The 71,599-nt window shown below is 32.7% G+C and overlaps 6 protein-coding genes across 15 annotated transcripts; 2 read left to right on the top strand and 4 right to left on the bottom strand.

Annotated features, from left to right (window-relative positions):
* Positions 1–4,733: 4,733 nt before the first annotated feature.
* On the bottom strand, positions 4,734–7,401 carry LOC106776448. Its single transcript, XM_014663906.2, has one exon. The coding sequence runs from the start codon at positions 7,187–7,189 to the stop codon at positions 5,264–5,266; it is 1,926 nt and encodes a 641-aa protein (XP_014519392.1). The 5' UTR covers positions 7,190–7,401; the 3' UTR covers positions 4,734–5,263.
* Positions 7,402–14,261: 6,860 nt separating this feature from the next.
* LOC106776368 lies at positions 14,262–16,599 on the bottom strand. Its single transcript, XM_014663805.2, has one exon. The coding sequence runs from the start codon at positions 16,446–16,448 to the stop codon at positions 14,496–14,498; it is 1,953 nt and encodes a 650-aa protein (XP_014519291.1). The 5' UTR covers positions 16,449–16,599; the 3' UTR covers positions 14,262–14,495.
* Positions 16,600–25,262: 8,663 nt separating this feature from the next.
* On the top strand, positions 25,263–33,160 carry LOC106777795 (diacylglycerol O-acyltransferase 2D). Of its 8 annotated transcripts, XR_001376987.2 has the most exons (10): positions 25,264–25,688; positions 25,771–25,845; positions 25,919–26,004; positions 27,139–27,245; positions 27,334–27,489; positions 28,621–28,707; positions 29,999–30,096; positions 30,242–30,681; positions 30,787–30,884; positions 31,900–31,944. XR_001376987.2 is itself a non-coding variant. In XM_014665552.2 (9 exons), the coding sequence occupies exons 1-9, from the start codon at positions 25,507–25,509 to the stop codon at positions 32,851–32,853; spliced, it is 963 nt and encodes a 320-aa protein (XP_014521038.1). In that variant the 5' UTR covers positions 25,264–25,506; the 3' UTR covers positions 32,854–33,160. The 8 variants fall into 8 exon arrangements, 3 of the variants coding, with proteins under 3 accessions (XP_014521038.1, XP_022643239.1, XP_014521037.1); XR_002670094.1 differs by having other exon boundaries at positions 25,263–25,688; positions 28,621–30,096; XR_002670095.1 differs by having other exon boundaries at positions 25,263–25,688; positions 28,621–30,096; positions 30,242–30,383; positions 31,900–31,942.
* Positions 33,161–34,825: 1,665 nt separating this feature from the next.
* Positions 34,826–39,554, bottom strand: LOC106776541 (protein FAR1-RELATED SEQUENCE 5). Its single transcript, XM_014664021.2, has 2 exons — positions 36,745–39,554; positions 34,826–35,309 (listed from the first exon to the last, which is right to left on the bottom strand). The coding sequence occupies exons 1-2, from the start codon at positions 38,941–38,943 to the stop codon at positions 35,142–35,144; spliced, it is 2,367 nt and encodes a 788-aa protein (XP_014519507.1). The 5' UTR covers positions 38,944–39,554; the 3' UTR covers positions 34,826–35,141.
* An 8,843-nt stretch (positions 39,555–48,397) lies between these two features.
* Positions 48,398–52,735, bottom strand: LOC106776318 (protein PIN-LIKES 3). Of its 3 annotated transcripts, none has more exons than XM_014663733.2 (11): positions 52,638–52,735; positions 52,219–52,395; positions 52,023–52,102; positions 51,606–51,730; positions 50,355–50,476; positions 49,982–50,194; positions 49,642–49,734; positions 49,458–49,558; positions 49,241–49,293; positions 48,954–49,139; positions 48,398–48,722 (listed from the first exon to the last, which is right to left on the bottom strand). In XM_014663733.2, the coding sequence occupies exons 2-11, from the start codon at positions 52,351–52,353 to the stop codon at positions 48,598–48,600; spliced, it is 1,233 nt and encodes a 410-aa protein (XP_014519219.1). In that variant the 5' UTR covers positions 52,354–52,395; positions 52,638–52,735; the 3' UTR covers positions 48,398–48,597. The 3 variants fall into 3 exon arrangements, with proteins under 3 accessions (XP_014519219.1, XP_014519218.1, XP_022631544.1); XM_014663732.2 differs by lacking the exon at positions 52,638–52,735 and adding an exon at positions 52,468–52,631; XM_022775823.1 differs by lacking the exon at positions 52,638–52,735 and having other exon boundaries at positions 52,219–52,631.
* A 10,990-nt stretch (positions 52,736–63,725) lies between these two features.
* LOC106776341 (AT-rich interactive domain-containing protein 6-like) lies at positions 63,726–70,841 on the top strand. Its single transcript, XM_014663771.2, has 13 exons — positions 63,726–63,959; positions 64,304–65,162; positions 65,267–65,306; positions 66,591–66,643; positions 67,177–67,222; positions 67,743–67,835; positions 68,066–68,173; positions 68,281–68,332; positions 68,422–68,503; positions 68,688–68,754; positions 68,842–68,892; positions 69,909–70,001; positions 70,394–70,841. Exons 2-13 carry the CDS (start codon positions 64,342–64,344, stop codon positions 70,493–70,495), a joined length of 1,608 nt encoding a protein of 535 aa, XP_014519257.1. The 5' UTR covers positions 63,726–63,959; positions 64,304–64,341; the 3' UTR covers positions 70,496–70,841.
* The last annotated feature ends 758 nt before the right edge of the window (positions 70,842–71,599 follow it).

Genomic DNA, 71,599 nt, shown 5'->3' with positions numbered 1-71,599 from the left:
TATATATATATATATATATATATATATATATATATATATATATATATATATATATATATATATATATATATATATTATTGCCCCTAACTATGCTACAAAAATACTAATACAAAGTCTTCATTTCTCATACATGGTTAGATATTTTCTTATAAAAAGAACTTATCAAGAAAAATTTAATTAATATTTTGATTTCAACACTACTAATCAAATTTTAATGATGAAAAAAAAATTGTTCGATAAAATAGTGTTTATTGACAAAATTTGTTGATTTAAATAAATAAGTTAATAAAATAAACGTTGTTGATAAATTTTATTAATAAATTTTAATATTTTAATTACCGACAAAAATATACAATACTAATGAATCTTTTTGTAAAATTTGTTGATAACTTATAATTTTCATTGCTAATAAATATTTTCATCAATATTTTCGTCAATAAAATAGGTATCGAAGCTTTTCCTTTAGTTTTGATTGTGATAAAATCTTTTGATAACAATTTTTTTTAAAATTGTCAGTAAATTTTTTGGTAATTAATTTTTGAAAAAATTATCAATAAACTCATATGTAATTATATTTTTAATAAAAAATTCAATTATTTTTACAATAAATCTATTTATTGTAATTGATGCCAATTTTTTTATAAAAATTGGGAAAATATTTATTAGAATGGGAACGAGTGATGAGGAGAAGGAAAAAGAGAAAAATATATAGGAGAAGGAGAAGAAAAATAAAAGAAAAAAAAAGAAGAAAAAGAGAAGAGAAAGAAAAAGAAGAAGACGAAATCTTTGATATTTATTAATAATTATCTATGAATTTTTCTATTCGTCAATACTCACCAATAAATTTTTTATCAATGGATTTTGATTATCAATAATACTAAATTTACTTATTATATAAATATGTTAAATTCATAATATAAAAATCAATCAACACAATATAAAAATATTATTAATACTATTATGATTTTATTCTTAAATTATATTTAATTTATCATTATTCTTAACTTTTAAACTATGTGAAATTGTTCAACATATTAAATAGGTTTCTTGGTGGATTATAAAGAAAAACAAAGATTTTTTTTTTTTAAAATCACTCTCTATTTAGTAACAAATCCATATTTGAATCTTAAGTCTTTTAAGACATTATTATTAGTGTCAACTATTGTATTTGAGATTATTATACTGTATTTTAGATATTATGAACTTTATAAATGAAAATGTTGTCATTAAGACATGAATGAATATATATTTGAATTGTACTTGATGTCAAATTCTAATTAAATTAAATAAAACTGTTAAACATAATGAAACAAAACTATTTGCGTACTATTAACAATTTAGATTAGTGTTGTAATTACACTAAGATGTAAAACTTTGGGGCGATATAATTTTCCATCCTATTGTCTTGTACTAGTTTATACAAAATAAAAATTTGTTATTCTTAAATCTTTTATTTTTAAACCAGTGAAATTCATGCACAACATACGTAACTTTAATGCGTTATAATTTAACGTTTATAGTATATATTGATATAAATTCCTTTTAAGTTCTGTGGAAATATTAAATTTTCAATTTTTTTTCTAACAAAGTGTACTGGTTATATAATATTATCAAAAGAATTATTATTAATTTTGTCATTTAATAGACTGTGGTTAATAATTATATATGTAAATAGAAAATTTTGAAACTAGAAGCTTCTAGGATGAAATTAAAAGAGAATAAATAATGATAAACTTTTGATTGTTACTATTTTTTTTAAAATACCTATGATCATTTACTAGCTTGCATCATATTGGATTTAAAAACTTAAAATTTCGACAACAAACTAAATCAAACCCTTAGAATCATAACCTAATTTGACTTTAACATAGAAAATTTTGTATAGATCAGAATTACATCTCATTAATTTTAGAAGCTTAATATTAAATACTATCATTATATAAAATATAAGTTTGCCAAAAAACCAATATAATTAGGTTTTAACTTTAACTTTTTGCACAAATTAAATACGAGTCTTTTAAACTAATATAATCATGGTTTATCACTTATGTTCCTCTTATCATAGCACCACGTAAAGAGTCTCCCGAAATTTTAAACAAATCTTATTTATGATTAGAAAATAAAAATAAAAACTACAAATTAAAACTTTGAAACTTTTACATTGAAAAATGTAAAACTAAGAAACATCTAATTAAACACCTTACTTTTTTAAATTTAATTTACCATTTAAAGCACTATGTTAACGATCTAAATGTAAGAACCTAGTTAGAAAAAATTTAAACTACCATAAAAAGGTAACTAAAGAATAAATATACTTTCTAAAAACAACCGGCTGAGTGAGAAAAAAGCTATGAAACATAGCACTACTTAAATGTCTCCAAAAGAAAATAAAAGACAAAATTTTATGAAGAAAAAGGAAATAATGAGCATCATACATTACATTTAATCTTTCGTTTGTGAACATGATATTACATGTTTGTCTTCTTCCACCACACACATGGAAACTCACATTATTTAGCAAACTATGAGCAATCGCAAAAGCTATAATATAAGGTGATTGCTATTACATATAAAAAGCTAAATAGTGTTTTAACACTACATGATATAATAAAGTTGAAAAATCATGACTTTTGATATAACAGATAAAAATACAGAAGACATTGGTTGACCAGACGATCATACAGTATAATAATAATACTTATACATGAAAGTGATGACTAATAAGTCATTTTTTGATAGTGTTTTTGGAGAAGATTTGTTGTATAGTAGGTGGAGGTTTACTAACAGAAGAGCTTGGAGCATTTTGCCCCTTTGAAAATGGAGGGTTTTTGGGACAAAGAACATTTTGGATTGTAATCTTTTTAGGTGGTTCCATGGATAACCTTAACACCTGCAAATTAAAGGCTTTGAGAAACTTACCCTTGTTAAGGTACAATTTATAGAGTGAACTTGTATTAAAATAGTCCAACATGATGGTGTTTTGCCCACCATATATTCTCATGCATGCAAACCCTAGATCATATTCTCCTTTATTTTATATATTACTATGATATAATGTACCATATGCCAATGAATGTATACAATGTTTGATTAAAAATCAAATATAAGTAATACACGGTTAAAAATGTTGATTAAAATTTATTTAATTTTTTTATTTGTTTAAAAACTGTGTTTGTAATTTGTGAGACCATTAATGTAGTGAGAGTTCCACTCAAAATCACGATACCAAATATTAGTTTTTTAAATCATCTCTCAAACTGCAAAATCTCAATATTAAAAAAGAAAGAAAGAACGAACTTAACAGTGACAAGGTCTATTATAATGTTAAGAATATATATATATATATATATATATATATATATATATATATATATATATATATATATATATATATATATATATATATATATAAAAAGACTTATAAAAATATTACTTTAAAGTATTGAATTTGTGGTGATAATTAATCTTTTATATAAGTATAATTCATATCTCATCAGCCTAGAACTTTTCTTGATTTTTTTTAAATATCCAATGTTTTATAATAAATTTGACACAAGCTCCTCCATAATTGGAAAAGGGATTTGAAAAAGATATTTTCAGATCAAATGTGTTTATCTCTATTTTAAATTACCAAAACAACATTAATTTATATGATATTTACTTTAAAATTCATATATAATTATATGTTTTTCATTATTATTTAACATTATATAAGATAAAATATACTCTCTTCATACTGAATCTTCAATCATATAATGTTTCATTTGTTTTAAATTTTATTTAAAAAAATATTTAACATATATTAGTGTAGATGTGGATAAAAACTACTTAAGAGAGACAAGATATAAATTTTATAAAATAAGTATTCGTTGTTGCTTTGAAATCAAAGATGAGTATAATAATCATTCTCGTTTCACTTTATTGTTATTTCCTAAGTTAAAAGAATTAAAATTAAAAATTTAATCGGCAACTAAATAAATTACAAATAGTGTTTCAATTAATTTATAAAAATGATCTCTTCTGATATAAATATTTTAATTGATGGGTGGAAAGATAGAATAATGATAAGTTGATATAATTAAGAACGAAAGAAAAAAGTAATTTTGTTTTATTGCGAGCTGAATGCACGTTCAAAAAGGAGTTGTACATGCAGTTACTTTTTATTAATAAATCTATCATATTACGTTTATAAATATTTTTTTATATTGTTAATACATATTACTATTTATAAACTTGATGTTTCTTGACAAAATCAAGTCTTAAAAAAAAAACAAAACGGATTTAAGCCTTTCACTGTCAAACTTAATTTTGTTCACTCTATTGGTATATTTTATAATTACAAGAATATATAGTGACCATGGTCAAAATAATGTTATTCATTTTCTGGATCAGCTTTTAGATAATGGTGCAGGAATTCAGGATAAAAGGAGGAAGACATGGTCATGATAGAAGTGAATTTTGAAAGCATAAACTTTTTTTTAAGGTTTGAATGACTTGACTAGACTATGTAGATCCTTAAATTATGAAAATACAATTGAAATAAAGATAAATAAATATAACATTTACATCGCATTAAATCAATATATCAAAGTTAAAGTTTTTATAAAAAAAATATATAAAGCTAAATTATTGTTTAAACTATTAAAAAACTATAATAATAATCAATATTAAACTTAAGCAAGGGAACTAACTTATAAATTAACAAGTAAAAATGTAACAAAAATGAAAATAAAAAAATTCTATATAATATTATTTTTTATGGATTATACCATACGGGTTAATCCGTCCACTTAGTTATTGGTCCATACACAAACAGCAAATTATAAAGAAGAGATATAGAAATTTTATCTCCAAACTTTTTCATTTTCATGACTAAGGCCACCCAATAATAAACATACATAAAATATTTGGGTCCGTATAGCCAATCCAAAAAGACTTGTGATTTTGTTTCGGGTCGGGTCAAACAGAACCACGACTGCTTCTTCTACCCACAAGCGCGATTTTGACTACCGCAATTCTGCGACGGCCAAAGCGGCTGCCATGAACCGTCATGCAGAAACCGTTTCACTACTGTCTTGATGTGGTGGTCGGCGACGAACCCGCAACCAAATTCCGCCGTGGCCGTTATTTTTTTAATTTCTTGTAATCTTATATTTTGGTTTGCACCTAACAAAATCGCTAACATGTGATAGAAGATAGGAATAGGAAATGGTGCCATACATATTTAAAAACATGAGAAAAGAAATCATAAGGGAGTAATTAACTAATCGAGCACAGCTAGTTTCTGATATTCTGATCCAGAAATTGCTGCTTCCATGGTTTCTACGGAGTTTAGCTCCCCCTCCTTGTCCAAGAACAATGTGAGCAGATTCTTAGAAAACCCACTGAGCAATGCCACTCCTTTCTGAGTTGCTGGCACTGGGGTGGCCTTAGAGTCTCTCAGATTCCAAAAAATCATCTGAGGCACCACATCGCCAAACCCTTTCTCTCCAAACTTCCTAGTGATTGCTTGGTAATCAGTCTCCCAAGGGTTTGTTGAGGCTTGATCAAACTCCATGTCACTGAACACAAACAACCTCTTTATCATCTGATCCGCTTTCAGATTCCCACTCATAGCCACCTCCAAGATCAGATCAAACACCTTCTGAAAATCAGTGTTCCAGCCCGCATCCATGTTCATCACAAACTCCTTCTTCGATTTGAGATCATCCCCTTTAATCAAATGAAGTTGAGGGTCAGCAGAAAAAGTCACAACCTTTCCCTTCCAAGGCTCCTCACACAACTCAGACACCAACAACCCCAATGCCACACACACCTCCATGGGCAACCCGTCCATACTCCCAGACACATCACAAACAGCCAAACAACTCTTCATCGTCCCTTTCTTCTTCAAATCATCAACCACTCTCTTCCACTGCAACTCAGCCACATCCACACAATCCCCATTATCCAATGACCTTATGATCTGATGGGGAAGCAAAGCACCGGCAGCAATAGTACTCTTCCCTGACTTCACATCCTCCAAGTAAGCCTCAAACCTCTCCTTATCATGCTTCAAAAACTTATCTTTATAAAATTCCATAGCTACAGAAGCAACTCTATTGTAAGGAATCAAATCCCAACGATTGGCCCCTATGAACACCTCAGGCAACTCCAACACCTTCCTCAAAGGCACAAACACCTCCTTCCTCAACCGATCGCGAACTCTATAAGCATAATGCGCCTCCTCAACCCCCTCGTACTCTTGATATTCCTCACGAGGAAAAACCCTCTTCGCAATAGTTTCACACAACAAAGTGTGTCGGTCGAAAGATGAGTCCACAGAGGGACACCATTTTGCGGCAAGACTGATTTTTGTCTCCGACCCAGACTTCAAAAACTCGAGATCCTTCCTCAAACACTCGGCAAAATAATCAGAGACGCGATCATGAAGGAATCGAAAATCTGGGTCGCTTGTATAACGATCAACGAGCTTCTTCGCCAATGCCACCCTTTTCTCTTCTCTGGCAACATGTGAAAGTTCTTTCTCGGAAGACTCAGTTTTGTCCTTCGCCGCGTCGACTGTTTCGTTCAAAACCTCCCTTTTCCCCTTTTGCGTCTTAGTAGTCCTACGTTTTTTTCTTCTGTTGATCATCCGCCGTTTTGCCTTGCACCGCAGTTTTTCCTTGCACCAATCTCTTTTTTGAATTTCGCGGGCATCGGAACCTTCTACAAGGAGATAAAGGATTTCGGGGAGGTCCTTGAAGTATCCAAAGTCAGCGAGGGAGGGAATGTTAGCAGCGAGGGTTTTGGGGTGGTGGCGATGGAGCCAGATCGCCGCGCCGTAGAAGTTCCGGCGGTCGGACTTGCCGGTACCGCGGATTCCACGGAGGTTGCAGACGAGTTTTAGGGCGGTGAGGGAGTTGTGGGCCCACGCAAGTTGGAGTCTTTGGAAGAGGGTCGGTGGTGGGGTGTCCGGAACCACGTGGAAGAAGAAGTCCAGACATGGGTTCCCCGTGGTGAGAAATGTTGGGGATAAATTTTCCGTTAAGGTGATGTTTGGGGTTGATGTGGTGTTGAATGCGGACACCATTAGGTCCATGAAGGGGTCACTTGGAGCCGGGTCGGGGGCTGGGGCTGTTTGGGCGAGGGTTGCGGTGGGTCCGGCGATGTAGAGTTCAGGTGGACCTATAAGGGTTGGGTTGCTCATTGTGTTGACGAAGATAATGGATGATGTGATTTTGGGTTGTTACGTATGAGCTTATGCGAAAAAATCAGAATTGAAAGAAAAATTAAGTTGTGATGAAGTAGATTTAGTTAGAGAAGATGAAGTTCTGAAATTTTGGAATGATTTAGACGAAGGTAAAGTGTATTCATAGCTTACTCTTTACTTCGGAATTAAGTTTTCTTTACTTACGGAAATAAGTTTTAGGTTAAAATAATTTTATTTCTATGTTCTTTTTGTTAATTCAATTTTAATATTATTTTAATATGGTTTCAATTTCATTTAATATATATTTTTTTTAATGTAACGTGTCATGATTCTTTTAATCGTTTTAATCTTCCCTAGTTTAAAAAAAAAATTACCTATCATATCAATATTACGTAGTAGTATCCGTATTACGATAATTGTATTTGATATTTAACTTAAATTTTGTGTTGGTTATTTTTTTTAATTTAATATATTTTAATTAAAGTAATTTTATTTTTTTCAGATTATATTTAATTTTTATACAAATGTTATATTAATATTTTGGTTAACAAAATTTGGTTAAAAAGACTAAATTCATACATTTTTAATATTAAAAGACTAAATTAAACCAAAGCTTTGAAGATGAACTAACTCCAATTTTTACTAAATATTACAGGACAAAAACATATTTAACAATTTTTATTAAATTTAAAATGAAAATTTAAGAAGCAGAGAAATTAATATTATTTATTTAAAACTTTAACCGGTTAAAAATGACATAAATTATTTAATATTTTATGTCATTTTTAGATTAAAAATCAATTAAATTATTTAATAATTCACGTTATGCTTAAGTTAAAAATCAATTAAATTGTTTAACTAAAAATTCATATAATATTTTAAAAAAAATAATTCTAATTTAAAAGTGATAAAATTATTCTATTTAAAAAAATTGAATTAAATAAACATAATTAATATAGATCAAATTAAATATAAGACAATAAAACGTAATAATAACTTTCATAATATTTGTTTGATACGTAGATCTTTTTTTAATTTAAAAATAATCTTAAAAATTTAAGAAATTAAAAAAATTATCTTACATGGAACATATATTGTTTAGTTGGTTAAATATGATTTTGATTCCTATACTTTCAAGGTTGTAGTTCTTTTTTCAAAGTAAGATACATTTTAATCTTTTTTTTAAAGAAACTTTGATTTTAGTCCTCAAAAATTAACACGGTTAAAAATCAGCTAATATGTCTAACGTTTGTCCACGTGTGTTCACAGCTTTGCTTCCGATCTCTTGCCACATTGGTATCTTTTAATGCAAAGTGAGAAATGAGGTTGATTAGGTTGATTGGTAAAGTTTGCTTGAAAAAGGGTTATGAAAGGGTGATGAGCAAACACGAGATCAAGAGGAGATCATCATTTAAGGTGGAAAGGAGGTTCAAGAGCAAAATGTTGGATTAGATCTTGTTGAACATTGGTGTAGTTGGTCACATAAGTTCATATTTCTCTTTCGTCTGAATAAATGGATGAATTTTTCGAATTAGGTTTTTGGTTGGGACTAAAGGGTTCTTTCTTCATTTAGTTTCAAAGGGAAATGAAAGGTGACAGTGGAGGAATTGATTGCTTGCGAAGGAGCATTGGTTCAGGAATGTCCCAAACATGTGGATCCTCCTCTCACTTAGCTTCAAAAATGTGTGGTTATAGGAAAAGATTGTTGGTGTTGAAGGCAACTACATTGAAGATAAGAGGGAGACTATTGTATAGATGTAGAAATTGGACAATAAGTGAGAAAAATGATTTACTTATTGTGATGAAATTTGTATTACTTATTTTCTATTAATTATTTAAATGATATTAACAAACATTATTAAATTAAACAATTGTCTAAAATTAGAATTTTATTAAAAATATATATTTTAACTAAATTTATAAAACCAAATAAAATAAATGACTAAATTAATATTTTAACCTATGTTTTATAAAGGTTTAATGTCTCAATAAGTCCCTATTTTCGCCTAAAATCTCAAATAGATCCCTCTCTTTCTCGGCGTCTCAATTGAATCATTGTTTTTGTAAAATTGAAGCAATTAGAGGCTTTCCGTCAAATTGGAGAAACGTTCGTTAATCAGTGTATGGATTAATCAGACGTGGAATTTGAATTGATTTTTTTATTCAAAAAATAGAATGTACAGATGTTAAATCAGATATATGAAGGGCAAACTGGGTAAAATAAAAAAATTTAAAAGTAGCCTTGCAATTAAGAAATCCAAATCAGATTTGGGAAAAAATAATTGGGCTCCAAGTTAGGGTTCATTGGAGAGAAAGAGAAATGTCGAGATTGGGACTCCATAGTAGAAGAATCTCAATTCAAGTTTCGAAATCAGATTGGGATTTAGGGTGAAACTCGCGACACAAGGTAAAAAATGAGATCGATCCCATCCTCACCTTCCACTGCTCCTGCTGCGAGGGGATTTGCGGCTCTTGTGCCATGAACATTGACGGCTCAAGCGGAAGAACCCGTCGCCGGTGTCAGGGAAGGAGATCCTGCAGAGCAAGAGGGATCGCGAAAAGCTCGACGGAATGTATGAGTTCATTCTGTGCGCCTGCTGTAGCACATCCTACCCTAGTTACGGGTAGAACCCCGAGTCATATCTTGGACCCCGAGTCAAAAATGGAAGATCTCTTGAAAACTCGAATACTGATTGTTGAGTTCTTGTGGAACTATGCAAGTTAGGCGTTGATCTATTTTTTTTATTGTGATACTGTAAAAAACATTTTGTTTGTCTGGTGGGGCATCTTTCTCAGTTGTTGTTCGGTTTGACAAATTAGCTTTTACGCTATGTTCCTTTGAAAGGAAATGACTGTTCACGCTGATATAGGAAGAAGGATTTGGGAGATGAGCGTTGTTCTTATGCGATGATTTGAGAAGATATAAATCAGCTGATTTGCGAGAATTCACTGTTGAACTCATCTCGCTTATTTGAGCGGATTTACGCTGATTTACTGGACAAAGACGTATATGCCCTGTACGAAAATTAAAACTCCAACATAAACCTTATTCGATTCTGATGTTTAATAACAGATCCCATGAAACATACAAATAAAAACCCATGTACTGTGCTTTCACGAGAAAGAAGTCATGCACTGTGATTTGAACGAAGAGCAAGACAGTAGTTAATGGAGGAGTAAGAACGATGTTGATGATGATGACAGAGTGGATGCCGATGACCAAACGTGGAAGGAGGGATTGAAGAAGTGAAGAAGCAGGTTGTGTATTTGATTCGAAGTAGAGGGTATCCGGTTCGAGCATTTTGAAGAAATTCCAAAGCAGTATCCGGATCCAGCTTCTCATACAACTTCCATGGGAGACATATCCGGATCGAGCTTCTCCAGCAACTTCGCGTATCTGGATCCAGCTTGTCCAACAACTTGGAGGGGAGACGAATCTGGTTCCATCTTCTCCAGCAACTTCATGTATCTGGTTCCACCATCGCGATTTGCTTCGAAGGAGGAAGCTTCCACAACGACCACCGCTCCGAGGACGCTCACGCTCAGAGGTCTTCACATCGTCTGCCACTACGTCATCTCCTCTACACAACTGGAACTCGCGAATCTACGCGCCGAAAAAAAACCGTTATGCGTATTGTAGGTGGGTCACGCTTGAGCCACCAAACCAGACCTCCACTCCCAAGGAGAAATCGCTGAAATCAGAAAAGAAGAGAGGGAAGAAAGGTTTCTCTTTTGATTCGAGCCATTAACCCATAAGAGGAAGGGAAAGAACTTTCCCGTGCGCGCTGCAACTCCAATTACTGGAGTTCTTGGTTTGGGAAGAAGAATGGTGCTACCCTAGCAACCTCCTCACACTGAGATGAAGAAAAAAGGGAATGAAACATGTGTTCCGATAGCCGAAAATTGAGTTTTTGGGGAAAAAAGAAGTTTAATTAGAGTTCTGTATAAAATTGTTCTTTTGGAAAGAAATTAATTAAAATTAATAAAGTTTAATGTTATTGCCTTTTATTTTCTCTTGAAATTATGAGTAATTAAAAGAACCTTAATTTACCACTGTTTTCTTATTTTAAAATAATTTCTTTCTATATTAGCTTGAACACAAATTAGATTTATTATTTTAACACAGTACATATTATGCCTTTTTTTTTCAAATATAATATTTTTATATTTAAATATAATATTAAAAAATAATATTTTATATTATTTTAATAACTAGGGGCATTTTCGTAATCTTTAATTTCAATCAATTAAATTAGTTTTTTAAATTTGTCACATCAATCAAATCCTACACTAGTTCTCACAAACTTTATCCTCAAATCCACTCTCAATTACTCACAAATCCACTCAAAAAAACAACAAAAAAATTACCCTCAAATCTATTTAAATCCACTCAAATCATCTCTCCCAAATCATCTCCTCCAAATCTATCTAAAAGAACACAACCTTAGAGCTTTTCAATTGTAAAGTTTACTCCTGCAATCTTCTTTCCAACAGTCTTCTTTTCTGCAATTTTCTTTCCCAGTCTGATTTCCAAAGTTTACACCATCAATCAGTCGCATATACTCCACCACAAAGAAGATATTGGACTTTTGATGCCGCCACCCATTACATGTTGAAGATGAAAAAATTTCTACATTTGATTATCCATCTCTTTCAATCGAACAAAAACACATTTCTTTTTCTCCCACGAACCCTAATATGAAACCCAATTCATTTTTCCCAATTTGATTTCGATTTCGATTTTGCAACTAAAGGACTTATCTTAATTTTATTTGTTTTACCTTGTTTGCCCTTGATTAAATTTGATTTCTCCTCTCTGCACTCCAATTTTTAATACAAAATACACTTCATACACGTTTTCTAATGTCACGTAAGTTTAAACAATACATTCAGTATGCCACGTAAGATCATTTTAAACGTCGTTAGATCAATTTGACGGAAAGCTTCTAATTGCTTCAATTTTATAAAAATAAGGACTCAATTGAGATGCCGAGAAAAAAAGTGATCTATTTGAGATTTTAGACGAAAATAGAAACTTATTAAGACATTAAACCTTTTGTAAACTAAAGTCTCTTAAGTAACATGTCAAACATTACAAATTTAATAAAATCTCTTTTAAGTAAACGACATGTTCGGCATTGCAAATTTAAGAATAAGTTTAACAAGGTTGTATAAAAGAAAATTTTATTATATGATTTTTTTTTTCATTTTATTATCTAACCTCATTTTTAAGATAGTTTTATAATATTTTTGTGGTTTAAAATTCACATTTTAATTAATGTTTATTTAATTTGATAGTGTATACTTCTAAGACATTAAATTATCGTCTTACTCTTATGATTCATGTTATTGTTATATTCAAAGTTTTATATTTTATATTATATTAGTATATTCCAATGAAGAATTTTCATAAACTAACATGATATAAAATTCTCACAATTTTATGATATTTTAAGGTGCTAATTCATTTTTTCATTGATCTTACTTTATTACATCACTTTAAAGAGTTTCTTACAACTCTTATTTCAATTGAACAGTGTTACATGGAGTCGATTACATGTTAAACAATTTTAGTTTTTATTTTATGTAATTTTTGTCTTCCTAATTATATTTCAATTTGAAATGTTTTTAGGATTCACACTTTAGTTGATGCATTATTTAGTATTTTGTCTTTAATATAAAAATTTAATTACTACCACTTTGATGACATTAGAGAAAAACTCTAATGAGCAAATTTCCTATAAGAATTTGAAAACTAATTACAGAATTGGTTTTTCTATTGAGAAATGAATATAATTAGTATAAAATGAGTTATATTAGTGAAATTACACTAAAGGATATGTATAAAGTTTATAAACTCTTTAAATTGAGGTTAAATTTATTATTTTATTGAATTGTTTGAATTAAATAATGAATTTGTCTATGGGACAAATTAAGATTTCTTTTTCTTTGTGAATTAAATTGGTGACGACTCTCTTGGATTGATATTAAACTTCAAATTTGATCTATTAATTTTTTATGAAAGTTAAAATTAATGTTTTTAAAATTTTAATATAGCATACCAACTTTATAAATATGTACATTTAATAAAAAGATTAGAAAAACACATTTCATTTACCTTTTCATCCATCAAAATCATCTCCATTTAAAATCATCTCATATGTGTATTAGAATCACGGTTCTAAACAAACCACAATTCTCTAATCCTAAGAGCTAGCTTGAGCATTATCACGATTAGTACAATGGAAACTTCAAAAGTATCTAATCTAGCTCATAACATAACATTTCTTAAAAGGGAAAATCATTTCATAACGGGTTAAATATATTTTTAATCCTTATATTTTGGAATGATTTTAGTTTTAGTCCCTCCTTCAAACTAAAGTACAATTTAGTCATTCAATTTTAGAAAACTCGGATTTTAGTCTTTTTTATCAAATTTTTTTTAACTTTATTTGCTGTTTCAAATGCGTTTTTCCAATTAACATTGAAACACATTTGAAACAGCAAATAAAATTAAAAAAAATTAAAAAAAAAGACTAAAACCAAGATTTTCTAAAGTTGAATGACTAAATTGTACTTTAATTTTTAAAAAAGAGACTAAAACCAAAATCGTCCCAAAATATAAGGATAAAAAACATATTTAACCATAGAATTTATTATATTGCACTTTTTATCATATCAGTTTAACCAGCCTTTAAAGAACAGTATTTTTGGAACCAGTTCAACCTTCAGTTATCATAAAGTTTGGCAACATTTTCACTTTTATGGGATTTATTCATGAGCAAAGCTTCCAAAAAAAGTTATCAAATTCTGTGAGATCATACCTATCAATTAGCTAGGACCAACAAGACTCAAACTCCTCAATGGATTCTGTCAGGTTAATGCATTTATGCAGGTCAGCTTCAAACGCATCAGGGTTAGAAATTCCCTAACTTCACTAAACAAGTACCCAACTAAAGGAAAATTTCTACACCCCAGTAATCAAAATAGCATTAACATCTCATCGAGACTCTTCTTTGTCCAAATATTAGAGAGTATAGGTGCATAATAGAAGCAAGCACGGCAAATGTATGGAAATGGCAAGTTTTCAGATGGTGCATATTGATCATCAGGACCCACCAACTTTTTAACATTTCTTAACAAATCAGCCAATGCATCTAACTGAACAAAATCTTAATTATAAACAAAATCGCAAACATGTCACAGAAGATAGGAATAGAAAATTGCACTACATCTGTTGTGTTTCCGATTTTTTTATATTATTTTAAAAGCATCAGATAAGAAATAAAAACTGAGTAATTCACTAATCCAGCACAACTAGTTTCTGATATTCTGACCCAGAAATCGCTAGTTCCATGCCATCTAGAGGGCTTACCTCCCCCTCCTTATCCAAGAACATTGTGAGTAAATTCTTAGAAAACCCACTAAGCAGTGCCACTCCTTTCTGAGTAGCTGGCACTGGGGTGGCCTTCGAGTTTCTCAGATTCCAAAAAATTATCTGAGGCACCACATCACCAAACCCTTTCTCTCCAAACTTCCTAGTGATTGCTTGGTAATCAGTCTCCCAAGGGTTTGTTGAGGCTTGATCAAACTCCATGTCACTGAACACAAACAACCTCTTTATCATCTGATCCGGCCTCAGATTCCCACTCACAGCCACCTCCAAGATCTGATCAAACACCTTCTGAAAATCAGTGTTGTGCCCCCAATCCATTTGCTTCACAAACTGAGTCTTGGACTTGAGATCATCCCCTTCAATCAAATGAAGTTGAGGTTTATTAGAAAAAGTCACAACCTTCCCCTTCCAAGGCTCTTCACACAACTCAGACACCAACAACCCCAATGCCACACACACCTCCATGGGCAACCCCTCCATACTCCCAGACACATCACAAACAGCCAAACAACTCTTCATCGTCCCTTTCTTCTTCAAATCATCAACCACTCTCTTCCATTGCAACTCAGCAACATCACCACCATCCTCAGCATCCAATGAACTTATGATCTCATGAGGAAGCAAAGCACCAGCAGCAATAGTACTCTTCCCTGACTTCACATCTTCCAAGTAAGCCTTAAACCTCTCATTATCATGCTTCAAAAACTTCCCTTTATAAAATTTCATAGCCACAGAAGCAACCCTATTGTAAGGAATCAAATCCCAACGATTGGCCCCTATAAACACCTCAGGCAACTCCAACACCTTCCTCAAAGGCACCAACACCTCCTTCCTCAACCGATCGCGAACTCTATACGCATAATGCGCCTCCTCAACCCCCTCGTACTCATTATATTCTTCACGGGGAAAAACCCTCTTCGCAATAGTTTCACATAACAAAGTGTGTCGATCGAAAGATGAGTCCACAGAGGGACACCATTTCGCGGCAAGACTGACTTTCGTCACCGACCCAGATTTCAAAAACTCAAGATCCTTCCTCAAACACTCGGCAAAATAATCAGAGACACGATCATGAAGGAATCGGAAATCTGGGTCGTTCGTATAACGATCAACGAGTTTCTTCGCCAATGCCACCTTTTTCTCTTCTCTGGCAACATGCGCAATTTCTTTCTCCGAAGACTCGGTTTTGTCCTTCGCCGCGTCGACTGTTTTCTTCAAAGCCTTCGTTTTTCCCTTCTGCTTCTTCCCAGTCCCAGGTTTTTTCCTCTTGTTCAACCTACATTTTATCTCAATCAACTCACTTTTGGGGTGAATTTCACGGGCATCGGAACCTTCTAGAAGGAGGTAAAGGATTTTGGGGAGATCCTTGAAGTATCCGAAGTCAGCGAGGGAGGGGATGTTACCAAGAAGAGTCTTGGGGTGGTGGCGGTGGAGCCAGATCGCCGCGCCGTAGAAGTTCCGGCGGTCGGACTTGCCGGTACCGCGGATGCCACGGAGGTTAAAAATGAGTTTTAGGGTGGTGAGGGGGTTATGGGCCCACGAAAGTTGGAGTCTTTGGAGAAGGGTCTCTGGTGGTGTGTCCGGAACCACGTGGAAGAAGAAGTCCACACATGGGTTCCCCGTAGTGAGAAATGTTGGGGATAAATTTTCAGTTAGGATCATGTTTGGGGTTGATAAGGTGTTGAATGCGGACACCATTTGGTCCATGAAGGGGTCAGTTGGAGTGGTGCCTGTGACTGTTGGGATCGGGGATGGAGTCGGGTCTGGGGCTGGGGCTGGGGCTGGGGCTGTTTGGGTGAGGGTTGCGGTGGGTCCGGCGATGTAGAGTTCAGGTGGACCTATGAGGATCGGGTTGCCCATCGTGAATTTGGGATTCTTTGTGACTGAGTTGTTGCGAAGAAATCAGACTTGGATGAAAGATGGAATTTTGGATTTTGGAGATGATATGGAGGAAAGATGTTGCTAAACAAAAACAATGGACGTCTTTCTCGGATTTGACGAAGAAGATGATGCTAACATTAGTATATTTATAACTTACATTAAGGAGTCAGGCAAACAAAACTGAACCATATTCTACTATTAATTAATTAGTACTATTAATTAATTAATTAATACTATTAATTAATTAATTAATATGTATTAAATTAAAAACTAATTTATTTAAAGTGAAAGTAAAATAATTTAAACAAACTTAACTGAATTGTTCTGTTTTATTAAACTAAAGTAAAATATAAACTGAAGTTAACTACTAACAATATTAATTTTAAATTGAATTGTATTAATTTTAAACTGAATTGTACCAGTTTTTTAAACTGAATAATATCACAAGTTTTTTTTTTAATTAAAATTTATTTTATTTTATTCATAAATATCTTACAAATTAATTTTTAATTATTTGATATTATTATTTTTTATTTTAATTATATGTGTATAGAAATTATTTCTTTTTGTTTATTTTTTTATTTTTATTTTATTATTTATATTTATTTTCTCATTAATATTATTTTACTTTTACATTTGTTATAAGTTCAGTTTCATATAAATTAGTATATTGAACTTTTAATAAAAGTGAATCAGTTTTTTTTATAATATAGTATAATTAACTATAACACAGTACAAATTAGTTATTTTTTCCAACCCTATTTATTATGTGCTTAGAGATTACTTTTCCAAGCAAATTTTGTTCAATTTTATTGATGCTTAATTTGGATTTAGTCGAGTAGTTGGAAGTTTTAAAATTCTGGGATGTACTTCAAAATCAAATTATCATTTATTTAAAATTTGTGATGTATTAAAATGAAATGGATTTCAAGATGATGAAAGTATATATAAAATTTAACATGTGATGATATATTTAAATTTTGGTATATGACTTTTTCAAACGATATTAATGTTAATTTAAAAAAATAATTACATTAATTTTGCATTTGTTTTTATGGATATATGCTTACATTAGAAAAGCAAGTATTTTCTGCCATTACTTTCACTTATTTGTGTTGATGTGTGAAGATACATTTAAAAGAAAAAAAAATCTCATCCTTACATTGATGAAGGAACTAGAAAACAAAAATCTCATTCTATTTTTTGTGTAGTAGCTTCTATATTTATAATTTTCTCTTCCTTTTATAAAGGTGGATGGTGCTTTTTATTTCCACCAAATTTTATATTGAATTATATTTCTTTTGGAACATAATTACGCACCAAAACTGCCTTCAACAAATTTTTCTTAGATTCTTTTGTGTATTCATCAAAACTTTTCAAACTTCTTTTATTCACACCTATCCAATTATTAATACTATATACTAAAAAATATAATTGGTGAAAAATGTATTCAAAATAGTTAATAAAAGATTTTCATGACATCCTTACATACTAGTACAAAGAAAGAAAGATATGCACATGTAAGCGATAACAAATATAGAAGGACAAGAAATTAATATTTGCAGTTAATAAAGAAATGTAGTTTTCCTGATAAAAGTCAAAATTTTCAACCGACTTTAGTGTACTTATAGTGTACTTATAGCTTATTCTGTCCTTGGGATTACTTCCCCAAGCAAAATTTGCTAAATTTTATTAGAGATGAAGATATTTTGATAATTTTTTAATAATATTTTAAGATAATTGTTATTATTTTATTAGTATATTTGAATTTATATTTAAAAAAATATTTAAAATGGGTTAATTACATGTTATTAAAAAATTGTTAAAAAAAAGTTATTAAAACAGTTTTTTTTTCTTCTATTAATACTTAATTTGGATTTCGTCCATATTAGTCTCTTTTTTTTTATCGTTTTTTATGTTTTCTTTTTTTCTCAATTGCTTATATTTTATTTGTATTTAGTCGAGTAGTTGGAAGTTTTATAATTTCGAGATATACTTCAAAATCGAATTATCATTTATTTAAAATGTGTGATGTATTAAAATCACATGGATTTCAAGATGAAAGTATGTATAAAATTTAACGTGATATATTTAAATTTTGGTATATGACTTTTTCAAACGATATTAGTGTTAATTTAAAAATATAATTACGTTAATTTTGCATTTGTTTTTATGGATATATGCTTACATTGGAAAAGTAAGTATTTTCTGCTATTATTTTCACTTATTTGTTTTGATGTGTGAATATAGATTTAAAGAAAAAAAAAATCTCATATCTTTTATTTTTAAAGATATATGGTTTTACATAAATGTCTTTTATTTTTAATTAAATTATTTTACTTTTATCTATAAATATTTATTTTATAAATTATTTAAATTTAAATATTTACAGGCCTCGCAGTTTTTAAATATTTATAAATTATTTAAATTTTAAAACTAATCATTAAAAGAGTAAAATTAAAAAATTAAAATGTTTATATAATTATAAATATATTTATAAATAAAATAAATTTTATTTATTGAAATAAAAATATTATAAATAATATTTGTAATAAATATTGAGTAATTATTTTTAAAAAATAGTTATTACAATGATAAAAGAATAAATATTTATTTTGTAACGAGTAATTATTTGAATTAATAAAATAATTACTAAAATGATGAAACTGAAAAATATTCTTTTATTATAAATAGTTATTTAAATTTTAAAAATAGTAATTAACAGGATAAAATTGAATAGAGAAAATAATTTTTATTATAAATAATTATTTAAATTTTGAAAATAGTAATTAAGAAGATAAAATTGAAAAGCCAAAAAAGAAAACCATGAAAGTGTATATTTTCTTATATAAATTTATAAATTACTAATTAAATAATAAGAATAAACTTAATAGAAAGAATAATTTATCATAGACTTAATTAAGTTTTAGATTAACATAAATTTTGAAAAATTTAATTGAATCTTCATTAAACTTTAGTTTAATTAAATTTTAAGTTCATCGTGAATTTGAAATTTTAAACTAAATCTATGTTCGAACTTTATAATCTATTAAGTTTTTAAAAAAATAATATTTCTTAATTAAATTTCTACTATTTATATGTGACGAGCAAAATTAAAACTATAAAATGTAATTTTTCTAGGACTCAATATATCATAAAATTTAATAGAGACTTAATTAAAAGTTTTTAGATTTATTAATAACTTAAAATTTAATTAAATTTAATATTTCTCGTGTTTAATATTTAAAATTAAAATTTATTTGAATTAAATAATTAATTAACTGACTTTCTAATATTATAAAATCATTTTTAGTTATAATGTTATTTTTTATATAATTAAAGTAATATTAATATAACAAGTAAATATATTAATTAAATTAATTTAAAAATTACAATATAAATAAAAAGTTATTTAAATGTAAATGTGGTAATCTCCCATAAAGAAAAGGAAGGGACGTGTTAGGAATACTGTGACACGAGCAGGTCCACTAATTATTAAAATCAATAAATAAGAAAGCAGGTTGAATTTTATTTTTATTATTTATTTCCTTTAATAAATGAACAAATGGGGATTTTTAGTTATTTTTTACATACTTTATTTATAAAAATACGAAATTTAAATGTGACATTAAATAAATAAAACTATTAATTTTGTGTATTAAACATAATTAAAACATTTAATATACATTAAAACATGCATTGAATACTAATACTTATGTTTTTTTTTATAATATTATACAGGGAGACATATTTATTGATATGTATTTTAATATTGGTTTGTGTAAGATTTATAAAATAGTTTAAATCACAGCTATAGTTTTAAAAGATGATATTCATATGTTATTATTAAAAAGTTAAATTATAAATAAAAAATCATTAATNGATATTCATATGTTATTATTAAAAAGTTAAATTATAAATAAAAAATCATTAATTGAGTTTTATTTTATAAAAATGATTTTTTAAATCTTTTCTATAATTTTTATTTATACTTTTTTAATAATTTTGATTTATTTTCATGTTTAGAGTTTTATTCATTCATTATCCATATGATCAAATGTATATTTATTTTTTATTCTATATTAACTCAGTTTTGCATTTTGAGTTGTATATGACTCTATGATTTATGCATTATCTATGCATGTGACTTAAAATAGTTGAAAGTAAATCTATATTTGTATGTGATTATTAGAATATGTTTAGATCTTTTATCTAATTTTTCTGTGCAATTGAACATATATATGAGGTTTGAATCTCTTTGGAACACTTGTGGAATTTTATGATTTTTAATCCATGTAAGGAAAACTAGCATTATTTTTGTACATGTTCATGCTTTGATTGAACAAACTAATATGTTTGAATGTTGATGAATTAGTATGATTGGTTATTGGTCTTTAGGTGAAATAACTTGAACATGTGATATATATCTTATATGCATAAAATTCATATGATTTAAAGTAGTGTTATTATTGAATAGTTTAGGATGTATATTTTGGTCAATTTGATGTATTTTAAACTTGAGTGAATGTAATTATTGAACTAAGAAATGTTTAATAATGATTAGATGAACCAAATACATTATTTGATACATCTGTTAAGGATATGCAAACCCACTAGGCGAGCAAGTAGCTCACTAAACAGAAAAATAAATTTAGTCATTATAGTGAGTTCATGTGTCACTAACACAAAAAAGACTTTTTATGTCTAATATTTTAGGTCTTTTATGACTAACTTAGTGATAAAGACTCAATTTAGAATTAGATTTGGCAGACATAAATTTATGTCTATTTTGACATTTTTTTTTTAATATTTTGTGCTAAACTTTGCGTTTGTTCATGCCATAACAGACGTAAATTTACACTTATTAAGGTACTAAGATTATTACTCTTGTAAAAATGTCTTTATTTTAATGTTGGGTTTCTTATGAATGAAATATAACCATATAACTAGGGACTCTTAAGGAATGATGACTATTAATTGTCAATAAGACCTACAATTAAGGAGAAATTGTTAGTTAAGCAATTAACATAACTTTAGAAAGAAAAAAAACAACAACTCAATAAGTAAGTTCAAGTCAAGTTTTTTTACTCCATAAAATTCTATAAATGTTACATCAATCTTCTACTATTCATACTTTCTTTCATTTGCATTGTTAAATTTTATGTATCTTCTTTAACGAAAAACAATTATTTGAACCTAGGTATTATGGAAAGGTATCACATCACCTTAGTTAGGGGACCATTCGTTTCTTTATTAACATTATTTCCATCAACTTTTTTTTTAAAAAAATTGTGATTACTCACATGTTGGACACACTTTCATTACAACAAACTCATCTATGTATAACACACAATCATCAAGGCATACATGTATATTCTTGTACTCGAAACCTATTGGACATATAATTTCTTTCACCTCGTAGTTACGAGTAAGTAATAATGTCTTATTTTCTAAAAGCATATTTTTCAACAACTCCAAAATTTTTGGGTTTAAACTAAATACTTTCAAAGTTGTTGGCAATCATATAAATTTAACACATCCTGGTACAATTGTTCCTCTAGATCAAACTTTAAAGTATTATATAAATGATTTTTTTTAAAATTTTATTCATCGTCACATGTCCTTTAATTGATCATTCATCCATTCTTACATTTGGTTCTTGAGCATATTGCCATAACTTGGAAATTCCCTCTTCATACTCTTCACTAACGTGACGTATATTGGTCTAGCTCCAATCATACTACATTGGTAAACACCATCATTTTTTAAAAAATTTAATTCTCACAAGGTGGATCCTACCCATTAAAAAAAACATTTTTCATAGTTCTCAACACGTTTACGAAGAAGTCTATCATCATAAATTTGATAAAATTTGACAACACTTCACATTGATTTCCAAAGTAGTTTGAATCAAAATTTGATTTCCAAAGTACACAAATTAAAGTGTTACTCATGACCACATTCAAGTATGCATTTGGAGAATAATACAAAAATGGTTTGAACCAAAATTTTATTAAATTTATGCATAAACTTAACACATGTGATAAGAAATTAGTAAAAATAATTTTTCCAAACTTTCTTATAAAACAATTCAAGATTTAATACAAACACTTAAAGTTTAACCATTTGCACTAAATCTTAAATGAGAACTAAAACTTACTCAATGCCTACATCTAGAATTATAATAAGTCTTAATATAAATTGACAATGCACCTAATAATAATTTGTAAATTAATCAAACATCTAATAAATATAAAATTACATAAACATTCAAAACATAATAAAACTAAAATGAATTAAGTATGTTTTTAGTCTTTGAACTTTAACACAAAATTGAAGCTCATCCCTGTATAAAACTTTAATACGTTTTGATCCTCAAACTTTAAGAATAAATTAATATAGTCCTCTTAATTTAATTACGTTAAATTTTGTTGACATGTTAAATGTGTTTCATGCTAAAATTTGAGTTATTTATACCGTTTGACAAGTTTTCACTTCAATATTTGCTGAAAAAAGCGTTTGACACATAATATTTTTTAAAAATAATTTGGTTTAAAATACTATATTTAAGAATGACAACACGTCGGGTCAGACACAAATAATATGTACTCGCTACCTGGCTCGCAAGAAAGAAACTCATTCGCTTCTGCCCGCTATACCGTGCGAACGTCCATTTAAAAAAATTCGTTGGTATTTTAAAACTCAAGAATACCCGTGGAAATCCGCTAACATTTAAAAAAATATATTTTATAAATTTTTAAAATAAAATTACAAAACAAATATATCAATATAAATTAAATATAAATTAATTAAATTTAACCTGATAAAATATAAATTAATTTTAATTTTAATTTAATAAAGTATTAATTAAATTTTTTTATCTTATTTTTACTTTTTGTGAGTAACGAATACTCATGAATACGGATAATATAATATCCACGAATATTAAAATTCCTGCTATCCACGGATATTAATCATCCGTTGTGAATTTTATGTGTGAATACTTATGGACACAAGTATTTTTGTTATCCTAACTATATTTAATCTTTTTTAAAATTTAAGGACGTGTGTATTAAAGTTTCATACATGGACGAATATCAATTTCGTACCAGAAAGTAAAAACATAATCAATCCCATTAAAATGAATCATATATCTTAGAGCTGTTAATATGGATCACAACCCGTGGGTCAATCCGGCCCACCATGGGTTCAGGTTGGATTGGGTTTGAAAAAAATGAATTTTTTTTATGCGGGTCAGATTTCAACCTGGCTCATTTAAACTCGACTCATGCGGGCTGCACCCGTGGTAGGCCGGGTTGGCCCACCAACCCACCTACCTAATTTTATTTTATTAAAATTTAATTTTAATTTTATGAAAAAATATTTATTACTTTTTTTGCTTGAAAAAAATTATTTAAATTTTCTATTTCCAAAATTAATTAAACATCCATGTTGGGAGTGAAATTTGGTAGTGAAATTTGTTTAGATTTGAATTATAGAAAGTTTGTAATTTTTTTTTATTTAAAAAAATTGTAATTAACTGAGTTAGTCCGTTTATCCACCAACTCGTGGTGGGTCGGTCCGGGTTCGAATTTTTCTAACTCGCTAAGAAATGAGCCGGATTGAGTACCAACTAGTGGTGGACCGAGTTAGATCGGACCAAGTTACTCGTTTTAACAGCTGTAGTATATCTAATATAAAAATAAAAATATAATTTATTCAAACATCTAATAAATCTTAATATAAACTAAAATTATTTCTTATCTAAATATTCCCATATATTAAAATTAAGATAAAACTAATAAACTACTAATTTTAGCACTGCAATATTGTAAAAATTTAAATAAAGCACAAAATGTCAACATTTTAATTTTAACACTATAATATTAAGTTTTTATTACCTATATAGTTTATTTATATCTCTTTTCTCTGTTTTTTTTTTTAAGAAATAGAGTTTTATACTCTATATGGTTGAATTAAGGAATGAGATTTTAGGAATTTAGATGTAAGTTTGAGTTTTATAAAAATTTAAAATTAAAAAGTTTAGTAACATGTAAAGAAAAAAATTCATCAATTGATTTTATTAAAGTTTTAGATTAAAGATGTTCATGATCCTTTATATATATGTTTGACTTATATGACTCAGTGCTATTGAATTTCTCTAATGATTTTTTTCCTATAACTTAAAATTCGAGTAAGTGAGATAGAAGTCAAAATAATTTTCTTTCTTTTTAAATTCTTACCATTCAAGTCACAAGTGATTGCTCGAGTAATGGAAAATCAAACTTTGGAACAACATATGACAACTTGATGAGTTATACAATAAATATAATTGTTTAAATGATGATAGGACATTTGAGTGAAAAGAAATTGATATTATTATTTTTATAGTGTTTAGTTATTAAGACGGTGAAAGATGATAAAATAATGTTATATATTTAGATATAAAATATCATTAAAATCATAGATGTTTTATTTATTTATTTAGTGAAGAGATGGCAAACTTTAATTGTTAAGGTGAGTTGTATTTTACCTAAATTCAAAAAGAATTCTAAAATCACTAATTTAAATAAAATCACATAAAAATTGTATAATGTAAGTAAAATACCATTATATATCTATACAACTACTATAAATGTATGTTTTTGGTGGACTACAGTATATACTTATTTAAGTATTATAAAATTTATTTGATAAATATTATAGGTTAATTTTTTAATCAAAATTACATACTCTTAAAAATATAATCACGAATAAAAATAAAAATTAGTCATAAGCAATGATGAAGATGAGGGCCATCATCACTGGTTACAGCGCCAGCGTAACTGAACCTTTTCCACCGTTTTATTCGTTACCACCAACTGACTGTTTAACTGAAATCACGCGACGAAGCCAAACTGTCGTTTTATACTTCATACCTCTACACTTTCAACAATTTCATAACGTTCCTATCTCATGTTTCCATCACCCATCAGCGTGCTTGTGCACTCTGTTACTCCAAACGACGCCGTTCCCTCACACCCTCGGAGCTCGGACCATGGCGGCCACTGACGACGGATGCAAGGCGGAGAGATTTATCAGTGGGAGAGAAGAATTCGGTAACTCATCCAACACGTTCAGCGCTATTCTAGCGATGGCGCTGTGGCTGGGAGCTATTCACTTCAACATTGCCCTCATCGTCTTCGCCCTCTTCTTCCTTCCTCTCCCCAAATTACTGTTGTTCGTTTTCTACCTCTCTCCAAATCGCCGTTTTTCATTTTTTTTATTCACTTTAATTGAGTTTTGTTGTTTCGCGTGCCAGGGTTTTCGGTTTTCTGTTTGTGTTTGCAGTGCTTCCCATCGACGAGAAGAGTAGATTTGGCCGAACATTGTCGAGGTAGTTTTTTGACCTCGTTACCTTTTCGCTTTTCACAAGGCACGGCTCGAATCTCTCTATTTGTACATTTCAGGTTCATTTGCAAACACGCTTGCAATTATTTTCCAATCACGCTTCACGTAGAGGATATGAACGCCTTTGATCCGAACCGTGCTTATGGTTTGTTTGTGCTCCTTCTTCCCAGCCTAAGACGAACTCCTCTTGAAATGCGAGATAAATTAGAAAAAATTGAACGAAAGATAAAATTTGTTTCCTATTTTTATTTAGTGGGCGGAGTTGTTTTTAGGGTCTTTGCCTTTGCTTTAGGAAGAAACATAACTCTTGGGAAAGTGGTACTATAGAATTTTAAATCTTCATTTCCTTAAATGGCAAATTTGTGAAAGGTTTATTAAATCCAAAGGGGATTAATTAACTGATGAATGCTATTTCGATCTGCTCTGTTGTATTTAGCGAATTGATTGCAATCTTGCAATAGGCGCTACAATTTTTAGTGTAACTTAAGCTTATCTCTCCTCTTTCCTGTTCCACACTCAGCAGAGAAATATCTTTTTCTTCTTAATTTACCAGTCTAATCTTATTATATTGTTATTTTGGTTAACCCGGTGCTCCTTGATGTGCCTCTGATTAGAGTTCTATCTTGTATGGGACTTTTTCTGTGTCGTTAATTACTAAAACGACAGGATCAGTCAATTCCATGAGATTTCTACTTTGGTACCTTTTCCTAGCCCAAATGGATTTTTTTCGGCTTATCTGTACAAAATTATGCTAACCATTGAATTTTTACTATTAATATTTGGTGTTTTGTTGGCTGCTTAGACCATCTTTGTATTTCTGCCTTTCACCGTTTAATATTTAAGATAGAGCTTTTCATAAAACTACATATTTTATTTAAATTAAAACCTTAAATATGATGCTAACTGTCCTTGTTGAAATAACTTCTAGCTTAACCTTGAAATGAACTTGATAAAAACTATGATTAAGCTTTAACCAAGCCTAGTCTCTTGTTGGCCATAGTTGCCGTAGATCTGCATATGTGTAATTAGGACAGTTTACAATATACTTTATATTTTCCTGTTGGTTAAGCCTCGGATAAATCCTACAATTGCTTTCTATGAAAGACAAACTCACTGTTTCTTTAATTTTCCAGTTTTCCTTGTTATTTTGTTCCTATGGTTGACTGGTGTTTAATTTGCCAGCAGAATTTGGCCTAATAAGCATTGGAATTCTGTCTAGTTGTATCTTGAATCTTCTTGTTCGTGACTCTTTTGTAACAACAGTGTGCCCAACATGCAGTTTTTGGTTATGAACCACATTCGGTTTTGCCAATTGGCATTGTGGCACTAGCTGACCACACTGGTTTCATGCCTCTTCCAAAAGTTAGAGTTCTTGCTAGCAGCACGGTAAAGCTTTTACTTGGGATCCTGCAAAGATGAATTATGGTAATTGAGGATTTCATTTCAAGATTTTCTCTTCACATTTAATGGATAGGTGTTCTGCACACCATTTTTGAGACACATATGGACATGGTTGGGTCTTACACCAGCAACAAAGAAAAACTTTATCTCCTTGCTAGCGTCTGGCCATAGTTGCATTTTAACACCTGGTGGAGTGCAAGAGACATTCCTCATGCAACATGGCATTGAGGTGCATTGCTTTTCACTTCTCTTACTCAATGCTTACGGGATTTTTTTTTAATAAATTAAAATTTGACTTTCCTCTACAGATAGTGTTAGTTAGGATGATATATTATCAATTGTTATAATTATTACAATTAGCATGCTGTAAGAATACAAAGAATTGTTTTTAATTGTGATTATTTCTGGGGAGTTATAGTTCTATATAGTAATGGTTTATATTTAAGGAATTGAATCAGATTTTAAAGTATTTTCAAGTTACACGATTGCCATGGATGCCTAGTTTAACAATACAGCAGTCGGTGCAGGCAATTTTCCCAGCTTTTGTGTGACTGGGACTCAACTAAGAATTGCATGCGTTCCAAATTTCAACAGTATATTACTTTTTGTTTCCTATTATCTGTCGTATATAATTTCGTTTACTTCATTTAGTCTGAGTTTTAAGATCAACAACCCCAAAATTCAGCTTACTATATTGTATTTTCGGCATGCCAATAACACATGAGCTATCTCTAGGTGTGAAATTAAAAGCTAGTTGAACTGACGAGAAAAGATGATGAGTAATGCCCAAATATCAATACAAAAACTGTGTATATGTGTGTGTGTGAGAAGGAATAAAATGATGTCGTTGTAATTTACACCAACTACGATCTCTAACACTTTACAATATATAATTTTAATCAATCCAACTGTTAAAATATAAACAAAAATAAGATGATAATAAAATTGTTCATATTTTTGTATATTTTAAGAAGCGTATGTCCTGTCAATCTTGATATATATAGATGGAGTATCAAATATTAAAATGATCTTTCGTGGGCATAATATTTGCAAAAGAAACTTTCAATCTACGGGTAAATTTGGTGAATAAACTACTAATTAAAAGTTGGAGTAAGTTACATCAATGTTATTTGATCCTTCTATGCATTTTTTATTTTTAGCCTCTACCAAGTATACTTCTACCATAGGAATACTGTCTAATAAGCTTTGGTTGTTGGTTCTCGGTTCTTGGTGATTTTGATTTTTTTACTTCGTAAATATAGCATACATAAAATAGGTCTTTTAAGAATGACTTTGCTCTATTCAATATATATCTGTTTCATAGAAATAACAAAGCAGCTTGAACTCTTCTTATTGGTAGATTGTTTTCCTTAAGGCACGAAGAGGATTTGTCCGCATATCAATGGTGAAAGGCCTACCTTTGGTTCCAGTTTTCTGCTTCGGTCAGGTATTTGTTTCTGATGGAATCAAATTTCAGTTTACTGTGCAACAATCATCTGCATCTCTCTCTCTCTCTCTCTCTCTCTCTCTCTCTCTCTCTCTCTCTACATTCTTCTGCTCATTCTCTGGTATCAGGAACCATAGTTTCCATTATGATATATCATAGAGCTCCTTTTTTATTCATGAATGCATTCATGATGACTTCCTCTGTGATTCCTTTGATGATTTTTTCGTGGATTCCAATCAAGCTCGATGATAACAATTTCCTCCAATGGCAATAGTAAGTTGAAGCTAAGATTTGAGAGCGCAAGCTTCAGGGTTACATTGTGAATCTTACCATTTCATCACACTTTAACTGAAAAGAAGATTGTGAAACTGGCAGTAAATCCAGCATGTTTAGAGTGAAATCACAAGATGTTCTCCCGCTATCATGACTTCTCTGGTCTCTGTATGATTCTCTCAGCTTGCATAGTAGGATTCTATCATTCTTAGCAAGTGGAGGAGGAAGTGCACATTCACTTCCATGCTTTCGCTCATGCAAAATCACATCATTTGTTTTAGTGCACTGTCAGGTGAAAAGGGCAAATAAATTTAAGTTTCTTCTTTGGATGCAATCCGTTTCTGAAATATTAGGGCCTTTTGGAGACCGTCTCTCCTCCCAGTCACCTAGATGGTGTTTTGGGTGGACTACCCAATAAACATGACTCATTTGTCACCTCTGTGCCAAGATGTCCTGATCCTGTTTCAACCATAGATTGAGTCCCTATTGTTGGCTCACAAAGCTCAAATGGCAAAGCACAAGAATCTCTCTCTCGCTAAGTCGATCTAGGCAACTGTTGCACTAGTTCCAACTTCAGTTCAACCACCTCAGTTTAAGTGGCACAGGCTCAAAAACATCTGCTAACTATGGTTGCCTACCGGTGACTGGTGACTATCAAAATGCAGCTCAAGATTGTGGTATTGGCGGATCATGTGGAGGACCCTAGTCCTCAGTCTCCAGTCCAATGACAAATATGTCACTAGACAGAAACATGAGACCTCAGTCTATTACCACCAAGGGCCGGGACCTCTTGTGTCCAACTTTTTCCTTTTGGCTGTTGCTCTGGCTTTCCAGGCTGTTGTTCGTCAACACTTCATCTCAGTCTTGCCATTCCATGCTCAATGCCCCTGTCACAGTTTGAAGCTGTCCTTCACATCAGTATTGTAGAAATGCCGACTAAAGTTGCGTATAATTAATTTCTGCGTCTTCACAGCTGGCACAGTCTTTACTTACTGGCTTTGAGGTTTATGAATTTCAGATTCATGCACCACCGATCATGTTACATTTGACCCATGCATCCAATTCAAAGTACTCCCTTCTGCAGATCAGTTCAAGTCATCATGGGGAATAGGCAAGGTCTGTCCATCAAATTGGTTGATTTACACTCTTTGGTCCTCAATACTTTACTCCTGACGCTAAGAACTTTGTTAGCATTAGCAAATTTGCTCAAGATAGTAATTTCATTGAATTTCTTCTCTTCAACTATATTCTTAAATCGCAGGACTCGTATACAGTGCAGCTGGCGGGGACTCTGGGACATGATGAACTGTACAGATTGACAATTATTGTCATTCCAAGAGATGGTCCTCCTGCTAGTCCCCAGTGTGATGAATTCCAACGTTTTATCCTCTACCTTTTTTGCAGTATATACTACTGTCTGTATCTCCTACGTTTAGCTTCTGTAATTCCTGCTAGACATGTTAGTTCACCCAATTGGCATTGTTAATATGCGCATCGTCATCATGACACAAGCAAAAAATTACGCCACTCTGCAATATTCCCAGGCCTAATAAATATGCCAATGGTTTAGAGCTTTTTTGTCCGAGAAAGACCCATTACCATCCCTTTTCCCAATCCACTATGATATACTCCAAACTTCTTGAACTCTAGTGGCTATTCGTGACATTTGGGGACCTTTAGCTGTAGATTCTTCTTGTGACAGTAGGCTTTCTCACTACTATAGATATATGTTTTTTAGTGATGTTTCTTTGCACATACAGTAGAACTTGAAGATAATTATCCTTTTTGCTATAACTTTTTTTGTAGTCAAATGTCTATAAGTGGTGGAAACCAGGTGGGAAGTTCTTCCTGAAAGTTGCAAGAGCTATCAAATTCACCCCAATGTGTTTTTGGGGAATTTTCGGGTGCGTTTTTCTTTGGTGACAACCTGCAAGCTTTTCTTATTACACCTGTTTATACTGGCTATGCTACTAAGGAATCTTCAACAAGGAATGAATCTAATTAATATTTCATGCTTGAGTTTGAGGCTGTGAAATTGATTAAATTGGGGAGAATGAAACGTTCAATATAATAATCCGGCCGTAAAAAGTGAAATCATGCCTTCCACATTTTAAATGTTATGGAGGATGGCTAGAAGTGAGAGAAGTTAATTTCCGCCATACAACTTATCAAGGATGGATGAAATTTTCACTTAAATCTAATCTTTAACCATTCATTTTGGCTGTATGATCAAGATTAATTTCTAACATGTTCTCACCTAATATGTTTCCTTTTATGTTTAAATTAACAACAAAAGGAATTGACATGTAATAGTATTAGGCTAATACATGTAGAAACAATAGTAAAAATGAATTGTTCGAGTTTAGTTGGGAATAAGCTTAAAATATTTGCTAAATGTGATTCGAAAAGGTGGATTCAAATGATATTATGCAAGATGTATATCTTTCCCCCATCAATTTTTTTTAAAGCAATAAATTGCACAGACCACCCCAAAGTTTGTTGAAATTACCCTAACTTTATGTTTTTCTATCCTATAATAATTCCTTGTTTCAAAACCATTACGTCGACATCTTTTACATACCAGCTATTTCCCCTTCTTTGATTGAAAATTATTACAGTGAGTTCTCCTATATGAAAGGTTGATGTAAAGGTAAAACATGCTGGGGAAATCTGTGTAATTTCACGATATTTTAGATATAGCTTATGCAATTTATGTTTTTTTCATAGCTTGCAAGCTTTTGTGTGGTGAAAATATTCATTCTTTGTTGAAGACATTCACGTAGCAGTGAGTAATTGATCTGAGTCGTATAGCCATTTGTTGGTACAGAAGGATAGAGTCTAAACTAGCTAGCATGGAAGTTTCTGTTCTTATTATTAGTTTTTATTGTTATAAAGCAGATTTTCTAATATCCTTTTCAGATCTCCATTACCGTTCAGATACCCAATGCATGTGGTGGTGGGAAGACCAATTGAGCTCACCAAAAACCCCAACCCAACCACCGAGGAGGTATGTGCCTATTTTGGCAGCGTTTATGTTAAATTACAAGGATCCAGATCCCTCCCTAGTTATTAAATTTTCATGTTAAATAGTAACAAAGATGGTAGTGAACAGAAGTTGGAGTAGTTAAACAAAAAACTTGCCGTCTGGTTTGATCGATAAGTCTTATCCTTGGCTATAGTGTTCGAGTAAGATGCAATCTCCCCCATAGGACAAACTACAATCTTCCTTCTCAGTAGGACCAACCTCATTTTCTGATACAAATATTCTGGGTATATATGTTTAACAAAACCAATATTATTTTCTTGTCAATTAATTACTTATCCAATAAAGACTTCTATTTTCCTTATTTTATTTAATCGAATGATCAAATTTATTCAATTAACTTAAAGCATAAGGGAATTTAAAAAGTGACTGGTTAGTAATCTTGTATTAACTAAACTTTTTTTTTTTTTTGTATTTTTCAAAACTAAATTTCAAATGTCTGATTTTTATATTTTAATCTATATTTTTTAATGAATAGACCAGCTTTTATTCATTTTTAGTATATAACTCTAATACCTAAATGTATCCGTTCAGTCCACGAAATACTTGTCTGCATAGTTTCATAATCGAAGACTTAATTATGAATACCGCCAATGCGTAATTATGATTTCGTAAAGTTAGCATCTTATGATGAATTGGAATTCTTGTTACTACGATTTATATCTTCAAACATTGGGGTCCAGTTGGCTGAATTTCTAACCTCTTTCATTATTTAATCCTTGTTTTAGGTTGCCAAGATACATAGTAAGTTTGTGGAAGCCCTTCAAGATCTCTTTGAAAGGCACAAAGCTCCTGCTGGCTATCCAAACCTTGAATTAAAAATTGTTTGAACCAGGCCTTAATATTGTACCATATTTTCAATGGCTTTTTATTTATTCTTTTTTTGGGATGGAGTTGGTAAATGTAAGTTAGGCTATAAATTGCTAGTAATACGAACAACTACCATCTTGGGAATAAAATTGATGAATAAAGGGAAATGAGGGAGTAGCTATCTTTTTAATATTGCATATTAAGTGGTTGTAAACCGCATAACTGCTACTTAGAGATTATAAATAGAAATAGAGCTCAAATTCTGTATGTAGTTTGTAACAAACTATTGTATTCTTTGTATATCAATAACATTTTTCGGATTTCTTACTTCCTGCTGTGTTTCTCTGTTCTACAAATTCAATAGAGTTTCTAGTTCATACTTTTACTCATAACAATTAATTACTTTTTAGTATAAATTATAGATTTCAGTTAATGGAGACATGTATACCTAGCCTTAATATGGTGAATGGTGTCAAAGTATTTGTTAGTCTGGGAACCTCTGTTACAATTAGCAGGATAATAAGAATACCACTTGCAAAACTAAGAAGGGTTGATCAGGGTATGTGTCACAGGAGGCAATTTCTTCCTGCAACTCCAAAATTTTAACCCGTAATCCTAAATTTTTTTATATTTTAGAATGTATAGTCTATAGTATAATTTTATATTTTGAATTATACATTTTAGAATATAAAATAAAAAATACGAATTGTATAATTTGAAATAAATTTATATTTAAGAATATATAATTCAAAATATAATTTTTATATTCTAAAATAAAAAAATAAAAATATATTGGAGATTAGTCAGAGTGTAAAATTTATATTACATATTGTATAATTTGAAATATAAAAATTTATGGAAGTGCAAACTGAAATTATGAAGGTGCAGGAAGAAGTTTTCGTCACGCAACTAGCTGGTATTAGTTCCCGGGTTTAATTGGGCTGAAATTATATAAACCAGGTTGAGTTCGGTCGTGTGTTGACCTTTACGTTCTTAATGTAGTACTAATTTAAAATATAGAAAATACTTTATACGATTTAATAAATACTTTTATAGAGTAGTTAGCTTTTAAAAAAATTGATGCCAATTTTATGTCTTTTTTTAGCTTTAATCTTTTCCTATTTTTAGTGTTTCACCGTTTCTTTTCAATTTTATTATAGTTCTTTTTTTACTATTTTGCTAGGAATACTTCCCGTTTTAAAACATAATCCTATTGGGGCTGGTTGACAACCAGAAATTTCCCAAACCAACCCCAAATTTTTAATTAATCCGGATATAAACTTTCTTAATTTAGGGTACTTATGATTCTGATTAAGATAGGTTTATCTATATTTTAACTTTATCCCATATTTTGATAAAGGTAATTCAACTTTATTTCTTTATACAATACATTAATTGTATCAAAACATTACCAATGTAAAAAATTAAATTTTTTATTAATGATTTTAAAATTTTCTTCTCACTATTCATCAATACAAAACCCAATTCTTACAATATTTATTCTTGATAAAAAGAAAAAAAAAACTTGAAGCTGTATATAGTTATAAAATACTGTATAAAAAGGACTAAATTTCTTTAAAATTTGTCTAAGAACTGAAGGCAATATCAATTAGTCTTCTTAATGTAATCTCATCAAAGAAAGTTTTAGAAATAAATATTAAAAGATTACATTAACATTTAAATGTTTTAAATTATGTGCTTTTAATTTCCTTTAAAACATTTTAGATTAAATTAAAGAAATTAAAACACTCAAACCAGTTTTTCTTCTCTAGTTTGAATATTAAATTTTGTAGACAACGGAAACAAGTAGTTCAACAAAAAAATAAAGAGAACCAAGTGAATTAATAGCACTAAATGGGAGAATAGAAGAGTAATTGCATACTCTATATTGGTAGAGAACAAAAAGGTTAAGCAAGAAAGATTAAGGTGAATGGATGAATGAATGAATGCTGAACTAAAATTCTAAAGTAAACAAATATAAAGAAGATAGATTAACATGTATAGTAGAAAACGTAAGCATAAAATTAGTCTATGTAAATTTTGGGTTTCATTCTGATTTAGACTAATGAATTGGTTACTTGGTATGAATTACTCTTGGATCTCTTATGATGATGGGATAGGTGTGATCTTTCACACAGTTTTGATGATTCTGCACTCAAGTTTGAAACCCTCAGAAAAACTGGTTAGAAATTTGCCTTAGGAATCTTCCTCAACTTCACTAAAACATGTACCCAACTAGATGCTTTACAAGAGGGTGAACCTACAATTACATGAAAGAAATACACGAATCAATTCCATTATTGACAAATCACTCTTTCATTCCCAACTTAACATTTTGGACTTTAACTGATAATTGTAGCTTCTGCTCTTCAATGTCTTTTAAAATTGACAGCAAGTTGGACCTGTAAACTTCACATTTCCTTCGAGCTCGGTCTAGTTGCCGTGTCAACTTCTCAATTGTTCTATCCTGGTCATCCTACAACAAATTATACTGTTCGTTAGAAACATTAGAGGATAAGTTGGGAGAGGAGGTTAGGAAGGTACAACAAAAAGTGTTTGTTTTAGAGGATCTAAATACATGTGTAATCCCTCAGAAAATATCATACAGCAAATTAATAAGAAGGGACCAAGATTTTCTTTACAAATTTTAATCTTTCAGAACTATTATCACTAATATAGACTGTCAAAGTATCTATTACAACTCTTCCAGTGATGAGAATGGTGACTCTAGGGTCTCGAGACATTTAACCCTCTCAGTAACCAAGCTCTTTAATTTCCTTAAACCAGATATGACAAACCCTCTCAGAAAGTTTGGTTTTGATTTTACTCTTAAAAGTTAATCATAAAATTGACATTGTTTGTTTGATTTGGATTGTGCCTTGTCCTGATAGAATCAGAATTAACAAAGGGTTACACTTAATTACAAGAGAGAGTAATTTTCACTGGTACAACTGAGTTTGAATGAGGATATCATAATTCTCATCAGATAATGATATCTCTCTACTCTTCATTATTTTTTTCTCTTCCCTTTTTTCTCTCTTCATTGTTGATTGTGCTATTCAAATCACATCCAATGGTATCAGAAATCTTTGTCCTACATCAACTAACTGTAGCATGTATGTTTAATACGGGTACGTATGATATTTTTTGTACTACAATTACAAGATTATATATACCAAAGTTCTGGATTAATAGTTATTCTGGATGCAATTGAACATTCAATAGCCTGAAAAGCTTTAGCAACTATAACTAGCAGAAAGAGGCTCCAGGCAGCAGATGTGCAAACAATGAAATTCCGGAACAAGACCAGAGACTATTTTTTAAAAAAAGAAATCTAAAATGATGCGGAAGAATTAACTGAATGCACTGGAGCAGGGCCTTTTCAAGTCAATCAATTCACCGATTTACTTATGACAGTTTTGAGGGAGAAGTTCTCCAAAATTTGAAGGGAGAAAGTTAACAGTTGAACTGTTAATCTCAAAAAAAAAAAAAAAAATCACAACCAAGAATGTTATCCATAGAAATATTGGAACAGCATCATTATGATTAGTAGAATGGAAACCTCAAAAATATCTAATCTTAGCTCATAACATAAAATGTCTTAAATGAGAAAAATATTTCATACCAATTGGGAGAGTTTATGATATTGCACCATATTATCATACCAGTTTAACTGGCTCATAAACAACCTTTGAGAATACTACTTAAGGAAGAGGACAAGTGGGACTTTTTTTCCTTTGAAATAAAAGTTAGAAGAATCACTTTCCTCTCTTATAAACCACTTTCCTTTAAACTTGAAAAGAGCATAATAATACAACATATGAGAAAATCTATGAACAACAAAAGTACAGAATACAGAAATGTTCCAGCAGAAAATTATGCTATATCATAAATTACCAAAAACAACAGACCTTATATGAAGATTGTTGCGAGCAAAATGGAGGATCACTGCGTCTTATAGTTGTTTCATTGCTCTGATGAAGGTATTCTTCGGAAGTTCCGTTTACAATAACCTGTCTTCCATCCTTTTTTGTTGCAGATGCCACCTTTCTCGCAGCCTCCCGAAGTGCACTTATTGCTACATCATAAACTTCCGAAGAGGTTACTCCCTCTTCAACATATTTAAGGGCCTGGTGACGGAGATTGCTGAATCGGATGGTTAGAGATTCGTGAGAACCATTTGACAAATTAGCAGTACGTTCATCCAAAATGACACCACTTTTAGCAATCCTGGTCCATCTTTTTAAAATATAATGCGATGGTAAAGTAAGAAGGTTTGTCACCCTAAAAACAGTCAATATATGTCTACAAACTAGACCAGAAAACTCAAACATCTGGCAGCTACAAGTAGCTTTCATCTCAAATGAATTAAAGTTGACAAAGTAAGCTCGGTGCATTTCGCCATATTTGGCGACTCTGTACACGGTAATCATTTCTTCTTCGTCTACTTTGTTTGCCAAGAATGTTAATGTCTCAACCAATTCTTCTTGAAATTTGATAAACAACCTCCTTGTGTAAACTCCCGCTGCCTGTTTCTCCATAGGTGATGGAGTCTTCAGAATTGGAGTAGAGTTAATAGTATCATAGTCAGCTTTGACTTCTTTTTCAAAACGGCTCTCCAAAGCCTTCTCATACTGCTTGACAAAAAGCTGAAGTGTTGTTGATGCATTGATATATCCATCAAAATAAGAGTTTATGCTATCACTTCGCTGTGTTATTGACATTTCTGCAAAAAATGTATCCCTCAAGTACACTGGTACCCACTGCCGCCTATCATTGTAAATTGCTTGAAGCCATTCATGTTTCGTGAGATCATACCTATCAATTAGACAGGACCAACAAGACTCAAACTCCTCAATGGACTCGGTCAGGTTAATGCATTTATGCAGGTCAACTTCAAAATTATGATGTTCAGAAAGCATATGAGACAACTTCTCTTGGCACTCCTTAAAAATGTGCCACTTACAAAATCGGTGACGGGTACTGGGAAATACATGGTTGATGGCTGCACATATCACCCTATCATGATCAGTAGTAATTGAAACTGGAGGTCTATCTGACATTGCTTCAAGCCAGGTTTTGAAAAGCCAGACAAAAGATGCCTCAGATTCATTTATCAGGAGAGCACAACCAAATAATACAGGCTGTCCATGATGATTTATGCCAGTGAAAGGTGCAAAAGGTAATCTATAGCGGTTAGACCTATATGTTGTATCAAAGGTGACAGTGTCTCCGAAGTAAGTATAATTAGTCCTAGCCTTGGGATCAACCCAGAGGATATTACTCATGCAGTGATCTTCGTCACCTTGTACATCAAAGAAAAATGAAGGATTCTCTGCTTGTTTGCTCTTCAAGTAATCCAAAAGGATTTGAGTGTCACCTCCAAGGGTCCTTTGCCTACTACTTCTCATATAATTCCTACAGTCACGCTCAGTGAAACCAATATTGCTAATTCCACCGTATTCTTTTATTAGAGCAGACATTATTCCACTAGGTCCTATTCCAGCACTCTGCAAAGTATCAATCAACGACTTAGCTGGACCCGAAACATGACGATGAGAACGAAGGCAATGCACCTTGTCCGGCGGAACCAAGTCATGATTATGTTCTTTGACAAATGAAGAAACAACCCATCTGCCAGAATCTTGAATTTTCACAACCAACATGGCCTTGCAACCAACGCGGGTTTCGGCACGTGGCCGCTTGACTCTGCCATCGACCAAATGCTTCTCCTTCTCCACACGAAAACCTTCCTTGGCACACACAAAGGACCTCTGAATTATAGAACCGTCACGCCTGGAGCGCCGAGACATGCTCACCCGCGTGCTAAAGCCAACACGGCGAGCGTAGGAATTATAGAAGGCCTTTGCAGCCTCTTCCGATTCAAAGTCCATACCTTGACAAGGCTCGAGATTAGTGTCCCCTCCAAAAATGTGAGGTCCCACACCAGCAGCAAGAACAGAATTAGCAGCAGCAGGACTATAATCAATATTAACAAGGTCCTCGCCATCCTCAACAGGGTGCTCCATGTCAATGGTAGCATCATACCCCAAACCAATCATATCAAATTCAATAACCTCGTTGCTTAGACTCAAAGGCTCAAACTCCATTTTTCAGAAAACCCAGTAATCAAAATAACATTAACCTCTCAACAAGACACTATCTTTGTCGAAAACTAGAGAGTAGTGGTGCATAAAAGAAAAGGGGTTAAAGGGTTCAAATAATTAAGCACAACTGAAGCCATTAAGAAAACATACCAATCCTTCATCATCACCTTCATCGTTTATGTGCATGGATAACACAATTTGACCTCTACGAAACCATCACAATGGAGATGCATGCATGATCGGAATAGAGGAAAGAAGAATGGGAGAATGAATGAACATAAAGATGGCGGAGACGAATTATTCAGGAGAGAATAACGATTTAGAAGTAAAAATTGGATAAGGAAAAGGGACAAATGCGGATCTTGGAAAGGAGAGGGAGCAGGAGTAGAATGAAAGTGAAAAAAGAGAAGCAGAATCGATCGTGCTGGATTGTTTACAGGTAATGGGTGGACCAAAGTTGGGTTTTCGGGTGAGGTAAGGGAGAAACGACAATGAGAAACAGCAATTACTGTGTTCAGCGTTACATTTCAAAAAGTGGAGAGAGAAATTTGAAGAAGAAGAAGAAAGAAAAATGTTTTGTATAAAGGCAAACCGTACCATTACTTGGTTATGCTTTCTCAAAGCAAGTCAAATTTTGCATCTATGTACTAGACATCGATTTTTTATCGGCAAAATAAATATCACAGGTAATTTAAAAAAAAATACATAAATAAAAATAACGATAACTATAGTAATAATATAAGGTTTAATACTTTTGGTTTCTAAATTGTTCTACTTTTTTTTACATATGTTTATCCGTTGTTTTATATTTTTTAAAAATGGTTTAAGTTGATTTTTTTTGTTTGGTTAAAATTGAATGAGTTGTTCACTTATTAATTGCGTGACACGATGAGTTAATTGACTTTGTTAAAAAAGATGAGACGTGTGATAATATATGATGAAGCTGAAAGAGGAAAACGAATGACCTTGACGTTCTGAATTGTTACTATACATATAATGTACGACGAAAAAAAGAGCAAATTCGTAACTTCAAAAAAGAGAGCAAATTCATAACTTCAAAAGACGTTGAGAGCACATAGGAGCTTTGATGAAAGAATCAGTAATGGAATGGTGGTCGCCTGACCGAGACGATCAAAACCATGTAATTGTCGGTCGAAACTAGAACTCCGATAGTGACAGCGACAAACGGCGACGTCGCCAGCGGTACTAGATGGTGTCACTGCCGGCAACTACGGCTATAGTGGCAAAGGCACCCGAAACTTTTTTCCTCAAAATAACTATAAGAGAAAATAAATGGCAGACAAAGGCTGAAAAGACCAAAGACTGAAGTAGTAATTTTTGTTGTATTGATGAAAGCAATGTAGTATGTTTATATATAACCTATTGCCTATAAAAGGACAAAAAAGAATAACAGAAAAATATAGCAGAGGGTACAACCGTGAGTGAGGTGTGTGTGGCCTCTATGTGTACCACCTAATAGAATATAAAATTCTATCAGAATACAATATGGACTTATGTATTTCTATTAAATTAGGTTGGATTTGCTGGTTTGATTGGGCTGTTGTGAGCCTTTCTTTCTTCTTCTTTTAGCCCCTCACAAGCTGGAGGTTTGAAGATGTCAAGAAGTTCCAGCTTGGATAAATTAGAGTGAAATAACCTTGGAGGGAGCGCTTTAGTGAAAATATCTGCCAACTGATGAGATGATGAAACTGGTAAGAGGTGCATGAGACCAGCAAGTAATTTTTCACGGACAATGTGACAATCAATCTCTAAATGCTTTGTCCTTTCGTGAAAGACTAGATTGGCTGCAATATATAATGCACTTTGGCTATCACAATAGAGGACAGAACGCTTAGTAAGAGGAATTCTTAAATCACCAAGGAGGAAAGAGAGCCATTGAAGCTCACAAGTGGCAGAGGCAAGTGCCCTATACTCTGCTTCAGCAGAAGATCGAGAAACTATAGATTGCTTCTTGGCTTTCCAAGACACTAAAGAGTTGCCAATAAAAAAAATAACCAGTGATGGAATGCCGTGTATCAACACACGTAGCCCAGTCAGCATCACTGAATCCATGAAGCTGTGTTGAGGACTTGCGACTAAAAAATAAACCTTTTCCAGGGCATCCTTTTAGGTAGCGAACCACTCTCAAGGCAGCTTGAAAATGAGTCTGAGTGGGTGCTACCATGAATTGACTGAGCTATTGGGTGGCAAAGACTATATCAGGTCTGGTGCTGGTTAAATAGATGAGACGTCCTACTAATTGTCTGTAAGACAAAGGATCAGCTAAAGGAGCACTAGAGTCTTGATAAAGCCGCAAAGAATCATTCATTGGAGTGGAAGAGGGTTTGCAACCCATGAGGCCAGACTCTTTAATCAAGTCCAGACAATACTTGCGTTGACAGATAGAAATTCCTTTGTTAGAATGAGCCACCTCTATTCCTAAAAAATATTTCAATTGACCAATATCCTTTATATGGAAATGAGAGTGAAGGATGGTTTTAATTTTAGTAATTTCAGAAGTAGAATTTCCAGTAAGCACAATATCATCAACGTAAACAATGAGGGCAGTGAAAGCGGATCCAGTAACTTTGACAAATAAACTATGATCAGCATGTGCTTGAACATACCCAGAAGACAACAGTAGAAGAGATAATTTTTCATACCATTTGCGGCTTGCTTGTTTCAAACCGTAGAGAGACTTTTTGAGCTTGCAACAATGATTGGTAGGATGACCAGACAGTCCAGGAGGAATAACCATATACACGTCTTCTGATAGGTCCCCATGGAGAAAAGCATTGCTGACATCGAGTTGGTGCAAGTCCTAATTGTGGATTGATGCCAAGGCTAGAAGGACCCGGACGGTAGCCATTTTGACGACAGGAGAAAACGTTACTAGATAATTGACCCCTTCAATTTGTGAGTACCCTTTCTCAACAAGGCGAGCTTTATATCGTTCCACAGATCCATCAGGCCTTCGCTTAATTTTGAAAACCCATTTGCATCCGATGGGTTTGATAGAGGGCGGTGTCGGAACAATGTCCCAAGTTTTGTTCTACCTCAAGGCCAAAATTTTGGCTTACATGGCCTCTTGCCAGTAACGTTGGGTAACAGCCTCTTGATACGTCTTGGGTTCTTCCTCTCGATGAAGACACATCAGAAAGTGAGAATAAGAGGAGGACAAGTGAGCATGAGTGACAATAGACTCGAGAGGATACAAGATCTTTGAAGGGGATTGGTTATAATCCTTTGGAACAATAGCCAAATCACTGGAAGAAATGTTGCAATAATAATCATCAAGATAGCTTGGGCAAGTAGTGACCCGGGTTGAATGTCGCGGAGGTGGAGGGGAATTTGGTGGTGGTGGTGAGGGAGAGGGTTGATGGTGCGGTGAAGGAAGATCACTGATTTAGGATGGAGAAGGTAAGCTAGGGCAAAGAGTGGAATCTGGGGAGTTTATAGGCTCATGGTGAGTGGGTGATTCAAAGGGAGGGTGGTTGGAATAGTCTATTGCAAATTCTGGAAGGGTTTGAATATGAATTGGACTAGTGTCGTGGTCTGGGAGTACATTGGTAGTGGATGGTGAAGCTGGACAAGGTACTGAAAAAGGAAAAAACGTCTCATTAAATGTAACATTGCGTGATACAAAAATTTCTTTGTTGTTGATGTCAAAAACCACATAGCCTTTGGTTCCTGTTTGGAAACCTAAACAAATCCCACGTCTAGAGCGGGCATCAAATTTTTGGCGAGAAGGATTTGTTGATGCATAACAAAGGCAACCAAAAATTTTAATCATTGAAAAATCAGGAGGTTCTTTGTACAGTAATTCAAAGGGAGTTTTATTTTTAATAACAGGGGAAGGAACATGGTTGATTAGGAAAACTGCATGTTTAATAGCATAAGACCAAAAAGGTTTGGGAAGGCTAGATTGAAGCATGAGGGCCCTCTAGCTACATTAAGAATGTGTTGATGTTTTCGTTCAACACGTCCATTTTGTTGTGGGGTATAAACACAATTTGTTTGATGTAAAATGCCCTTTGATGAAAAATAATCTCGTTGAAAAAATCCAGGTCCATTATCAGAACGAATACACTTAATGGTAGTATGAAATTGATTTTCAATTAAGTCAATAAAATTTTGAACATGTTTTTGAACTTCTCCCTTTGATTTTAGTAAAACAACCCATGTAAAAAGATTAAAATCCTCAACAATAGTTAGGAAATATTTATGGCCATGAAAAGAGGGTTTAGAAAAGGGTCCCCAAATATCCATATGAATTAAATCAAATAAATTGGAAGATGTACTAATACTTGGGGAATATGGCAAACGTTTTTGTTTAGCTAAATAGCAAATGTCACAATTGTCATCAACATGTTTAGAAATAAAAGGAAAATTCATGTGTAAAACATTGAGACGTTTCTCCGAAAGGTGGCCTAGCCTAAAATGCCAAAGGTTGGCGTTGTTGATGGGAGGGGTAGTGAAATTACTGATGAAGGAGGCTTTAGGGGATGTCAAACTCGCATGCTGGTTGATGTCCAAGTGATAAAGGCCTTGTTTCAATTTACCCAAACCAATCGTCTTCAAGGACCCCATTTCCTATATATAGCAGTGGACACTAGAAAAGGTGAGAGAATAGTTTTGAGAAAGAATGAGTTTAGAAATAGAGAGCAAGTTAAAATTGAAATTGGGAACAAAAAGAACATTATGGATTATAAAATTTGGAGAGAATTGAACAGAGCCCGAAATATGTACAAAGACAACAGTACCATTGGGTAAATTAATTTGGACAGGTTTAATTTTAGAATAATTAAAAAAGAAATCTAAAGAGGAGGCAATATGATCAGTCGCCCCAGAATCGATAATCCAAGGAGTTTTATTTTATGAATGTGTGATAGGAATAATGTGTGTATTGGACAAACAATGATGAATAGGGATGGCATAAAAACCCGTACCCGCGGGTATCCGCGGATAAAATTCGCTACGAGTATTTAGTACCCGCAGGTAAAAGGTATCCAGGGGTAACGGGTAGCGGGTATTTTAATACCCGCCTGCTAACGGATCGGGTACGGATATCACACTATCCACACCCACGGGTACTCGCTACCCGGTTAGAAAAATGAAAATACAATTTTATCCTTAGTCTTTTAAATTATTTTTTTAAATTGTGGAACCCACAAACCCTAAAATTTACTTTTGAAGGGTCACACACAACGTAAACTCAAGAAATATGAACCTCTTCTTCTTCTTCTTCTAACCCTTCATAAGCCAACCTCTTCTTCTTCTTCTAACCCTTCATAAGTCACGTTGAACGACACACTGTCGCAGGGTCTCACGGTGCTGCTCAAAGCACAGATCTCGCGTTGCTGCCGCTCAAAACACAGATCTTGCATTCACGTCGCAGCCGCTGCCTACCACGTTGACGTTGTTGAACACGTCGAACACGCGTACTGGCGCTCTCCTGGGTGATCATCATCGGCGGCTTCGGTTTGTTCTTGGATCCCGACGGCCACCCATTCGTGAAGTTTCCTTCCCCTTTTTCTTTCCGTTTCTGTTTCGTTTTTCACAGGAAAAAAAGATTTGGTGGTCTGTGGTGTGGGGTTATTGTTCGAGCTTTAGGGAAGAAATAGTTGGCTACGGTGTGAGGTTACTCTTCGCTGAAGAAGAAGCGGCTGTCAAGAACTTCCCCTGCACTGTACCAAATGGGGAGGAAAAGAAAAAACCCTAAAAAGAAGGGTTTGGGCTTGGCCCATCTTAGGTTATGAAAGAAAATTTAAAAAAAAGTTTGGATCCTGGCCATTTTAAAAATAAAATTAATAATAAAAGAATGATTTGGATTTTTGGCCTGTTTCATAAAATAATTATTTGAACATTTATTCTAATTTTGTTTGATAAAATAATATGTTTTTTTTCAATTTAATTTAAACATTTTTTTAAATCATAAAATATTATTTTTTTTTTAAAAAAAAATTGTGGGTTGAAACGGTATCCAACGGGTATCCGCGGGTTGAAAAAAATCCGCGGGTTTTTTTTTTTATGCGGGTATCCAGCGGGTAGCGGGGCGGGTATGGATATACTTTTTCACATGCGGGTCGGGTTCGGGTATCATATTATCCAACCCGAACCCGACCCATTGCCATCCCTAATGATGAATATGTGACTGTGTAAAGGATGTGGTGCAAAAAACAAATGAAATACCAAGCTTAGAGTTAGAAACATGTATTGGACCAGTTGGTGAGGACACTTGAGTGATGTTGGCCCGATAGGGCTGGAGAGGACTTGTACCATCAATATCAGAAGGTTGCGGCTGGAGAAGGTTGATTAAAGTTTGATATTGGGCCTGGGTCAAGTGAAATCTGGATCCATTAGAGGATGATCCCTCAATGGAAGGGTTGTGGCCATTGTTGTTGGTTTCTTGAGCCGCATTGTTGGCAGACACAGCGTTGTCACGTTGATTAAAATGAGGACGACCCGGATATCGTGGATGACCTGGTGGGTACCCATGCTTGCCATAGCAAGTTTCAACAGTATGACCGGTGCGGTGGCAGTATACACACTTCTTGTTGGAAGCATTGTGTGCATTGTTGCCTGTAGGACCTCTGGAAGGAACTGGACCGCTACGCCCCTTACCAGAAGAGGTGAATCCGGAGTTAATGAAGGCATTTGGTTCTTCTTCTCCATGGGAAAGCAAGTGTTGACGCTCCTGTTGCACTACCATAGAGAAAACACGGGAAATAGGCGGCAAAGGGTCCATAAGAAGGATTTGGGAACAAACAACAGAAAATCGTTCCTCCAATCCTTTGAGAAAACGGATAATAAAGTCTTGTTGATGATATGTCTTGGCAGAACACTGACATTCTGAAAATGGGCGATAATTATCAAGCTCCTCCCAAAGGGTTTTGAGGGACGTGTAGTATTCGGATACAAGACAAGAGCCTTGCTTTATGCCATATATTTCTTCTTGGAGCTCTACAATACGGAGAAGATCACTTTGAGAAAAGCGATCTCTAAGATAGCAGCAACATTTCAAAATAAATGACACTTTGAGCAATAGATGCGGAAAGAGAGTTAAGGAGCCATGACATGATTAAAGTATTACAACGTTCCCATGGAGTGCACAAAGGATCAGTAGCAGTAGGTTTAGGGATAGCACCGGTGAGAAAACCCATTTTGTTTTTATAGATTAAGGCCATGCGAATTGTACGGGACCAAGAATGGTAGTTGGAGCCGGTTAGAACAGGGGTAATGGTAACAGAACTAGGCCCTTCACTAGGATGAATACAATATGGACTAGAAGGGTTAAGACTAGGATCTACATTACCACCATTGGCGGTGGTTTCAGATTCAGAGTGAGCTTCAGACATGACGAAGAAAGGAAGGTATTAGCAAAGCTCCAAGAGATGGAGCTCTGATACCATATAAGAGAAAATAAATGGCAGACAAAGGCTGAAAAGACCAAAGACTGAGGTAGTAATTTCTATTGTATTGATGAAAGCAATGCAATATGTTTATATACAACCTATTGCCTATAAAAGGACAAAAAAGAATAACAGAAAAATATAGCAGAGGGTACAACCGTGAGTGAGGAGGTGTGTGTGTGGCCTCTATGTGTACCACCTAACAGAATATAAAATTCTATCAGAAAAAGACAAAACTATACAATATGGACTTATGTATTTCTATTAAATAAGGTTGGATTTGCTGGTTTGATTGGGCTGTTGTGAGCCTTTCTTTTTTTCTTCTTTTAATAACCTTAAGCTATAGATACCAGTGAAAATTATATATGGGATTAATCTCCCTTGTGTTAAATATACACATAGGGTCCTCTATTTATAATAGAACAAATACATGTTAAGCCCAAAATACCAATAAAAAATAATAATAAAACAAATAAAGATAAAAGATAAATATAAAATAAAGATAATATATCTAACACTCTCCTGGTGCATACAAATCGTATGTACTAAGTTTGTTACTAATATAATTCATAAAGACTTAAGTGAAAATATTTGTTTCAAATGATACCAAATTGCGTTTGACCCATCCATATATGTTTTTTTTTTTCGTCATGCACAGTGGCATATCTCACAATAATTTAAAGCATCGAGGTTGCTCTTTTTCCTTTTTCAGGTGTCTTGATTGGAGAATCTTGGATTTTTTAAGATTTTTCTCCCATATTCATCCATGGCTTCTTTTACGGTTGTTTCTTTTGTCACCATTGCGTTTGACCCATCCATATATGTTTTTTTCCATAGAAAAGATAGTTTTTGTTAGTTTATTTATAGCCGTGTGTGGAAAGCGCCACCATGCTGCCATTAGCACCACCACAGTTCATCTTCTCAGGCAACCAAATCTCTATAGCCACCATGCCATCAACCTCCATGCGCGAACATCACGCCATTTTTATTCAGAATTGTAAAACAATCATCCACTTTTACTATGCACCTTCAGCGGCCATGGCGACCTACACAAAATCAGAAACACATTAAACCCTAAATCGCGCTACGCCTCCACCACAACCATGCTCGTTCAATCGCGACAATGCCTGTAGAAAAATCCAAACCAGAATCGTGATTCACCTCTTCGAACCCTAATCGCGAGTTCCTTCTCTCTCGATTCAAAACCTGCTTCAGAAATAAGAAAAGCCCAGAAACCAAATAGCTTAATTTGAGCCTCCACAACCAAAATTCGAAAGCCCTAACCTAAATCGCGTCGCAACAGCGAGTTCATCTCCTACATCACCTTCACGCACCCTAAGCAATTCTCCTCCATTTTCATCTTCTCCACAAACTCGAAGAACCTAATTCGCATTCTAGCTAACCACCATGGCCAATAAACATCTTCTTCGCAACAGCATCTTCTTCATCGCAGAAGAAACACAAACATCATCTCCATCAATCTTCATACCTACAAACCGAGAAGGAACCACAACACATAAATCCCCTCTAATTACGCCACCGCGAGCTTCTTCGTGCAATGAAAGAACCACCAACCGCCGCAGGTGAGGGTTGAAAACCATGGTTCGAGAAGGAGAGAGCGTCGCACCGCAAGCAACATTCTACAGTTGTGTGAAACCCTAATTTGGGTGGGAAGGAAATTATCACGTGATAGCCTCTCATTTGTTGAGCTTGCCATGCAATCCATAACCAGACAACTCATTCAGTTTTGGCAAGGGGACAATTACGCTATTAGCATTTTTATCGTCATAAGCAAAAATGACCAACTTGCACCATTTTTACAAAAGATGAGATATCTGTAAACATCTGGAAAAAAAAAATAGGATCACTTTGAATAAACCTAACAAACCGATTGATCAAAATAAGTATTAAACCTAAATATAATATAGTAATCTCAATATATTTAATTTGAGATGCTATAACGAGACAAATTTATACAATTTCTTTATTTCAACTCCTCTGATCATCATGGTGAAGTTATGAAGCATCTTCTCATGTAAAAAAAATTGTAATTTATACGAAGGGTCAACCATTTATACCATGTACCAAGCAAGCACGTATATTTGATAAATTTTCCAATATGTTACAGATTTCATCATTTTGAGGAAGCTGGTATAAAATTACATTCAGCATAGGTACTTCCACTAACCATGGCTGAAAAGAGAGAACTTATAAGGCAAATAATGACAAGAAAATAATAATAAAATTAAGCCACAAGCCACATGAAGTAGGTTGACCATAAAGTGACTGCAACTGACGCCAAAACATATGTCCATAGCATGATAACTGAACATTCACCTTCACCTGCTCCAAACAGCTGGGCAATGGTTCCTGAACATAGTTATATATGTCAAATGTAAAGTTCCTTATCTACTGTTACTACTGTCAAATTGCAAAGGTAAAAAAAGTAGATACAAACGATATCATATATAAAAATGCCATGAAACCTTATTATGTGAAGTGTATATTAATTTGTGCAAGAAACTCTTGTGTATGTTGTGTGTGTTTTGTATGATCCATGAGAGACAATTAAGAAGTGCATGTTTGATGATATTGTTATACCAATAGCCATTGCTGGAGGAAGTGCATATTCAAGGAGAAGAACAAACTGATACAAGGGATCCGGTTGCACCAAACCCAATTGAGTCGCTCCTTTAATAACTAGAATACCCAAAATTGGAAGTATGATATATCGAACTACTAATATTCCAATGATTGTACAGAATGAAGTATCTGCTCCCTTCAAGCCTGTTTCAATATTCATCCAAGAAATTAAGAAATTATTCAAAATCTGCCATTGCCAAAGAGGAGTAGAAACAAAATGGTATGGCTATGCAAGAAACTATTGCCTTTAAGGAGGTTTGCTCCCATTATAAGAGTTATAACTGGGATTGTAGCTTCACTGCATGTAATAACACAGTGTAAGGTTCAAAGTGAATTCAGTGATCATCAAGAAAAGTAAGCAATTGGTCGTGTGTTAGAGTTTTCCAAAGTACAAACTTTTATTCATTGGTTTCTTGGGATTTTTAATCTGAAAATCTTAGAAGTTTTGGGTTGCAGACATACCCCAACATGGTAACAGAGTCTTCAATCACATGAAGTGGCGCGTCGCTGCCAATCATGAGTTTATGTATCAGGGGAACCACCCCAACAATAAACCCAACAATCTGCATTACCAAGAACAATCTTCAGTATTTCACTAGCGTAAGTTCAGTTCAATGATGTCCAAGGGAAAAACATTATATCCTACCGATCCAATAGTTGTTGGTGAAAATACGGCTTTGAAATTGGAGTTGCCAAAAAACTTTCCTAATGAGTCTTTGATTTTAGCTGAGATTGATACCTGCAATGAAACATCCAAAACTTTTCTGAATTGTGTTTCTAGTCATTCAGATACTGTGAAGAAACAAAAAATGTTTGACCCTTATAGGGAGCTTTAGTACTCCTGCATAAGATAGAAACTCAACAATTTTAGAATCACGAGTACTTTCAAATAGGTCATGTTAGTAGTATGATGAATACTTCATATAAATTTTGGATAATTAACTGAAAGATGCAAGGTGATTCTTATAAGGGTTATTGGTAGCAACCTTCACTTTCTCCTCGGATTGATTTGAAGAAAGCAATAGGGTGTATGCATCATTATCAGGATTTTTTGGGTCTTCTTCCTCAGAGAGGAAATCTAGTATCTCTCCTGAAGCCTCCTGTGTGAATGAGCTAGTTCTATGTTCTTCTTTGGGAACTATACTTGCTGAAATTCTCATTATGTTGTAGACATAAATCCATATGTAAACAGCTCCAACCTACAGTTTCACAGTGAAAACCATTTCAGAAATCAAAAGGGAAACAACTATAGCCAAATAAAGTTTACCAGGTTTCCCAGTTTTGGTTGGAAAACTTCATATTTATATGTACCATTGTAATTTAAGATTTAACATGAAAGAATCTGATGAAGTTACAAACCGCCATAGAAAGTGAAGCATAAGCCATTCCGTATTCATAGCAGACATTGGAGTCTCCGAAAGGACTACCTTTGTCTTTACATATATCCGGGATAATGATTACAGGCAAGTTTCCTAAATTTCCTGTTCATGTTCATGTAAGTCTGAAAATAAGCTCAACATCATGATGTATCCGGCAAAAACCTATGCTACAGCTTTAGCAAAAATATGAAACATTTCAAACATAATGGAAAACAACAACCGGGCAACAAAAAGTTAGAAGTTTTTGTGGAACTTTCATGGATGCAATTTTATTTCTTTTTGAAAGAGAAATATTTGGACTCCCCATTTATAGCAAGAAGTTGTTGCGTCCACCTAGGAGGGATTCATTGAGGAAACACAAACATTAATGAGAAATAAACCTAATGGGTTAATGGGTTTTTCACATTTACCTATTTCTATCTAATGTGAGACTTGGACTCACACTTGGATTCTCAACAAATCTCTCCTTCAAAGGTAAGTCCCTTTCACATTTATATACTCCCCTCTAACGGAAACATATTCTCATCGTACCACAACCATGAGTAGTCTTTTGTATCGCCGTTCGTCTTAACTGAACTATCTTATCCGAATACCCTTTCCTAAGAAGACTTTCTTTGCAACATTAGTAGATGTGCATGTGCACACCATTTATGCTAATAGTTCAATGAAGCAGCGTTTTTATACGAAGGAAATTAAGATTCGAATACTGAGTTATAAACACTTAAACAGCCCAAACACCTAATGAACACTCAATTTTCTTTCTTTTATGTCACATCATGTCATACCAATAATTTATATTTCAGCTCTCTATATAATTCTTGGTGTGCATGGATTTCTTTCCTAAAGGTGTGTTGATTTGTAAGCACCTAATTGAAACACTCAATTTCTCAATATCTCGTTGTCACATACCAGTTTATCAACTATAAACTTTTGTTTTGGTATACACATGAAGAGGTGTTTCGTTTTCTGGTATAGACATCAAGATGTGTTTCACACCCTTATTCACATTTTAATTTTCAGAAATTAAGATTAGAGTGTTGATTTATTTACTTCCAAACAATCAAATACTGTCTTGACGAGAAATTATGATGTGATCTTTAATTGTTTATTAACTTTTTCTTGTAAATTAAAAAAATGAGTACATGCTACATAAACCATTCAGTTATCAAATTCAGTGGACTTCAACAGTGAAAGCAGCACATAGATTTGCATGTTTGGGAGAAAACTCTACCTGCAGAACAGACACCAATTATTAGTCCTTCCAAGTGTTTGGGAGGCCTTGTTAATTTTACAAGGATCCATCCTAAGGCTGAGCCTATTATAAACGTGATGAGGATATTGACGGGCATGAACCACCTAAACAACAACATAAGATGTTACTGATGAATCACCTAAACAAAACCTTAAGATGTTACTGATGAGTGTTTCGAGAATGAATTACAAGAAATATACAACATCAGTAAAATAAAATATGAATCCAATTTATACATAATAATAAAAAAAATGTTAGTGACAGATTTTTTGAGAAAAGAAACACTGTTAATAAGACACAAATCCAATCACCATATAAAAAATTCACACTATTTCTAATCCAAAACTTTAAATAACTCAAGAAGAAAGCAAAACCTCGATCAAATCAAATACTCACAGTGAAACAACATTCTCAGAAGTAATAGTGTCAGCCAAATTGCCACCCACCAGAGCAGGATAAAGCACGTAATGTACAAGCTGTCATCATGGATGAAACGCTGTTTTCAGCAACAAGATATATAATATAGTATGATATGCAAATGGAGTTAAGAAAAAAGAAGAAAGAAAACTTCATTAAGAATTCATGGAGTTACATTATTCACTTGTATCCTTGCATCTTTTCCCAATAAATTTATGTTTTCCAGTGCAAGAACTAAGCCAACAGCAGTGATTAGCAGTATTTTGATCACCGGCATGGATGCCACCAACAGAAGCTCCACAAGTCCCATTTTCACGATTCTTCCAGCAAAAATATGTGCTGATTACAAATCCTACACCCAAACAAAAGACTTAAGCAAACAACAGTAAAATAATAAACCACACAGATCTTGGAGAACACAAACTTTAGATCCAACTAGTACTATAAGAAGGTCCCAACAGATGTAAAGAGCAGGAAAAGTGTAGATTGCACTGATTATGGGTATGTATCACAGACAAAAGAAACATAACTATATGAATACAGAAGAGATAAACCCAAAAAAATAGTAAAAATAACAAAAGTCTACTAACAGACCAATGAGCATAACCAAGTTATATGAACAAGATGCTACTTCGTTCTATCGGAACGAACAGGGAGAAAGGCGCTGAAGTGGACAAAAAACTATGACCTGGCATTGATGCCCCCAGAAGACAACATGAACACGGATCCACATGATTGGAACGGGGACCAATCATGTAATAAAAAAATGAAAGACACAAACTTGAGAGCGAATGTAATAATCCTTTTTATTACTTTAATGCAGACTGTCAAAACCAGCTTCCTTAACCTGCGAAAAGATCTTCAAACCATGACAATGTAAGTGAAACAAAGGTAACAATTTGTCCCTGAGGATGGTGAATTATTATTAAGTATGAAAAAAGTTGATCGTTTTATTTGAAATGATAACTTATACATAGCAGGATTCTCGTTTCGTTACTCAAATGATTAACCTTCTCATGTTATCGCACTTACCCAAATGGTCAACCTTGTACTGTTCTCAACCGTAGAAATTTTCTAAAACACATGAAAAACACAAAATTTGATGTTGGATTACTTTTATCCTTGCAACCTTGGAACGAGGATCAACTTGGACAAGAGGCATGCCCCACATGTTGTGCTTTAAGTGTCTAAACAAATGCTCATTTGTCGTCTTCTTAGTCGATGAGAGAGATTAAACTATGTCTGAAATCTAAATAAATTTACTCAAAATTTATTCTTTTTTTCTTCCTAATAATAATAATAATAATAAATACTAATTTGGTTTTATTGGATCACTAAAAACTAAAAATGTTTATATGATTTTTATATTTTATAGACTTGCGGAATGATTAATATAATTTATGCTTAAGCCGAAAAAAAAAGCACCACAGAATGTCGAATTCACATGTGGGAGGGGAAGATGTAGGAGACAAATTGAAGTGTCGTGTATATACTTGCATAAATTCGCGACGGTGACGCATAAAAATTCATAACTTTTATATCTGGTATGTTTGTATTCGTCCTTCACATGATGAAGCAACCTCAATTATTGTCCTCGCCATGTCATTACGACATTAATGAAAATCATATATGTAAGTTTGAAACAATAATATCTTACCATAATATTCAGCATGGCATGTGAACAGGTGACGAGAGTCCTTTTTTTAATGGTCCAAACGAGATTTACTATTGAAAAAGGAAAAAATTTCATGTGTAAAAGACTTTTGGATGCTGAAGTTAGTAAAAGAGTTTATTAAGATTTATGAGAATAAATATAAGATATTAAGTAAATATAAGTGAGTATTTTTTGGAAAATATTATTTTTATTTGCAGGATCCATATGGATTATGGATTATATTATTATTGGTGAGTATTCATTGGAAAATATTATTTGTATTTATAAGATTCATATGAATCGTGAACTTATGTTATCATTGGAATAATATTTATCTTTATTATATAACGAATAGTTAATAATAACATAATGATATCTCATTATGAATAATAATCATAATATTAAATTGTCGAGATTAGTTATTGTACTATACTCCGATGACCGATCGACTAAGGAGAATCTAGGACCAAAACAGACCACCGACCGATGGTCAGACACACTAATCAGAAAAGATAAATATCATTAATGACCAATTAATATGTTTAATGACCATATTAAATGTGAATATACACTATTTATGAGTGATTGACAAGTCATATTGCACGAGAATATGATATTAATGAATAATTAACAAGTATTATTGAATTTGATTGTCTAGTTTAATGATTAATTAATGTGCTTAGCTACCACAAGCCTTATAAATATACTATTGACGTTCAGGTAAAATAACATTGATCTATCCTAATAAAATATAGACCTCTTTATAAAACATATCATCTGACTTGAGGGTCAGAGTGTCTTTTGTAGGTCAACCACCCATTGGAGGATTCCGCTCTCAGAAAGGATTAAACGATGGAAAGAGAGCAGAGAAGGAAGGAGGACCGACCCCCGGACCAATCCAATCGAAACAGTTATGATATGTGGATATTGTCCTAATAGACATAGGTTTGGAATGTTCCGGAGTGGAGAGACCTAACAAACCTTTTTGGGTTGTGCTCTTTAGTATGTCTATTCAGGTTGCTCCAATATTATTTGTTGGGCTAGGGTGATGATGTTGGTCAGGTTGGTTGGAGATGTGTACGGTGTCACCCTCAGGCTAAGGGCATAGGAGGCACTTGCTTCCTTCGAGTTTGTCTTGAGAGTGATGATGACTGAATGGTCCTTTGTAGGGATGGTAACGGGTTGGGTACAAATAATGTCTACCCGCAAGATGAAAACTCCACCCATAAACTGCCCACTACCCGCGTGGGTATCTACTTAAAAAAAAATTTATGGATATTTTAAAACTCGCGGATATTTGTGAATACCTGCAAATATTAAAAAATATATATATTTTATACATTTTTAAAATAAAATTACAAAAAAAATTTATAAAATTTAATATAAATAAAATAAAATATAAATTAAAAATTAATTTTAATTAAATTTAATATAATAAAATATAAAATATTTTTATTTTAAATTAAATTAAATTTTAATTAAATTTATTATAATAAATATAAAATATTTTTATTTTAAATCAAATTTAATTAAATAAAATATAAATTAAATTATTATTTTCATTTTTTTCAGGTAATGAATATCTGTAGGTTGGATAATATAATACCTATACTTGACTCGTTTATAAGTAGGTATTAAAATACATGTAACCCGCGGTAGTAAATATTCGCAGGTGTTCACAATAACTTTAAGCTTTTGAGTGTTTTGCGTCCAACTATAACATTGTAGGATGAGTTTGTGTCGACTATGAGGTATCCTATCGCCACAGTTTGATGGGTGTTAGGTGTACTGAAGGTCATCAACAAGTCGATGCACCCTCTGGTGTGAATCCATTCTTCGAGGAAACCAAGTAGAGGCTCAAAAATAAGGTTGAATTAGGTTGGTGGGAACATCCAACTTAGTGAAAGCGTGCCAGAATAAGACATCAGCAGATCTTTCCTTGTCTATGAAGACTTTATGGACTCGCTAGTTGGCTATGGTTGTTGTGATGACCATTGGTTTGTCTTGATCTGGGTAGAGAATTCCTCATCAAAGAAAGTTATGGGTGGTAGGTGTCGTGGTGGGAACTGGCTTACCAAGTTGATACTTTTTCGATATCTTTTCTATGCTGCCTGGGAGCTTCCTCCCCATGTGAAACCTCTGGTTATGGTATGAATGCTTCCTTTTAATTAGACCAGGTTGGGTGGGATAATTTGTCTCTGTATGACAGGTTGAGTCATTGCGAGTTGCTGGTCTTGGGCGACCTCAGACCTTGGAACCTAGAGGAGCATGTTGGATTGCTCTAGCTATCCTCGACCTTGTCCTGCAAAATCGCCTTGTCCTCTGCCTCGACCTCGACTTAGGTAGTCGCTGCATCTTCAACCATTTCTTTGCTGGATGAATCAAGCTAGAGCCTCGAAGCGAATCAGTTTTTCGATGATATTCCTTAGGTGACGACAATCTTGGGTGCTACGTCTTGGTGATAGGAACACATTTTTATGGTGTCGTCCTCGGGGACGGACTGATGAGGCTCGACGAGTTGCATGCTTATTTGAGTATAGTGGTTCTACTAGTGTTCAATGAAGTGTATTGTTTATATCGGCTTATAGCTCAACCAATGACATGGTGGGCTTCTTTGTCCTTTTAACTTGTTTTCTTCAATGGCCATGTACTTGGTCACTTGTTTCTTGAGATTGTCCATATTGTTCAGCTTCTTTGTAAATAAGGGGTCTGAGAAAGGTTCAGGCTCAGGCTGTAGACCACAGATTAATGAGTGCATGATCACCAATGGAGTAAGGTTTGAGATCATTGTCGTTTTCATGGTGAACCTCTCAATCAAATGTTCGAGGGTCTTGTTTTCCTAGGGTTGCCGACAAGGTGGCCACCACTTTGCAATCCTTAAACCAAGCTCTGAACATAGTGCTCAATGCCTCAAAGGAATGCACCGAGTATGTAGACAACAAGTAGTACCAGTTTAAGGTCGTCCCGTCCAAGGTGGTTGAAAACAACTTGCAAAAGAATCATTCATCTTGTGTATGGATACTTACCTGGATCAGATAAGCTTTTAGATGCATGGTCGGGTCAGTCGCCCGTCGTATTTCCGAATATTGATGACAACCTCCTTAGGAATGCGGGCTCGAGCTACTTCTGTTGTGAAAGGATGAAAGTTCTTGACGTGGTCGATCCAGACTTGAAAATATCGGTTGTGCTTTTGGGGATCCCAATGTTCTTCTTGACCTATCCGCCTACCAAGGTCTCCTGTAGAATCCTATGACTCCATTGACTTTGTGTCTTGGTGTGAGCTACGATATTTATGCCGACTAGGCTCTTGTTTGGAGTGGCGATATTGTCCATGACTTTCTCTCGTTCTATGTAGGGATGACCTGCTTTGTTTTCTTTGAGTCTGACATTGAGGAGATCAATCTTGGTTAGAGTGGCAAAAGCATCACGAGTCTCCCTCATTTCAATGTCAAGCTAACCTTGATGGAAGCGTCTCCAATCTTCAAGACGAAGTAGCTTCTCGAACCAGAATGTGCAGCGAAATTGGAAGAATTATTGATGGAAGTAGTGCATAGAAGGTGTTCGATGAATTGTTTGGTGCGGTTTTTGGAGGAGTGTGGGTAGATTCTCTGACTCAGACGACCTTCTAAGGGGGAAGGAAGCTAGAGGATAAGTGTGCTAAGAAGGCACAAGTCAGTGAACTCGAAAAATAGTGGCTGGCTGCAATCCAACAACATTTCACTATATCAATTCAAGTTAAATGTACAAGGGATCAAGTTTCTCTTTTATAGATAAAGAAGAGTTTGTGATCCATGCAATGCAAGCTACTAAGTGTGCTTATTCTAAACGTGCTGTAAAAGAGAAGAAGCGTGCAAAGGAAGTCTTCCGGCTGGCCACATGTTATAGATGAAAAACATGCTGAAAGGAAGAAGAAGGTTGTTGTCTCGCTACCGTTGAGCGGTACCCGTGTGCGCTGAGCGCCAGGTTGACATACGCCTCTTCCTTGTTTCCTTGCTTGACAATCCTCAAGGTTTATAAGCATGGTTCTTACCCTTATTTAGTGACCTACAAAACAATGTAAATGGATTTAGAATATGCTAAAACTTTAGAAAGAAAAGATGTTTTAGTTTAAAGGTCTTTTTCAACTTCCCTTTCTTGGTGTTAGTGTGAAGTTGATACTTCTTTGGATGGTAAGTCCCTAAAGGGGTTGCCATCATTCCCTCCCTCTTTAAAAACGATCTGTCCTCAAATCAAGAAGAAAGAAGAAGCACAACTTTGTTTGTTTATTTTTCACTTGGGTCAAAGATATATCTACAAAAAATAGCAAAAATTAGTAATGAATGAGATATATGCAAAGAGAAGAAGATAAAATGAAGGCCTTTTGATAAAAAATTTATAAGAAGAAGTTTTGGTCTTTAATATATTTTTGGATTCACTTTGTTTTGAAAATTTCACATGAGAAAATGAAGAAACAAAGTGAGGTTTTGGAGAAGAAGAGTCAAGATATTTACCTGTGGATGAAGAAGTTAACAACATGCATACCTTTGACTCCTTTTTCTTTTCTTAAGAAGGTTGCTTTTCCAACCTACCTTCTTGTTTTCTTTCTTTTTCAATTTTTTCTTTGATTTTTATCTCATCCTCTTTCGTTTGTTCGAATGTAAGAGGAATCAATGTGATTTTATTTTCTATATGGAGGAAAGTTATTTTGTTGGTATAGTCATCATGAGTGGAACTATGATCATATTGTCAAGGCCTATCAAGTAGTACATGCCCAACATCCATTGGAACAACGTCACATAAAACATTTGATGATGCATATTGGTCTCGGCTTCTGCTAGAAACTTGGTGACGTAGTTGTACTTCGTTTGGGAGTTGCGAGGTTCTTCCTCCTAGGAGTTGGGTTGAGGTCACGGAGATGGTTTTCAGTTCTTTAGGTTGGTCAGCTTCTACTGAAGTTCCTAAAGCTCGTGGAGGTCCACCTATTGTTAGGCATGAAGGGCTTCGAGCTCGACATCATAATATTTGCGCTGCTTGTTGTTATGTTGGATTAGCATATACATTTGATGATGCATGGTCGTCATTGGGTGGGATTCCATCTTATGGGAAACTTGTGCTTGACTTCAAGTGGTGACCATGGGAATGTGAGATCGGGAAAAAGTTTTACTGAGGTTCCATGGTGGGTGCAAAATATCTTACTAGATCTTGAATGTGAACCTGTGGTCATGTGGTAAGATCTTGACTTGAATGCTCTTGATAGTCAAAATGAGATTTCTTGATAATTAGAGGAGGGAACATTTACCTATAAAAGACTTAAAACTTTCCGATGCTCAAATCAATAAGAGAGTTTGAGATTTATGAGTATGAGATATTGAATGAGTATTAAAAGATTTTTTCTTAGAAAATAATAATTGTATTTGCAGGATCAACATAGTTGTTAACCTTTGTTATCATTTGAATAATACTCATCTCGAATATATAATAACAAAATAGTAAATAATAACATAGTTATAATAACCATTATACCAAAATTGGTTATAATATATAGATATTATTTTATTAAATGTACTCATCATTATATATTATTGGAAAGGAAAATATTAACGCTTTGTTCCTTTGCACTGATTTTACTGTTTACACTAATTTGCGAGCGAGGAAAGTTTTAAATTTTGCGTTCGTTTGAACCGATTGCAAGCGATGGATTTGCGACGATTTGCGATGATTCTGAGTTGAATGCACTGTCTTCACCATCTCGCAAAAAGGAGAGGATTTCCGATGATTTAGTGGCAAAAGACCCATCTACCCTCTGTAATGTGAAAATTCCAAGTGAATAAAACTTGATTTTAACGTAAATTTGGTGCAGATATCCGGATACACTGTTGTTGTATCCGAATACAGTTTTCTTCACAAATTGGAAAAGAAGAGTATCCGGATAGATGGATTGCTGTATCCGGATACAGTTTTCTTCTGTAACCAACTCTCCCCCCTCTGTTCTTAAACAGTAAATATTATTTACATTTAATTAAAAAATAAACATTACTTACATTTAATTAAAAATCATTATTTATATTTGGTAAGAAATTATATTACAAACAAATACTAAATTTTTAAAAATATTTATTTTACTTAAAAATATTTTTTTAATATTTTAAAAATTAATTTGACTTNAAAATAACTAGGGGCATTTTGGTAATCTTTCATTTCTACCAATTAAACAAATTTTTTAATTCTATCACATCAATCAAATCCTACACTAATTCTCACAAACTTTACCCTCAAATCCACTCTCAATTACCCACAAATCTACTCAAAAAAACAACAACAAAATTACCCTCAAATCCACTCAAATTCACTCAAATCATCTCCTCCAAATCATCTCCTCCAAATCCATTCTAAGTGAATCTCTAACCCTATAGTTTCTCATTTATAATTGGAAATAATATAGTTTCTCAATCCTCATCTATCATTGGATATAGTACAGAAAAATCAGTGACAATTTAGTGAAACAAGTTATCATAATTAATTTTAAATAGTTCTGTGTCTAAAATCATTTATGAATACTGTTAGGTTCCGTTTTAGTTTCTCATTAACTTTTGTTTTCGGTGGTTTAATCAAAGTCTCCCTCAAACTTTATATATTTAATTAATTATAAGAAAAAAAATGTAGTAATACAAATTTAAATATATATTTAGTGATCATAAAACTAATATGTTTTATTTTAATTTTAGAAAATTTTCTCTTCGTTTTTTATTCGTGTAAAATTTGGATTTTTCTAATAGTAATAAAACATACAATTTTTTTTATTTTAATGTTTGTAAAAAAAAATTCTTTTGTTTTTAACTTTCTTAATTTAAAATTGTTGATTTTGGTCCTAGCATCTATTTTAAAATAAATAAATTATATTAGACAAATCTTAATATTTTTAAAAAGTTTTACTTCTTGACATCACAATAGTTACTGAATTATTTTTAGTAGTTATATAACTTGCTTTCATTGTATGTCATATTCGAATGTTACATGATAATAAAGATATAAAAGGTAATAGTTTTTAATTTTAGAAAAAGCTGGAAGGTCAAATAAATGTAAAAGGAAAAACAAAGCATTTATTAAGGCTACAACAAATCAATCAAAGAAGAATGAAGATAAATAAATGAAAAATCAATTTTGTGTAGAACCCACCACCACATAATGGTGGAACTATGTAGAACATGCACATTCAACACTCCTAATCCAAACTCAGACACAACATTTTACCTATTGATTGAGACAGAACAATAAAACAAAATAAAATAAGTTTAGTTTGAGTCAGAAATTAAAATACTGTGGATTTTGATTATAGGTTATACATTATTATCGTATCATGACTCCTTATTGGTTACTATAGTCTTGTCATTATGAAAAATCGGCTTAAGCAGAATAATGTATTAAATTCTTAAAGTCTTAGTTTACATCATAGTCTAGGTTTTATCCGTGATAGAAAGTGGGGCTATATTCTATTTTTGTATTTATATTAATTATTAGCACTATCCAACATCATAGTCTAGGTTTTATCTACATCTTCAGAAATTTTAATCAATATTTCCATATACAATCACCAAATGATACTACATAATTTAAAAACTAAACAATATTATCTCTTCCTTGAGGAAGAAAATGATGTAAGTCTGCAAATACAATGTAATGATTTCAATTTCGCTTTGTAACCATCTAAATGATCATGATTTCAAAGTACAATCCAAATTAATTCAATTTATTTCAGATTAGATATAGGAGTGTTTTTTAGTTTTTTTTTTAAACAGAGAATATAAATTAAAACTGAAGTGAAACTATATTTTGAATGTAATATAATATTTTTAGGGTGTTGCCTGGGTTCTGTATCTTTCTACTATTTTAATTTATTTCAAAAATATTTTACACTTCTCCACTATTTCTTTTTATTCCAAAAATATCCTACACATCTCTACCATCTTTAACAATCTTTCTCTTTCTCTTTCTATATTAATAGAACATTAGACATGACTCAAATTTGAACTTATTTGAACTTATGATATATTTTCTTAAATAAGTTTGATTCAATCTTATTTTCACGGTTGAATATATATATTTTTTTCAAATTACTTAATAAATGGTAAAATTTTGTTCTAAATTTCTAGATAAATGTTTATATACATGTGTGTTTTTTTTACATATAATATCTGTAATTTTTAACATTATATTATGTTCTAACTCAACGACATGTTTGACTTAAATAACTTGAATAAAATATTTAATTTATTAGATAAATAATATAAAAATATTATTAAATACTTAAAATATAAAAAAAAAGTTATTTGTTAAAAATTTAGAATTTATTTAGTTCTTTTGTCATTATAAAGTTAGTATAAAATAATAATAATATATCATTATTTACTATTAATATTATTATGTTTATTATTTTGTATTTGCATCTAACTTTTAATTTTATAAAATACAAATGGTAGAAGTACTAATAATGAAGTTTTCTCTGAATTTTATATTTTGTAATATATTATAAATTCAAATCTGAACCATGTGAAAAAGTGTAGATATTTTTGGAATAAAAAAAATAATAGAGATGTTTAAAATATTTTTGAAATAAATGAAAATAGTAGGGAGGTGGAAGGAGCAAGACTCACATCTTTATTATAATTGTAAGATCGGGCCCTCTTAAAAATTTCTTCTTGCTAGGTCCAAATGCCTTTTCTACATCCATCATCACTATATTATCCCCCACTTATAAAAAAGGTGTAAAAAAATAAAATGTTTTTAGAAAGATTCCAAAATTTGCTATAGTCCAAATATATTTTTCTAAAAAATTTATTTTGTAAACAAAAGATATACTTTATCTTTAACACTTTTTGGAAGGTGGACGAGGACACCCACTTTTTTTTTTAAATTATAATAAAATCTTTACACTTTTTTAATTTTTTTTATATTTTTTATTGAATATTTTGAAAAATATTTTCGAGTCCAATAAATCTTTTCAGAAGATTATAAAGTATGAAAAATATATTTTAGATTAAATATTTCAACACACTTTTAGATTTAAAAATATGTACTGAAATCGGAATAATTATTTTAGATTTGGAAATTATTTTCAAAATAGTTGTTTTTGATTTTTTTTATGTTCTAAAATAACTAAAAATATTTTTCAAAAATTGATTCCAAAATATGAAGAAAAAGAAAAGTTGACATAACGATTTCAGAAGTTGTTTTCAGATTAAAAAAATATATTTCTATACATTTTTTTTTTAATATTATGGAATTATACATATAGTAATATGTTTTGTTTCGGTTATGGGATCCAAGACTGAACACTCCAAGCTTTCTCTGATTTTTCGATTATGGGATCCGAGACTGAACACTCCAAGCTTTTTCTGATCTCCTGATCTTTTGACACACACGCCAAAGGTTTCTACTGATAAACCGAACGGTGGTGACCTGCAAGGAAACACTCCGACGCTTAAATCAGCTAAGTCACCAGGCAATCAAAGTGAATGTAATCAGACCAAAAAGTCATTTACCTATTTGTTAAGTCAATATTTATAGGCTTTAGGCCCAATTGTTGATTAAGTGCTTGTAACTATGGTATCTTCTGTTTTCTTTTATGTGATATTCGCCTATTAAGACCATTAATTACCTTTTTAACACTATCTTTACTACTCCTTCTCCGCTCAATCATGTATTCACTTTCTTGACTCCCGACCGATCCTCTATTACCCTTTGTCCCAGACTCGACCGACCGGTCACCCCTCCTTACTACATTTTTTAAAATATCGTATTCAGAATGCAATTTTTATATTGTTCAAATTCAAATGTTTAAGAATCTTACCAAATGTCCAATTCGAAAAAAGTATCAAAAGATGCAGAGATTTTTATTATAATTTTTAAAAGGGGTAATTTGGGGATTAGAACTTTTGTGGCACTCAGAAAGTAAAAAGGAGGGTGCAGGAAGAAAAGGCCATCTTGGCCACAATACGAACCAAGTTCTAGGCCCAAATTCTCAGATCGTCTCGGATTCCTGGCAGCAACGACGTCGTATGGTCAACCCTGTTGTTGCGCGGCGCGTGGCGCGTGTAATCAAGCACGCATCAAAATCTGCCGCTTCCACCAGCAATTGGTGTTGGGATGAAAATTCCAGCAAACCGTGGAGAAGAGGGCAAACAATTAGGGCTTCTCAAATTCATCAAACCTCCGTGTTCCATTTTAGGGTTTTTTTTTTTATCCGCTCACACTGCTCCATTGCCCTTGAATTGCAATTTGTACAGGTAATGCTACATTGCACTGTTTTTTCCAGTCTTCCTTCTGCTTTTTTTTTTTTTTTTTCTTACTTCGAATTGATTTATTCTGTTCTCTTGAGTGCCTGCAAAGAATTTCGTAAGCACATTTTTCCGTTTTGTGAATTAGTTCCGTGGTGCATGTTTCATCTTAGTGGCGGTAATTCGACCATGATTGTCTGCGCTCAGTAGGGTTTGGTTCATGGGGTTTTAAACCGTTTTTTTTTCTCTCTCTCCTTGTTTTTTAAAAATCCCCTTCTGTGTATTTTCGGTGCCTGTGTTTTGAGTGTGAGCTTTTGATTTTTTTTTTAAATTACTGTAATGGGTTGGTGTAGGAGGTTGCTGTTTTCTCATGCACAATTAAAATTGGCAAATGAGTGATGCAAAAGAACACGAAGAGGCTGCCCAGGGCGAGCCCTCGGTCGTGGAAGAGAACAAGGTGTTGGTTGATACAAAGGATCGAGTTCAGCCTGAAGATGCCTCTGCTGCTGTTCCCGAAGAGGAAGCGTCAAACCTTGTTGAAAATGGGTCAAATCATGTTGAAAGTGAGTCAAATCCTGCTGAAAATAAGAAGGAAGAGCCTTCCGCTGCCGAGCATAAAAATGTGGAACCTGAGGTTGTTTCAGAAGGAATTCCACAAGAGGATGTCCAAAATACTCTTCACTCTGTCCCATTAGAGGCTCATACTCAGGTTTTGGAGACGACTGAATGTGAAGAAGCGTCTAAAGCGAAGGGGGAAGCTGAAAATTTTCCCACAAGTGATAAGAAGGTTGAGAATAGTGATGATATTCGTCAGAATAGTATTCATGATGTTGGAATGGCTGTGGAAGTGAAGCCTGAAGGCTGTGGAGTGATTGACAGTAAAACTTCCGACAATGGTGATCCAATGCCTGCAAGTCATAATGAGCCTGCTATATCACAATCTGCTCCTGCTGATACAAACGCTGAATTTGTGAATGTATTAGAAGTTGAGAATAAGGCTGATGAAAAGCAAGCTATCGATCCTGCTGATAATGGGAATTCAAACTCAAAGCACTTGTCTTTCTTGGATGCTGACCATTCCTATGATGGTAATGAGTCAGGAACCGAGGAGGAGCAGTCAGCATTCACGAAGGAGCTTGAAAACTTCTTTAGGGAGAGGAGCATGGAATTCAAACATCCCAAGTTTTATGGAGAAGGACTAAATTGCCTCAAGTAAGTGATTCATGTTCATTTAAACTTTTTCTTATTTTTAAATAAATACACTAGTCCATAGTATGATGACTTTGACATAAAGCTTACTTATGGATGGATATTAGGTTGTGGAGAGCTGTAACGAGATTGGGTGGCTATGATAAGGTATTCATTTTTCTTATTCCCTGTTGAATCACTTACGCCAAATTATGCAGCACGTCTTGGATGAATGATTAGATACAGTAGAAGTTCATTGTAATTTCACATGGATGTTGCTGGTTTAACTTGTTGACAGTCTTCATGTGAGCTGTCTAGCTATCATGTAACATGATTTTTTTGTCACTTCTATGGATTGCAAGGTGCCAGCCGTTGGAATAAAAATGTTATTTGTCCTAGTAAAATAAAGTGAACAAATGCATACATACACATATATATGGTAGAAGAGACTACTGAGTGGTGAGAATCTTAAGTTTTAATAAGTAATATGACATATATATTGCAATTGAAAAACTGGCTGAGTTGTTGTTCATTCCATCTACCTCAAAGTGTATTTACAGAATACACATTCCTTTTCTATGGAAGTCAACTATATAATCAATCCGACAACCAATACCTTGAGTCTAGTTAATTAATTCCTAACAGAATATGGCAACAAAACCATCTAATTAAGGAAGAGTAATATTTACAGGCTGTACACGTTAACTTCACATCAGTACGTGTCATACTCTGTTATCATTCTGTAGGTATTTTATATTGCTAGTGTATAGTATGAAACCAAACATGTTAGAGATGTGATTTAAATACATTAAATAGGGAGATCTGATATGATTTCGTAGGGAAATATCTTAACCAAATACTTTTCAGTTTTAGACATTGATTTTGTTTCTTATTATTGGATATTTTTTCATTATAAATAAGAATAGTTTTGTGTATAATACATGTATTCGTTATATTCCTTCTCGGTTTCTCTTTTCTCAACATGGTACCAGAGGGGTATTATCATCTTTGACCTGTTTTTATCATTAATCCTGTCAACAAAATATAATTCAAAATATACTTAAAACATCCTACATTTTTAGATTTAAGATTCCTGGTATCCTAATTGTATTGATGATAGCATTCCTGTATAGAAATCTTAGATGATGCAGTTTCTTAGTCGCGGGAAGATACCAGCTTGCCAAATACTTACCTAATAATCCTGTAATCTGTTTTTGTGATGATGCACCTGACACTTTGTAAATCTGTCTACTATTTTACTTATAAAATTGTTTATTTTTTTTCAGTTGTTGAATAGATGTCCTGTATTTACAATTGGATGAGCAAAATGTTTAGGGGTTGTCTTTTGAGCCAAATTAACTTTGGTTACTCTCTAAGCTATTAGATTGTTTATTTATCCTTTGTTTTGATGTTTCCAAGACACGCACCTAACTGGCTTATATTTATAAATAGGTGACTTCATGTAAGTTATGGCGGCAAGTGGGAGAGTCTTTCAAACCTCCGAAGTATGGATTTATCTTCTCTTTCAATGTCTTTATCTTTGTTTATTGCTTTGAAATCAAAGTCTTCTTATGTATGCATATTTTGTATTTGTCTTCTGTGTAGTTTTTATATCTCTTCTGTTTGTTTTGCCAAGCATAGCCTCTCTGGAATGGTAGTATCTATTGGTACGGGTGTTGTGATAATTTGAAGTGTTTTTAAAGTTCTAAGTATGGATGGGAAACAAAGAGTGCTGGATGCATGTATTGAACTGTGAATGGTTGATTTACGAAGCATATTAGCTTAGCTTTGAACCAGCTGTTTGTTTTCAATATTTCAGAAATGGTTTACTAGTGGGCTTCCAATATTTCCTCACTGTTTTGGCTTTTCCCCAGATCCTATTCAACTGCACCTTCATTTTCAATTTTCTTTTCCTTTTCATTGGGAGGTTTGGGGCTGGGGCGTCTGTCAAAAAATTGTGAGCTGTCTGATTGGAATTAATTATAGATAATATAATGTATAATATATTAACACAGTGCAATGCTCTCAAACTATGCAGGACATGCACCACCGTCTCATGGACTTTCCGGGGATTTTATGAGAAGGTGACTACTATACATATATTAGTCGTAATTCAGTTTCTCTTTTTTTATTAATTGCTTTCAATAATTACACATGTTTTATATGTGTACTTGGTTGTTGTTCTTTTAAGGCTTATAAGTAGGCTTTTTATATGTGCTTTAATATTGACATTGGTGTAGATAATAAGCATACTTGAATTGCTTTTACAATTTGTTTACATTGTTATCGGTCTTTTTCTGCTTGTTACGATGGTGACATTCATGTTACAACGCTATCAGAGAAGATTTCACACCATTTACATAGTTTTCTTGTGCCCAAATTTTCTATTAATTTAGTAGTTAGCATTGACATGGGATACATGTCATATTTGTTTGCTTTCTCAGAGTTACCTATAAACATCTAGCCATGCTTGTTTTAGAGGTTAGAAAGAAACAAAGGCTTATTTCATTATTTTTCCTATTTGCTAATGTATGAAAATTGATCAGATATTGTGCCTTTAGAAGTATAACCTTCATTAATGCTATTTGTGATATCCTACCCCAGGCACTTCTTGATTACGAAAGACATAAAATAAAAGGTGGTGAGCTAAATGTGCCGATTTCTTCTCACCCAGAGCCAATAAATATTGAAAATCAGGTAATGTGTAATTTATACCTTTGCTTTCTGTTTCATGAGCAAATATAAGGCCCATTCTCATAAAATTCCCAGATATGAGAACGGAAATTATTGGAAAACCACATTTGACATCCGCACAATTTCACTGATTTTTTGCATTTGGATTTTGCTTATTTTGTACTGTCACTCTCTGTCAATTTTCCTGTGACCGTTAGTTTATTGCCACTGTTTTAAATGATGGGCAAATTCAGGCTTCAGCATCAGGTAGAGCCCGGAGAGATGCTGCAGCACGGGCTATGCAGGGTTGGCACTCGCAACGTCTCCTAGGGAATGGTGAAGTTAGTGACCCTATTATTAAGGTCTGGAGGATTTTGGATTATGGCTTTTTGTTCCTTGAATTTTTTTCTATTGTCTGTTACTCTGTTTTGACCTCCATATAATTGTTTAATACTTTTCTTTTTCTTAGGATAGGAATTCCATGTCTGTGCAAAAGCGTGAAAAGCAGCTTAAAAGCATCAGTATGTCTTTCGTCCTATTGCTTCCATTTTTAACAGTATAGCAGATTTTAAACAATTCTCAGAATTGGATTATCTCCTTATTGTCTCAGATTTGCACAAACGTAAAAAGCCATCTTCACCTTACATGGATAATGCAGTCAAAGCTGCACGCAGTAAACCTTCTAAACCCCAGTTAAGACCGGTTACTTCATTTTCAATCTCTTTTCTTCTGTTTTCTGCGTATTTAATTGTTGTTTAATTAATTACTGAAACGTTTTGCAAACCAGTTTCTTTACTTGAAATTAGGAAGTGTTTACTTTGGGACTTTGGTTTATCTGCTGACTTGCTCACCTTTGTTGATTTGTGTGGCTGCTAGATTGGACACAACTGTGATTGATATAGGACCTCCTGCTGACTGGGTAAAAGTCAATGTACAAAAAACTGTAAGTTCTTTATCTTGTGATCAAATAGCATAAAAGCCATGTATATAGTTATTAATTACTGATTTCGATAGAAACTCTTCCGTGCAGAAAGATTGTTTTGAGGTATATGCTTTAGTTCCTGGCCTTCTTCGGGAAGAGGTATGCATTTCTGGTTCATATATTTCTTCTCTGTATTAATCTGTGTTATGATGAAAATTAAGCATATTACTTTTTTATTCCCCTTCAATCTTTACTTCAAATTGTTCCATATCCAGCCTATCAGTAGTTCATGAGCTACATAGGACACTTCAAAGATTATTGGTTTAAGTTGTGATCTCAAGAAATAGCTATTTCATAAAAGTCACTTCTCTTCTAAAGAAAGAAAATAATACTTCATTCAACTTTTTAGAGATTTTGATTCTGGCAGATGACCATCAAAATTAAAGCTGTCAAAATGGGTCACAATCCGCGGCTCAACTTGACCCATCATAGGTTTGAGCCGGGTTGGATTTCAAAAAATTGTATTTTTTTTGTGCAGGTCAGATTTCAACCCGGCTCATTTAAACTCGGCTTGTGCGGGTTGAACACGTGGTGGGCCGGGTTGGCCCACCAACCCACCTACCTAATTTTATTTTATTAAAATTTAATTTTAATTTTATAAAAAAAATATTTATTATTATTTTTTGGTTGAAAAAATTATTTAGGTTCTCTATTTTCAAAATTAATTAAACATCCATGTTGGAAGTGAAATTTGGGAGGGAAATTTGTTTAGGTTTGAATTATAGAAAGTTTTTAATTTTTTTTATTTAAGAAAAAATTGTAATTAAGTGAGCCATTGAGCCAATCCATTTATTCACCAACCCGTGATGGGTCGGTCCGGGTTCGAATTTTTTTGACTCGTTAATAAACGAGTGGAGTTGGGTTGGCTCACTAAGTGATCAACCCGTGATGGGCCGGGCTAGGTCGAGCCAAGTTACTCGTTTTGACAGCTCTAATCAGAATTAACTTATAAAGTCAAAATTTGTATTCTATATTTTCCTTTTAAGTCCAAATTTTGCCTCTGTTGAATTTTGTTAACTTTTGATGCAATAAGGCTTCAACATTAAATGCTTTACAATACTAAAAAACAATACCGAAAATCTGAAATGGAACTATGGATGCTTTTTTAAAACCAGGTTCATGTACAGTCAGACCCAGCAGGACGCCTAGTCATAAGTGGTGAGCCTGAGCATCCCAACAATCCTTGGGGTGTGACACCTTTCAGAAAGGTATATTTAACTTTCTTCAACAATGAAAAAGAAAACGTCTTGCTTTGAAAATTTATATACTACTGCTTTTGTTTCAACTTTCAATCTGTGTTGTTTACATGTTCTTACCATCAATGGTCTGTTCTTGCTGCTATTATAGTCATCATACCAAAACACTGAAGAATATAAAGTGAAACAACCATCCGTGTCTGTAACAAACTATCACTTTGCTTCATTAGACTTGCGAGTTTATTTTCTAATATTCCTAGATGTTAGTAATTGTACGGTTATAGGTTTAGTAATACCATCCCCATCTAAACCCCATGTTTTTGGGTCTATACATCATTCTTCAGGAATATTATGTCATATTACTCTTCCCTCTCACTCTTAAACAAGGAATTCTATGAATTCAGGTCGTCAGCTTGCCCTCAAGAATTGATCCTCATCAGACATCGGCAGTGGTGACGCTGCATGGGCAGTTGTTTGTTCGTGTACCATTTGAACAATCCGAATAGTGGTTCCTTTTGGTTTGATGACTTTCTCTTTGACCATGATATATATATGTAGGATAGTTGACCCGAAAACCATTTACAAGAATTATTTGTCTGTAAAACTCATGCCAATTTCTGGCTTAGCGTAGCATTTATTTCAAGCAAGTTAAACTAAAAATCATGTACAACTGTTAACGGTGTTAATACGAGCTAGGTAGAATTCTGTATTTGTATTTGCTGGGGAGGATTATTGTAACTTGCATAGTGAGATTACATAAAACTTTTGACATTTTATGTGTCGCTGCTATTGCATTTGATTTGCTCTATGTACTCCTCTCTACAGTAATTATTTGGTAGCTTTTTTTCATCATGTCATGTTTGAATGAGAAATTTTAAAATTTTTCGAAAATTTGAAGTATGAATTGGTTTAATTTTTTTACTATGCATGGAGTGGTGCTATACTCGGACCTAGGGTTTATGAGTTGGACTAAAAGGTTAAGTTGAGATGGTATGAGGAAAATATTAAGTTTGTCGTGTCGAACGTTAAAACAAGTTTATTTGACTAAAGGTAAAAAGGAATAGATTTGGATAAAAGATTGGAACAAGTTCTCTTAAATTGAAAGATGATCTAAATGATAAAATTGAGTTATCCAAATTTTTTTAAAATAAAATTTTATTTTAAAAGAAAAATTAAATTACATTATCTAAATCAGAACATTAAAATATAAGATATTTTAATTAGTTGATCCAAACAAAATATTTACAAAATAAAAAAATAAAATTTTAAATAATTTTAACAACATATATTTTAATGTTTTTAAATTGTTAAAATTACTTAACAATATCTAACAAATAATGCATATAAATTGAATTCAAAAGTTGAATAACAATATATTCATGTTTAAGAATGAAAGACTTGTATTTTCAATAAGTAATTGATTTTAAATCGCACCAGAGGAAACTCAATATAAAACTAAAAAGGATAGCCACATAAAAGTAGTAAGAAAACGAACTATCAACGGATATTTTTGTATATAATTTTACATTTTCTATAATAAAAAGTTTTCTTCCGTACTTTTTCTTTAATTTCTCAATAAACTATTATTAAGCACTAGGATTGATAAAATT

This window comes from Vigna radiata, chromosome 11 (genome assembly GCF_000741045.1).
Source record: "Vigna radiata var. radiata cultivar VC1973A chromosome 11, Vradiata_ver6, whole genome shotgun sequence".
NCBI lineage: Eukaryota > Viridiplantae > Streptophyta > Magnoliopsida > Fabales > Fabaceae > Vigna > Vigna radiata.
The sequence above is the reverse complement of the archived record's forward strand: the minus strand, read 5'-3'. Positions and strand labels throughout refer to the sequence as shown.

Excerpts from the sequence above, each read along its gene's own strand:
- LOC106776541 (XM_014664021.2), bottom strand. The coding sequence starts at position 38,943 with ATGGAGTTTGAGCCTTTGAGTCTAAGCAACGAGGTTATTGAATTTGAT. Across the intron at positions 35,310-36,744 it reads CGCAACAATCTTCATATAAG|GATGACCAGGATAGAACAAT; the intron begins GTCTGTTGTTTT and ends AATTTGTTGTAG.
- LOC106776448 (XM_014663906.2), bottom strand. The coding sequence starts at position 7,189 with ATGAGCAACCCAACCCTTATAGGTCCACCTGAACTCTACATCGCCGGA.
- LOC106776341 (XM_014663771.2), top strand. The coding sequence starts at position 64,342 with ATGAGTGATGCAAAAGAACACGAAGAGGCTGCCCAGGGCGAGCCCTCG. Across the intron at positions 68,174-68,280 it reads TTAGTGACCCTATTATTAAG|GATAGGAATTCCATGTCTGT; the intron begins GTCTGGAGGATT and ends TCTTTTTCTTAG. Across the intron at positions 68,333-68,421 it reads AAAGCAGCTTAAAAGCATCA|ATTTGCACAAACGTAAAAAG; the intron begins GTATGTCTTTCG and ends TTATTGTCTCAG.
- LOC106777795 (XM_014665551.2), top strand. The coding sequence starts at position 25,507 with ATGGCGGCCACTGACGACGGATGCAAGGCGGAGAGATTTATCAGTGGG. Across the intron at positions 26,005-27,138 it reads TGATCCGAACCGTGCTTATG|TTTTTGGTTATGAACCACAT; the intron begins GTTTGTTTGTGC and ends CCCAACATGCAG. Across the intron at positions 31,988-32,751 it reads CCAACCCAACCACCGAGGAG|GTTGCCAAGATACATAGTAA; the intron begins GTATGTGCCTAT and ends TCCTTGTTTTAG.
- LOC106776318 (XM_014663733.2), bottom strand. The coding sequence starts at position 52,353 with ATGGGACTTGTGGAGCTTCTGTTGGTGGCATCCATGCCGGTGATCAAA. Across the intron at positions 49,559-49,641 it reads CACCAACAACTATTGGATCG|ATTGTTGGGTTTATTGTTGG; the intron begins GTAGGATATAAT and ends TTGGTAATGCAG. Across the intron at positions 48,723-48,953 it reads TCCTCCAGCAATGGCTATTG|GAACCATTGCCCAGCTGTTT; the intron begins GTATAACAATAT and ends AACTATGTTCAG.
- LOC106776368 (XM_014663805.2), bottom strand. The coding sequence starts at position 16,448 with ATGGGCAACCCGATCCTCATAGGTCCACCTGAACTCTACATCGCCGGA.